Source organism: Argentina anserina, chromosome 3 (assembly GCF_933775445.1).
Source record: "Argentina anserina chromosome 3, drPotAnse1.1, whole genome shotgun sequence".
Classification (NCBI taxonomy): domain Eukaryota; kingdom Viridiplantae; phylum Streptophyta; class Magnoliopsida; order Rosales; family Rosaceae; genus Argentina; species Argentina anserina.
Genome location: NC_065874.1, coordinates 16,257,457 through 16,329,545, shown reverse-complemented (window position 1 = coordinate 16,329,545; position 72,089 = coordinate 16,257,457). Strand labels below are relative to the sequence as shown.

Genomic DNA, 72,089 nt, shown 5'->3' with positions numbered 1-72,089 from the left:
TAATGTATAAGTTATATAAGACCAAACTCTCATACAATGGAATCTACAACCAAAGCCTTCAGACCATGCACTCTAAATTCCTTAGTGCTCCACAAAAAATCGAAATCATGCTGCTAGCATATGTTGTTGTATAACCAAATCTCAAAAATTCAAGACTCACATCTTCAAATTGAATTTTCACCCAATTATTGACATAGTTTCAAGCAAAGGACAACCAGTACTGTAAGTTGAAGAATCAAGCCATCACATACATGTTTAGATATCTTAGGGACTTTGAGATTGAGGGAAAGCTAAATCCAAGAATATCATCGTGATCAGCCTCTATTCCCAAACACTCCCAAGTTCAAAATAGTTAAGATTCTAAACACTCTCTATTAGTCTATTAACATATAGGAAGAGAGATTATAAATTACCTTGATTGGTGCTTTCCTTGAGTAAATAACCCAGTGAGGCTATTTAGAAGTGGCCTCAGGAATCAAACGATGAATGCCATCAAAAACACAAATGAGGGTTGATCTAGAATCAGAAAAGATTAAAGTTTATATTCAACAGAATGTACATAAACAATTGGAATGGAATCAAAGAAAAGAATTGAGCTAGAGTAAGATAGGCTTTATAGAATCTAGTTGACTGGAATTAAAATCTGTTTATGGTGATACATGCACCCAAGTTTCCGATGAATTGAAGCAATGGGGAAGGAAATGCAAGAAATCAAAGAGGCATGACAAAAAGAAAGACAACAGATCAACAAGGAACCAATAAACAAACAAGGGGACGTTGAAATAGCTAGTATAGGAATGATATGAATGTAAAACAGAGAGAAAGAGAAAGCCAGGAGAGATCTCGTATACATTTACCATAAATCCATAATCGATTATACCCACAACTCAATTCATCACAAATCAAAAACATCTTTACTTTCTTACTTCAATCAACATAAGATGAAGAAGAAGAAAGATGAGAGAGTAGCAACTTGGATTTACCTTGCCGAAGAGATCGCCGTTGGCAGTGGTGGCGACAAAAGGAAGAGACTTGGCGACGATGGCGGTGGGGACGAAGTGGTCGGAGGGTTCAAGGTCGGAGTTGCGTTGGCTCACTTGGCTGCGTAGCGACTAGCGAGGCAAGGATCGATGGATCAGTCTTTAGGTCTAAATTATGTTTGCAGACAAAAATTCCCCTCGTGTCCAGCTTTAATTGCGTAATATGGACACCCGTGTCTCTTACGTGTCCGTGTCCGTGCATCATAACTTGGAATCGTTTTGACGACCTAATTATTTTACCCACACAATACTAAGTTAAACGAGTGCTCGAACCGAATGAGGATCATAATTAACATTAGTCATAAGACTCGTTACGTTAGATCGTCGCCATTTAGTTAAAATTAGGTTTCCACTAATTAAGTTACCTTAAGTAAAAGTACAACTATTAAATTCATTTAGTAAATAGTAAAAAAGTGAAAGTAAAACATCAAAAATCCCAATTTTTGTCACCCTTATCACTCCGGCCAATTTCCGATTACAGACATCGTCTCCGATCAACAACAAACCAACATGCAGCAAGATATTAAGCTTTCCTATATCATCAACATCTCGGAATCGAAAACAATGGTTGCAGCGCCTCCCATCTTCGGCCCCGAGCTGCTGCCACTTCTCTTAAAGTAATCAAAGCTCTCTGCTACTACCCAGAAGCTCCGAGTCCTTTTCCAAGGTCATCTTGTCAACGAGAAATGAAAAGAAGAGATGCCAAGGTCAGAGTTTCATTGTAACACATGAAACAGAAGCGGATGACAAGGAATTAAGGTTCGATTCCAACAATTCAAAGAGGAATCAAGGAAAATAAAAGAGGAAGGAATGCGGAAGTTACCAGTATAAGAAGAGATTGGTTGCCGCAACTCTCGACGTCGCCGAGGAGCCGGTTGACGACGGTGGCGAAGGACATAAAGAGGAAGATTCCGATTAGACTCAAATTGGCGAAATCAAAGGTGAAATTGAGTTGGGTATGACAAGTAATGACTAGCCTTACCAAATTGATGGCTGAGCACCTCGTCGGAGCCATAGAGTCGCCGGAATTCATGGAAGCTCCTCCGGACGAGATTTGTGAATTTGGCAGAGGGGGCTGAAATGGTGATCGATAAGTATCAATATGGAGAGGAAGGTGAGGGGAGTACGATGGTGGAATTGCATGTGTTGAACTCGCTTTGACGGCGGCGCTAGGCGAAGGTAAAGGGAGACGGTGGTGTTCGGTGAAGGAGGGAGAACAGAGAAAGGTTCTCTGTGTTGAGAGAGAATGTTGCCGAGTTAAGTAAAAGAATTGGGCTCGGGTCGAAAGCCCAAAACAAAACCCAAAACAAAAAATCTATTTTTAGAAAATTATTTCAAAACAGTGAAACTTTAGGAATTTATAAAAACAAAATCCAGCGTTGCCGATACTTTAGCCAAGTGCAACATCACTCATTCTCTTGGTTGATCAGCTTTGAGGAGCCTCCCTACATGCTACTCATGCCTTTTTGGATGATCTTGATGTTGTTGCAAAAGCTAGGAGAATTAGGCGTTCTAAAGATTAGTCTTTGGCTTTGTTGTTTGGGTCTTTTAGGCTTCACTTGTAACAAAAAAAAAAGGATCTTCGGAAAAATATTCCGAAAATAATTTCGCGCTGGTGGGAATGTGTAATTTAATATTAATGTATTAAACTACGTGTTTCAACATTTAAAGAAAATGTCGATTAATTAGTCATACTGTGTCGGTAACTGAGATTGGAAATCCCGGGTATTACAAAAATTGTGGTCCTATGAAGGAATATGAAAAAGAGATCTCTTACATCTCCCTAACGTACATGCACCACTAAACAATTTGATGATCCAGATTCACTTTATAATTTATTTGCTATTTGTTATGATATTTGGCATGCTCGAATTAGCTCAATTTTCAGAATTATTCATTATACAGCTCTACAAGCCATTGGATATATGGCAGAATTATGCTGCCAGATCCATGATCCTGAATGATACTTCCAAAGTTAACTCTAATATAAAGCTGAATGATATAGCTGTGTATATCTAACACAATTAAAAAAAAGAACAAATTTTCCTAGTAGAAGCAGGAAACTACGTGAATCAACCACAAACTGCACGCTAAGAAAAAAGAATGATCCATTGTGAAAAAAATCCTTATGTGGTTCAATACCAAGGTCAGAATGAGACTGGAGCTATAAAACGGACTTAAGCCTTCTATAGCTCGATGAGGATCATCATGATCAATTTGGATGAGATTGAACTCTCGTCCCCATCATACCTCTCTTTTGTCTAAAAAGATTTAACAATCCCATTTGGAAAAACTGGTGTCAACATAAAAAAAAGTCAAAATAGTGGGGCTGAAAAACCTAGTACGCGCCTACATGCGCTTTGAGTGCGAGAATTTTGGTTTCCCTCCCTGTCCGGTGGTTAGCCCATCATCGGACGGGTCTTGTCATCTCTCTTTGGGGCTGAGATGACTCTGGGCTCCTTGATCAAAAGTTTTGATTGGGGAGATTGCTTCGATAGAGGTTGAAGTGAGGATTGGGAGAGATTGGGGTTGGTGTCTAGGGTGGTGGTGGTGCTGTCAGCATGTCAGGGTAGTCAGCTCGGCAACTGGATTGGGTCTGTTATGGGAGGTTTCTGGTTGGCTGTGGAGGCGGGTAATGGTTGTGACACCCAAATCGAATCCAACCTGGGGTTGGATCTGGTTTGTTATGGTGTGGGCATGGTGTGGTCGCAGTGGGTGTCTCTTGCACGTGCATGGCAGTACATCGTGGCCGGTGGAGGTCTGGTGTACCTGGCGGGTCGGAGTGCCATTGTGGGTGGATTGGCAGGCGGTGGTCTCTCCCACGTCCTTAGATTGGGCCTGAGTTTGGGCCCTAGTATTGGACCCGACCTTGGCTGGTCTTTTATTTTCAGTTTTTAATTTTATTTTCAGTCTTTGTGTGTTTTCAATAAGAAGAAGTGGACTATGTTCTGGTTGTTGCATTCTGTGTGTCATATTTGTTTTATTGAGGCGGTGAGTTCATTGCTTTGTCAAATTGTCAGTCTCCTAGTGACAGGATGAAACTTAGTGTCACTAGTATTGTCTAGTGGCAACGTAGTAGGAAATGAGTTTATGGCTCTTCATGAGCACTGTCTTTCCGTTATATTGCCAAATTTGTAAGGCAAATGGTTATGCTAATGGTGCACACCTTGCTAAAAGGTGTTTGTTACAATGTAAAGGTTATGTAGTGACGTCTGATATTATTTCGGGATGTTCTAAACGTATGGGGTTTAGGCTCAATGTCCTTATATTTTGTGGTTTAATTAATAGATACAGTGTGAGGGCAGCCGATAGCCCATTTAAAAAGAAATCTCATTTGTAGTTGAGTCCAAATTATTTCTAAATTTAATAAATTTTAACTAAATTCAGTCTTCAGAGACTACTCACTTTACAGAGACGGATCCGTAAATTTAAATTTGAGGCTAGGACATGAACAACGGCAATTGAAACAGCATATATATTAGATTCAAAGAAATTACGTGTATCACATACATATATATGTACCCATACGCGAAGTATTTTCTTCCTCTCAAGTGTAGATTTAAGTAGTCTGTGTTTGTAAACTTCAATCAGTTTGCACCAGACTGATCATCGATCAATGCTCATCATTTAATCAATTAACATATAGGGAAAAGATCATTGTCCTCAAATTTAGGGATCGACATCCCTAATACACAGGAGTGAAGGGATAGGACGTTGGGACTTGGATCGACCTTCTTGATGCAGTTCCACATACCGAACCTGCTCGTGACTCTTAAATTCAATTGATAACGAAGTAAGAGACGATGAGATAGATATCATGTGGAAGGGCAGGGCTTTAATATCGTTTGCAGGGGTGGTAGGTTGGAATATTGGCTTTGGGACTCTCCCTCTTTCTATTTATGTTATCAATACCGGCCATACCTATCTGGCCATACCGATCACTCTTACAAGATTCAAAGTAGCATATACACACACACACACACATCTTCGAGCTCCATCGTGGCTGGCTGGGTTAGTTAACCTGATTTTGTAGGCTAGGTTAGGTGAGCTTCTTCCCCCCAAGTGTCTACAAGTCAAGTTTGGAGCACTTTAATTAGCATATAACATATATACTCTACCTACATTTGCATGTTTCTAAATTTGGCCTCTGTTTTGTAAGCTAGTTAGCCAAAACCATGCAAGCATGCACATAATTTCAATTTGTTATCGAATATAGACAAATTAAGCATGTCGATAGTACTCAGAGCGAGCCAAATTACAAATAAATACCAGTACGTAATCGATATATACGTCAAAGAAAAAGTTACTATTCAAGAAAATTCACGTTTGGCAATGACCATACAGAAGAAGTGGCACAGATCTGGGAATTACGTACATAGAATTTGCAAAAATAATAGGACATTGTTTCTCAGTTTCCATTCCGTCAGTGTGCAGCTAGCAACTTCCGTCTCATAAATGCACTTCTTTAAATGCATTACATAAGCAAGGTGTAGCTGGTCACTTGCTGGTCTAATGGCTTTGCTGTAATTCAAAGACCAAGAGGTCCCTAGATCGACCGGCATCTCGTTCTAATTACAATACCGAATAATCAAGGTATACGACATAAGAAATTATTGAATACTCAACTTGGCTAAACAGAACAACGTTTGTATGTGGTCCGCAGAGTACGCGCAAGGCAAGCTTATCATAAATCATAAACAAACATGGTAGCCGCCCAATCTATAAGTGTAAGTACCGATACAGTCACGACCTTACTTGAAACTTGATAGTACCCATACAGTCAATGATAAGGTATACATACCACGACTCAATCCAACCCAGTTAGGATTAGTTAAGTGTTTATCATCATACAGAGTAGCGATCGAGGTTCAAAATATCGGTATCAGGAGATATATCGTTTAAAAAAAAAGATATCGGATATATCGAGGATATTAGAAAAAAAATATGTTCATTTTCCAAAATTATTTATTTATTTATTATTGAATTACATACAAACAAATATAATTATTAATTTTATTTAATACCAAAAAAAGATTCTAGGTGCTTGAAAAGACGCATGTTGGTCAACAAAACTACAATACTCTACCAAAGACATACGAGCCATATAGTATGAATTGTAATAGTTAATATGATAGTCATATATCTCTTTCGAACTGCCGATAATTTTTTGAGAAATGAATAGCAAGGATGAAGCCAACTCGATAATTGATCATAAACGTCTCAAAACTTACCATAATTGTAAATATGATGACCAGATTGATAGTTGACTTCATATGATTCATTTGACATCCCATTGTGCTCTGTGCCTAAACTGATATAATCAAAACTTAAGACAACTGAACTAACATCAGATGAAATACTTTGATCATCAATGACTCATCTTGTCCTCATCCTGCACTTATTTTGTTGTTTCGCACCATGATTGCCTGCTCTAGATCCATAATTCTCATCTTGGGTAGCATGATCAAAATTACTTTTACAAGTAAACTGCTCAAATCCTCCACCTAATTGTCCATATTCAAACTTTGTATCTCCACCACCTTGTCGACTTCCACCACTACCATCACTATTACCACCACCACCATCATCATCATCATTATCTGAACTATCTGGAGCTGCTACACCGCCCCACACACTAGCATTATCATAATCATCTCTCAGGTCTTCAACTTTATCAGATAATACCTTGTTTACATCAATTCCAAAATCAATTACATTTTCTACGACATGTGGAGGAGGGTTGTCATTTTCATCGGTTAGGTGTGCAGGCATAATCCAATCATGAAGAGGATCAATGCCATTCTGAAGTGGTTCACTAGCAGCATGAAGTACATCGATGTAGTTTTTTTCATTAATCATATTATCCTTTGCTTGTTTATCACGTAGTTGTAACTTCATGTTGTAGTAGCAGTATACGAGTTTTTCCAACTTTTAATATGCAAGACGATTCCTTTGCTTTGTATGAATAAGAGCAAAAGTACTTCAATTTCTTTCACAAGCAGAAGAGGAAGCCGTTTGTGCTAAAATACGCATGGCAATTCCTGATACGTTTAGTGCAGAATACCCTCATTGTGCCCTCAAGGTCAAGGAGAGCATTGATCACTGATATGGCTTGACTTTTAAGAGTTAAGACTTAAACTTTCACTCCTCATCTCGATATCTTTTACGAAAAATTAAAAATTAGCCGATTGAATGACTACTCTTCTAGTCTTATTTTTTATATTCCTCGAGGCTCGAGGTGATTAATTAATCAAAAACTCCAGGTCAAGCAAAGTCTGACACATCCTCAAGTTGAGTTAATTTTTTTTAAGTGAAATTTTTCAGATATTTCTCTAAAATATCGAAGATATATCAGATATATCATAAATATCGGAGAAATATCTGAGATATTTTATGTTATCGGAGAAATATCGTAGATACGGGAAAAAATAAGATATTTACCCCTAAGATATATCGTTTAAAAAAAATATCGGAAGATATATCGGAAATATCGGGGATATTTTGTACCTTGGTAGAGACGACTACCCAAGATTAGAACGTGCCCTATGTGCCTGTAATAACCCTAAATTTTTCAAATAATATCTGATTTAATTTGAATTCTATAAAGTTATGAAATTCAGTTTAAATGAATATGATTGTTTGCAACTTTACGGAACGGAAACGGAAACGTTCTCGGAACGTTTAATAAGAAAAACGTTACGTTTCCGAACGAAATTATTGACTTTTATTCCGTCACTCGGTTGCGAAAACTTTCTTCACGAAAGTTGTAGAGCTCGTCGATACGAGTTCGTGAGCATGTGACGCGTTCTAATCGGACGATGTACGTAAAAGTTATTAACGTCGGAAGTTAGTTTCCGATTTGGAAACTAGTATAAATAGGATAATTGTGTGTTTAGGGTTTCCATATCACGAAACCCACTCTCTCTCTCTTCCCTCCGCCTCCCTCATCTCTCTCCCCCTCGCGACTCTCTCTTTCCCCCGATCTCACCTTCCCCTCGAATCACCCGGCGATCTCCTCAGCCGGAGCGACGTGGTCCTCACCGCCACCCTCTACGGCCTCGCGAGCTCCCCCGCAAGCAACCCCGAGCTTGCAGCGCTCCAGCTCGCCGCCGCGAGCTTCTCTCGTTTCCGCGACCCTCTGCCTCGCGCCCCGATCGTCGTCTCCAAGCAGCTGTGCCCTCACCACCGTCCCCTGGACATCACGAGACCCTCTGCTACCACCCTCTAGCACGCCGTGCCTCTTCTCACCGCCAAGGAGCCGCATCGACGAGGGAAGCTCCTGCACGAAGCTCATCAACGATTCAAGTGTTTCCAACGCGATTTGAACTCCGATCTAGGTAAGGAGGCATTTGATTCATGGTTGTGATGATTGTGTGATGTTTTTGGGTGAATTGGGAGGTTGTTGGTGGAGATCGGAGAGAGAGGTGGAAGGAGAGGTTACCGCCGCCTTAGGCGGCGCTTGTGGACGTGTGGAGGTGGCTAAGCATGGTGCGATGCCGTGGGGAGGAAGAGGGAAGGAGGAGGGAGAGATTGGGCGCAGCGGTGGCGTGCTATGCGCCGGTTTTGGGCTCGGCGCGTGTGCCCCACGCGCTGCCACAGTGAGTGGCGCGTGAGCGCCACGCGCGGCCTGCCGGAGGTGGCGCGTGCACCCCACGCGCCGCCACGTGCGGCGGCGTGAACAGTGATTCCGAGAAGGGTAATTTTGTAATTTATTTTTACGTACGGTAAATGTAAAAAGGTGAATTTCATTCGATAAATGTAAATTTTATTTACATTCGGTAAATGTAAATTTAAATTACTTTAAGTAAAGATAAAAAGTAATTTTGGAAGGGTAATACGGTAATTATTATTTACTGAAACAGTACGTACATTTGAATAGTAATTATACTTACAGAAATACGTAAATAGTATGTACTCGTACAACGATACGTATTGGTTATGTATTTGTACATTAATATGTGAATAGTAATCGTGAATAGAAACAGTAACAGTGAATAGTAACAGTGAACAATAACATTGAATAGTGACGGTGAACAGTAAATTCATAAAACCGAAAATTGCTGAAAAGTAACCGGTTATTACTGTTTCGGCATTTAAAAGTTTACGAAACGTTTCTAAATTCTTTTCTTATCTTTTCAAGGTGATCTATAAAGCAAGGAAAAGAATTATCTTCGGAAATTGTGGAATTACGCTCGAGTCGATAAGGTGAGTAAAATCTCACATATTTACGAATCTACCCTTGCGGTGATTCTAAGATATTTGCAAGAGTTTTTAATATTGAAATACGACATGTATACAATATAATGGATTCTATATATATTGTATAAATGGTAATAAGTACATATATATATAATTTGCTATATTATATACTGTTATGAATTCTTCTGAATTAGGTCAATTCGATGACAAGCATGTGAGTTTAATATGGAGATTGTTAAACATTTTGTCTTCGGACGTGTTTATAAATTATGACATGTATAAGATATAATGGATTATATATATATCGTATAAATGGTAAATAAATACATATATATATAGTTTGCTATATAATATACTGTTATGATTTGATTGTGATGATGTCATTTTGATGACAAGATATATTGAGCATGTGATTTTGATTTGTACAATATGATGTGAGATTATTGTACATGATTTTTAACATTGCGATTGTTAAAATGTGATTTGTCTTCGGACCAGATGTTTGGTACAATATGATGTGAGATTATTGTACGTGTTTGGCAAGTCGAAACCTAGCCTTTGGCCGGGCGAAAGTTACGATACAGTTAGAGCTCTAGTCTGTCTGCCTTAGTACTGCATGTGAGGTAACGGGTGGTTATCTGCTCATGGGTACTCAGATTGTTTTGAATGTTGGATAGCGGGTGGCTATCCAATTTCGGCGGTGTATTACGAGAGGGGTAACAGATGTGTACCAGCGTTCTTGGTACCCGTAATATAAATGGATTTGGGTAACCAGAAGGGTTACTTAATTTCTCATGAGCGTTTTATTTCATATTTCTTTGAGACGACCAAATGGGCCGTCCATTGACTCATGAGTGCATTTATATTTGATGATTTGTGATTTTTCGTATATATTGATATGCGATTATATTTTCATTTTACTCATACGAGCTATAAGCTTACCGGGTTTGTGTTTACAATCCCGATGCACCAATCCGATGGTGTAGGGGATAATTCCGCAGGTGTTGATTAGTGGAGATTGAGTGACAACTCCGGAGGCTCGAAGTCGTTCGTATCCTACTTGTGGTGAGGTTTTTAGCGTGGATTTGTGTGCGAGAATTGGTGTGGTTTTAATTGTGAGATTTGTGAGTGATTGTGAGGATTATTACATTTCCATTTTATGTATGGATTATAAATTTAGTTTGTAATAATTGGTTTGTCTGAGTTGTATTGAGGACTCAGAATTGATCCGCTGTGACATTTTAAATGATTTCGATTTCATTGAGATTATTTTGTGTTTAACGACTTTAAAATTTTGAGTTTTTAAGCTCGAAATTTTGGGGTCGTGACAGTGCCAAACAAAAAAGATACATAGTACGAAGTTATCTCTCCCAGCCGAACACGTACAGGCGGCGTTCTCGCTGCTGCATCTCTGTCTGCAGGGAGAGGATGGTAGTGTAGTTATGCTGAGAAGCATAAGCTGATGACACCTTAGTTGCCAACCCCTCAAATAGTGTGTAACACAATTTTAGAGAGAAGAAGTATGGAAGAAAGGTATGAGGGCTAACATTAATGTTGGTGATCAAGAGGCTAGCATCTCAAAAGCATGGCCTTTTGCTAGCACCAGGCCATACGAGGGCAGAAAACATGATCTCAAATGCACACATTGCGTTATTATTGGTAGATCAAGGACTGGCCATGAAGAAGCCGATATGAAGTTTAGGAAGCAAGTTAAAACCTCTTTTCCAAGCTAACACAACCTTGAAAAAGCTAGTGAACCCCTTCTAGACATTTCATGGTGCCAAAGACTTGTTGGTAAACTCACTTCAAGCTGGAAAACTATATCGATTCTGACAAGACTGGTAACACCATAGATCGAAAATCTACCACAAGATATTCCATTTTTGTTGGTGACAATTTTGTTACATGGTAGAGTAAGAAACAAACTGTGATAACAAGGTCGAGTGTAAAGGCACAATATCAAGTAATAGTACGTTTATCATGTGTTCATCTCCTACATATTATATTGTGATAACTAAGTCGCAATGCATATAGCTGCTAATCTAGTGTTTAATGAGCTCACTAAGCACATTACGATTGATATTCATTTTGTTCGAGATCGATCAAGTGCAATCCAAAATTCTTGCTATTGTATATATCAAGTTTGTGATCAGCGGGAAAATGTCTTCAACGAAATTCTTCACTTAGATCAGTTTGATCGTCTTTTCTCCAAGTTTGGCTTAAGATTCTCTCTTGATCTGGCTTAAGGAGTGTTGAGAGATAGGTATGAGCTGGTATGGAAGATTGTATTGAAAGCCCTAAGGTTAAAGAACTAACATTTTATGATGCATGATGCATTTAAATGCTGACATTAATCAGAATATTTCTTAGCCAAAAAACTTGGTTTTCTCTCTTTTAGAGTCATCATACAAAAAAAATTTAGCTTCTCCATCCAAGTTTTCCGACAATTACATCTTAATTCAAGGAGTGGTTAAGTTTTAATTACATACTGAAGGACATCTCTCTCTCTCTCTCTCTCTCTCTCTCTCTCTCTCCCCAATTCGGTTATATCTTCAAATCTCGCAGCTGGCCATGTTGGCATCAACGCCGGCGACGACTCTGTTAACTAACTCCATCTCTTTTCCTTCCCCTCTGCTTCGATCTCCTTCTCAAATTGATGTTGGTTTGTAACTCTCTCACATATGTCGTTCTGTTTTGCTCCATTCTCACACACAAAGTCTTCGCCTCCTCTTTCTGTGTTTGTTACAGGTGTAGTGTCTTTTTGTTATTGATGTAGTAGATTGGGGGAGTGCTAGGATAAATCCGGGTTCGAGGATATGGTTGACGATGACTTATCAACTTCAACGACACCATGGGTTCCGACGAAGCCTTGGCTTTTGAATAATAGCTTTGTTTGTTGTTGATAGTAGTTTTGTTTGACAATTGTAGTAAACTTTTGACGATGGTGATAGTAACTATTGCTTTATACGGTAGTGGTTTTCTTTGCCATTGGTAGTAGCTTGCTTGGTAGTAGCTTTGTTTCTCATTGATAGTATCTTTGGTAGGCAATAATAGTAGTTTTGCTTGGCTCGGTAGTAGCTTTTGGGATCTCGCGCGGAGGTTGTCTGAAATCTCATTGTAGCAGCTTTTATTGCTGGCGACAGTAACTTTTCATGCATATGACAGTATATTTTCTAACATTACAGGAGCTTACTAGAAACTTTACCCGAATCAGTCGGAAGCCACCCGGACCTTGCCGGAGTCGGCTTGAAGTAATGAGTGATTGAGACCTTGGTGGATATCTAGCTAGGAAGGATAGAGAATGAGTGATGACTTTTTGTTTGTAATGACATTAAGTAAATATCATGGTTTTCAATATCCAAAAGTTAAGCCAATTTGAAATGTTACATCATTATTTGGGAAAATCTTATTGAGTGTGTAATGTTAATGTACCAAATGGCCTTACCTATAATTGGCCCTAAGTTCTACTTCTGAATGTATAGTTTTATCCTTTCATTCTTTAGGTAGTTGGTAGTTGTTGGAACTGTCTCTCTTTTCCTATATATTTGCTCTTGTAATCAGTATGCAATATACAAGAAATACACAACCATTCAATTAAATCATCCTAACTTCCTAAGGCTTTAGCTTTCCCATTCTCAAATTTCAATAGGCAACACGCACGGTTTAATGATCGACTAGTTTGACATAATGACCATATTGTCCTTTACTTAAAAAATAAATTACTAAAAAAATAAAAACAAAACAAGTCAATCCAACTAGCAGATAGAACTGGCTTTGAATAAAATGATAATGATTTGATAGATTTTCATGTCCATTATTTTCATCAATTTTGATACTTCAAACCATCATTATTTTGGATTCTAAATTACATATTAGATTCTAAACATTGATGGAGACGCTGAAATATAATCAAAAAACTTAATCAAATTACCTATCTTATAAAATACCTTGAAAAGGAATTCCTTCGTGGAAAGGATATATATACATGCACCTGAAATTGTAACATCACTAACCTGTACCTTAACTTTATCTTGCATCCGGTGATATGAATTTTGTCAGGACCCTCAATTATTTCGATCAATTAGTTACGTGTTTGGTCCTCTTACTTTTGCAATAACGCTATTTGCGGACAATCACATGTATAAATCAAATTGTTTGGCCATCTGTATATACTTGTCGTTCACATATTTGGCACATCACTACTCATGATTAGACCTTTATACAAGATATATACCATATACCTCTTTACTTTTCTTCTTGGTATTTGGTGGAATGAATCGCTCTAATTTACGTCTACATATAGATCATGACATGGTACGTGACAGAAAAAATTGATAGAAGGCCGATGATGCCAGATATTTCTTCTTAATTATAGGAGGAGGTAATAAATAAACCAATAGTGTCGAACCCTACTTTGAACAGAGGTGTAAATGGGCCGAGCCGAGCTGAGTACTAGGTTGTTCATGTTTGGCTCGTTTTCATTCGATCGACTGCGAGCCGAGCTAAAATTTGATTTTTTTTCTTTTATGTTCAAGCTCGGCTCGGCTTGAAAAACCTCGAGCTGGGATCGGGCCGGCTTGAATTATTTGAAATTAATATTTTAAAATCAAGAAATTCAAAATATAATTTCAAAATTTGATGTCATAGCATCATATAAAACCTCTTTTAATTAAGAAAGAAAGGAATAGTATAGTACTTGCTTGTGGCTCCATGACGAATTGACGATGAAAGTTATTTGTTTCTTTAAGGTTTGACCATTTGGGGTGGTGAAAATTTTATGTAACTGATCGAATTATGGCTCATAGTAAACACTATTTATATAGTATACAATAAGATTAGGGTTTCATTTAATTATTATTTATAATACATTTTTAATATTATTTCTCATATAAAAATTATACTATATATATTATAAAATTTATTAAGTCAACCTTAATAAACGAGCTGAGCTTTTAACGAGCTCGCGAGCTAAACGAGTCGAACAAGCCGAATACTTGTTGTTTAATATTGAGTTTAAACTTGACTCATTTAGTTTTACGAGTTCGAGCTGAGCATGCTAAAATCGAGCCGAACACGAGTCGAATACGAGCGGTTAAGCCTACTTACAGTCCTAACTCTGAATGAATCTGCCCAAAAAAAAAAAAACAATTGTCAACTACTTTCGTACACTGTACCTCATAATTGCTCTCCATCATCATCTAGTATATCATGTGATAAATATTCTGTCAAATGTACCCACTACATACCTCGATCCACTGCTTCATTTGGATTGATCGGATCTCACTCTCTTGCTCGGTTTGTTTCTCCTTTTGTTTCCATCTTTTAGTTCTCCAATGGAGTTGGAAAGCTTAGTCGACTTCATTCAGAACAAGAACATTTTGGTCACTGGTGCCACTGGATTTCTAGCGAAGAGTAATTACTGATTCTTAATACCTTATTTATAATTCTATCTCATTCATTTCTCTATGTATCTAGTGTGTGTTTCTGGATTTAGTAACAGTATCAATACAAGCAATTAATATATACTTGGGGCAGTTTTTGTGGAGAAGATATTGAGGGTCCAACCAAATGTGAAGAAGCTCTATCTACTTTTAAGAGCTCCAGATACAAAAACAGCAACACAGCGTTTGCAGAATGAGGTGAAGAAATACATTCATATATCTCGGCAGGACATATATATTTTTCCCGTCATTACTTTTTGTAACTACCAACTAAACAATGAAAGAGGAAAATGAACTTCCTCACTTGATGTCTAATTAGAAATAACTACAGTTATTTTATTATCGTCTAACTTACATTAACATATCTTTCTGTCATATACTTCTTCTAATTGATTACAGATAATTGGGAAAGACCTGTTTAGAGTGTTGAGGGAGAAGTGGGGAGCAAGAACGAACTCGATCGTATCGGAAAAGCTGACAGTGGTGCCTGGAGACATTTCGAAAGAGGATATGGGGTTGCAAGATTCTGAGTTGAGGGAAGAGATTTTGAGTCAAGTAGATGTCATTGTAAACTTAGCTGCAACAACTAATTTCGATGAAAGGTACGTAAGTACATATCATGGATTATAAGTTTTTGTGTTAATCTCAAATCAGCATTTATATAAGAATCCTAAATTATCATTTTCGTGTCGTTGGGCAGATATGATGTTGCAATTGGTCTCAACACCATGGGAGCTAAGTACGTTCTGAGCTTTGCTAAGCTTTGTGTGAAGTTACAGGTTCTGGTACACGTCTCCACCGGTCAGTATCATTATCTCTTTCGTTTGTTTTTGTGTCTCTCAGTTATACCTTAATTGCATTAGATCCACATATGCTCGAACATAGATTTCATATTCAATTGTGACCTTATCAAAATGACACATGCTATTTAATTAATTAGATCAATAATTGGAACAAACATTTACCAAAAATAATGAAAATCGATATGTGGCGGCTTTCTTGATGGATTGACGGGGCTACAAAAAATATATAATATTCATGTTATTTTAAGAGAATATAATACGTATCAGAATAAGGAGAAACATAATCTTTAATCATTTATAAGAAGGTCTTTATATAAGTATTACATTAAGTATCTTATAAAATCATGAATTATATATTTTTCTTTATCTAGACTAACTTATACTAATTAGAACAATATACACCGGAAGATTACAGAAAGTAATTTTCCTACAACACTCCCCATTGTATTGTGATCCTAATGTGTCATAGTGCATAAGCCGTTGCCTCGCTAAAACCTTGCCAAGTAAAACAAAAACTTCTTGGGTAAAATACAAAGCTTGGTCAAAGAGAAAAAGAGCACAACGCACCACCTATAGTTGAAGATAACATGTGGTGTAGACTCCCTTGAAGTCTGCAAAACAACTCTCTCGGTAACTTAATTTCGGAGTTTAGATAAATAACGTATACAAACACTCTTCACATTCTTCAAAAGTAGCAAGGGGTCAATGATTTGATTACCAAATCTCACAAAACAATTCTTAAATTAGACATGTACAGTTATTTGTACATTGATCAAAAGAAAAAGAATTGCATAACAACTCAAAACAAGAGTTTGTAATGAAAAATATATTTATGCGTAATATGACATTCATACGCTTAAATAGTCATAAATTCTTCAATACATTAGGTATGGATAAACCATAAAAACTTCTAAAAACTAGACGCATGTGGCTTTCTAGTGATATATGGTTAACAATTTAGTTCGTTTGGAGCTAATCACAAAACTCAGTCGAAGTTGACTCAGTTGCACATTCGGGGCAGATCTGCCCTATTTTGCTAAAACAGCTATAACTCACTCTATATAATAGATATGGTTAAATGGTTATGTCCTTAGAAATTAGTCACATAGATTTTTCCAATGATACCAAAATCACTATTTTACAACAAGTGATCTGCCCTATAAGTTTCGTAGAAGTTGATCTACGAATTTGGGCAGATTCTGACATTGCTTCATTAAAGTGTCTTTTGTGTTGGGATATAGGATTTAACGTCATAACAGGCTGTGATCAAGCACTAACATTATGTGGGCGCACTCAGCCTTCATCTTGGCTTTATGAGTTTAAATTGAATGAGATGTCGAGTAAAAAATAAAACAACAAGTGTGCATATGCACATCGTACTTAAATTGAGGGATTTATCTCCTAAGACTTATCGTCACTCATACGGACGAAACATGTCTTCTCATGACTTTGACTGATTCATGTGATACTTGTAGGAATTAGTTTAACGTTATTATTGCCTTTCGCCAACCGATGAATAACATCATTAATAACGGTCATCACTTTCGAGACCTAGTATCCTAGGATCCTTCATTCTTATGTATAGCTGCATACAATATCGTGTAACCCTAAACAAGTTTAGGCAAATAATAATTTGAGCAAGGAGTTTCAGAAATCTAGCATTTGACTCTTAGTTCATCAAGAGTCCATCACACTTTATTTAATATCTCTACCCTTATCAAGTTAACGCACTTCATGGTCTGGAGTCACTTGAATTGGGTGAAAACCAACCCATCTATGATATTTATCTACATCTCTTATCTTAGTCTCAATAGAGATAATTTGTGACCACAAACTGCAAGTTCAATTGTTTTGGATACTACCTAACTGACAAGGTAGTGGAGTGCACTGACATCCATTATGACAGCAAGTCATCTGATATTTGATTCAAGGGCATGTTGTCATAGATCTTGCGCCATAAGGTGAGTCTAAACTCTTTCTCACTATGTTTAGCAAAGATATCGATAGGATTTATGCTCACGACATTGACATTACTTGACCAATGACCTATTTCTTTGTTTAAACTAGATCCTATGGTTTTTCGGGCGGCGATAGTGGCGACACGGTCACTTACTGGCATGACATCTCCGTCTAATCCCTTCGGAATAACACTTTCCATGTAGGTCAATCTACAATGTTGGAATTTTGCTTTAACAAAGTATGTATAGTTCGATATCAAACTCATTCAAAATCGTCATTCTTCGAGATCTCTCTTTGGATTGGTATTGATATTGAGGCATCCCTCAATGATATAATAATCATCATCCAAGAAAACAGACGAGTGAGTATCATTGATCATTGGTCAAGTTGTGCCATAACTCACATTCAACAAGTAGTATCGAACCAAAATGGTCTCTTTACACTTTCATGAGAACTATGGCCTAGTGACACCATATACCACATTTATGGAGTTACCACGTCACCAACAGAGGGTGACTACATGTCCATTTATTGGACATCAATCCTTGCAGACATAGTTGACATTTGAGCATATTCAACTCAATGCAGGATGTATATCTAATCTCGTCACTTAAATTTATGAGACGTATTAGAAACATGATGAGGCACATTGGGACAAACCACGACAAAACTAAGTCATTTTAATTTGAACAAGATTGCTTGTTAGGGTCATTATATAAGCGGACATAGGTGGAAGCTCATGTCTTAGACAAAGACAACATTCAACATCAAATAACCCAACATTATGTGCTTGTGGATGTGCATCTTGGCACATAAAATATCTAGACGATAAACTGTTAACATTATCTGTTAGCAACCATACATATATTTAGATTTGAAATACTAACATGCGTACCGTTATAACGGTAACATCAATGATGGTGGTATAGATGGATACCGTAAAAACAAACCGTAGCTTATGGTTCGAAAAAAATTACTTTATCGTCAGAAGCCTAGGACCGATCAATATATATCACGGTTAAACCATGTGCACAATGCACATCAACAACCAATACCGAACCTCTGTTTTATACTTCCTTGAATGGTTCACTGACTTTGTCACGACCCCAAACTTTCGTGTATGAAATTCAAATTTCGAAGTCATGAAAAACACTAAAACAATCTCAATGAATAGAAATCATTTAAATGTCACAGCGGATCATCTCTGAGTTCAAAATACTCAGTCAAACCAATTATTACAAACCAAAATTTATAATTCAACATTATAACAAATGGAAATGAATGATCCTCACAAAATTCTCACAAAGAAATCCACACAAGTCCTCACGACAAGATGGAAATAAATAATTTCAAGTCCTCTGAGCGGTCCGTCGATTTCCGCTAATCAACACCTGCGGAGTTATCCCATACACCATCGAATAGGTGCACCGGGATTGTAAACACAAACCCGGTAAGCTTTGCAGCTCGTATGAGTAAAACAACAATATAACTCGCATATCAACATATACGAAAATCCACAAATCCACAAATATAAATTCACTCATGACTCCTTAGACGGCCCATCTGATCGTCTAAAAATGTGAAAATATATGTACTCATGAGAATTGGGCAACCCCTCTGTTTACCCAAATGCATTTATAATACGGGTACTCATGAGCGCTGGTACACCTCTGTTACCCCTCATGTAGTACGCCGCCGACATTAGACAACCATTTGTCATCCAATATCAAAAATATATAGGTACTCATAAGCCGATAACCCATATGTTACCTCATATGCAATACCCCGTCAGACAAACTAGAGCTCTAACTGTATCGTATCTTTCACCCGGCCAAAGGCTAGGTTCCGACATGCCAAAGACGTCCGAAGACTGGTCCGAAGACATAAACACATTCGAAGACATAAAACACGTCCGAAGACATCAATCACGTCCGAAGACAAAACTCGTCCGAAGACATAACTCGTCCGAAGACAAAACTCGTCCGAAAACAAAACTGGTCCGAAGACAAAACGTTTTAACAAACTCCATGTTAAAACCACATACAATAATAATCGCATCATATTGTACAAATTAAATCGACATGCTCAATATATAATCTCATCATCAAAATGAACATATTTACAACGAAATCATGACAGTAAATAATGTAGCTAACTATATATATGTACCTATTTACCATTTATACCAATATATATTCCACTATATCATATACATGTCATATTTCATTCTTTAAAATTCTGCATAATCTTGAATATCTGCATGGGTAGATTCGTAAATGTAAGATTTTACTCACCTTATAATCTAGAGTGTAAATCCACAATTCCGAAAGTAATTCATTTTTTGGAATTATTGATCACCTTGAAAAGATAAGAAAAGAATTTAGAATCGTTACGTAAACCTTAAATGCCGAAACAGTAATCATATGTTACTCTTCAACAATTTCTGGTTTTACGAAATTACTGTTCACGGAGTTACTATTTACATATTTACTATTCAATACATACTATTTACGTATTTTCTGTACGTATAGATACTATTTACGTATTTCTGTACATCCATGTACTATTCACAGTAAATACTGTCCAGTAAATAAAAAATGACTGATTTACCCTTCTGAAATTACTTTTACATTTACTGAACGAAATTTACATTTGCATTTACTGTACGTAAACGAAATTCACAATTACTGTACGTAAATCACTTTTTATATTCACCGACATAAAAATAATTATTTGCAAATTTACTGTTTCGAAAACACTATTCACGTGGCGGCGCGTGAGGTTCACGTGCCACTCACTATGGCAGCGCGTGGAGCCCACACGCCGAGCTTAAGGCCGGCGCGTAGCACGCCACCGCTGCCCCATTTCTCATCCTCTCCTTCTCCTCTAACTTCCCACGGCCTCACGCCGCCCCTAGCCTTCTCCACGCTACCACACGCGCCGCCTAATGCGGCGGTAACCTCCCCTCCTCTTACACCTCCGATCTTCCTCCAATCAAGCCGAAATCCAACAACAATCACAACCAATCCATCAATTACATCAAAATCATACCTTAATTGAAGCGAAGAACTCCGATTTGGCACCGGATGAGCTCGGATCGCCGGTGGTGTTCGATTTCTCGGGCAGGACTTGAATCGATGCGGTTTGGCCCCCAAGTCGATGGCAGAGGGCACCAAAGGCGAGGATCGGCGTCGAGATGCTCTCCTCCGTGCTCTTGCGTCGTCGGAGATGGTGGGTCGAGCGGTGGCGAGTTGCAGGAGCTTGGTATCCTCGGAGGAGCTTCGGCGTGGCGCACCGCGGCGTGTCGCGTCCAAGGGTGGCTGTAGGCGGTAGAGGGGCGCCTTTGGGATGGGCGGTGAGACTCACGGCGCTCCCAGATACGAGATTGGCGCCGAAGGGAGAGAGGGCTCGGGGAGGGAGAGAGAGAAGAGAGGGAGAGAGAAGAGGGAGGCGCGGGTTTGAGAGAAGAAGAGGGTTTCTGAAAATGGAAACCATACTTTAGAAAAGTTTCCTTATATACCCCCCTCTAAAATCGGAAACTAATTTCCGTCGTTAATAACTTTCACGCCCGATGTCCGATTCGAACGCGTGATGCGTCCACGAACTCATATGGACGAGCTCTACAACTTCCGTGAAGGAAGTTTTCACAAACGAGCGACGGAATAAAATTCGATACTCAAGTCGCGGAAACGTAACGTTTTTCTAACTAAACGTTCCGATAACGTTTCCGTTTTTGATATCTGACGTCGCAAGGCGACACAAACACGTTTAATGAGTTTCACAAAGTTTATAAATTTAAAATCAATCCAATAATCGTTCAGGAAAAATCAGGTTATGACAGACTTTCCGAACCCCAAATGCTACTAACTTTCAAGTTCAAGTAAACATGAATGTTAGGAATCCAATGCCACCAGTCTCACTGCATGAACCTCTCGGAATGCACCGAACTGGCCGAAATACTCACCTGAGGTCAGTGACCACTTGTGTCGAGTAGTTTACCATGTTCCAAGTCTCCAAATGCACTCAAACTTTATGAGTAGGTAGCCTTGGATGTTAGGAATTAGTGGCCATAAATAGCACCCCAAGAACCCACCTAAAATTAGGTGAACTGGTTCTCACAATGACTAATCCGCAATCTGAAAATCCTAAAATTTTAGTCTTTTTCAAATTTTTGTCAATGTTTTCGGTGCTCCATAATATATAAGTATTATGGCTTGAGTTGAACCATGATATATGTATCATTACAATATGTTTTATTCTCAAAGTGAATCATGATAAGTCAATCTAGGCTTCCATCATATATCTTATTCTCTTTAGCGTAGGAGAGTTTCACTCCTAAACTTTGCTAAAAAATAGGCTTAGAGATTGAGCGTAGTCAAATAATGATCATAGGGGGGCTTATGAACTTGTTAACACATATATTACATCTCCATTTTGTTGGAGGAATACGTATTTATCCGTATAACATCTTTGCTCAAAATAATAACTTATACGAGTCATCAATTTATTATTCCAAATCATAGTAACGTGAAAGTATACAATTTACACTATATCGACTCATGAGATATGCTTCTCATTAGAAGCAATACATGCATTAGAACTCTTTCATAATGAGTTTCTAGGTGATACATGTTGGCACAAGTATTGCCTTCTAGTAGCTTATCATCTCATCAATTTTTATTCTTGGTTTCGTTGTGAATTCATCAACATAGACAACTATTATGACAAAACCAATTCTTAGGTTAAATTGTTCTCTTAATGCATAAAAGCATGTGATTTGAATCCTAATGTCATAAGGCATTTAAACTTTGAGGATTAAATCACTCTAATTCTATGTGATGACCTAGTCATCGTAGTCAAAATGAATTAAAATATTAAATCCATTAACAACTTTAAGTTATTTTATTTATGCACTTAATGTCTCATTAACATCTTTATAAATAATAATATAGAGACAAGTGGTCTTTGGTCACAACATAAATATCACAATATAAATCTCAACAAGTGCACTAAAGTAGTCTCGAATGGTTGTCTAATGTTTACTTAAGAGTTTGAGACCTTTAAACATCATTCACGAGTGATTTTGACATGCTAATATTATGCATATACACCATAGACTAGGGGTAAAGCCTAGTGCTCGGCTACTTTTTGGTGCCATTAGGGGTAAAACCGGGCTGCGGACAGATCATCTCAGCCGAACCCAAGACCATCTTGCAAAACCTGTTATAGGTTTGCCACTCCCCCTAGTCTTTTGAATGTTAGTTCAATTTGAACTTTGTGAAAACATCACCATATTTTAAACTGGTGGAACATAGAGTGCATTACATGATGTATAACACTAGAAGTCATCACCAAAGTAAGGTGTAACCATGTCATAATAAGACACAAATCAAGGCTTAAACATGCGAACAAGGCATAAAATATGTTATAACAACAACATCGAAGATCATATAAGTGTGCATTGCGCCACACAAATATTGTGTAAACTTAACTACCGTCGGAATTAAAAAATTGTGGTCTTATGTAAGTATTATTATGTAGTATGTAATGCGTCACATTGCATTAACATATAGCTTTTAGTAATTAAATCATATATGCATCAAAATATTCGTATGTTCGTTTTCTTGAACTACAAGAGAAATTAATAATAATGCCAACAATTGCATTAAGATCTTGACCATGGAATTAATTCAAAGTGTAATGACTAAGTAACTATAGTCATACTTATGCAGTGAATACATTCACAAAAACTTGGGAAAATACACTGATTTGTAGTCATTCAGACTATTAACCGAAGTTTTATGCTTTATTTTTTTTTCATTTTATAACCACAATGTATAATTGCTTTAAACATCCATAATTGTGAGAATATATTCTCATGTTCTTCCATATAATGAGTGTCTTGTTTCAAGAACTTCTCATATGTATCTTTTGTAGATTTTTTACCATAATGTTACTTTCAATGAAACGATGTTGCACCAAAATAGATTAATCCGGACTAGATGCATAACACATCCAACATGAATAGCCCAAAGGTGGCGGTGACTCGGTTACTTACCAGGCAGACATTGTCATCATATTCCAGGCGCATGTTGCGGTCAACAAGAGGGAAGATTTATTAGTATCAATATACGATACAACTTCCAAGTACTGAATTGTAGGTCAAGTCCCAAAGTATGATAACTCAATTCAATAAATCATGACAAATTCCGTCACAATGGTATAAGTGACAATTTCCGTCACAATCCAATGGTATAAGCTACAATTTCCATCGCAAACTGATGTTGGTCCCATTTTTTTCAAACTTGTAGTTACACACACGACTACGGATGGTAACAGTGGCACTTCCAGCCACTCCTAAAACTTGATACTAGTTGAGTGATGGTTCCCCTAATATCTACCCGAAAAGCGAAAGAATCGGGTTGAAAAGGAAATGGAGGTTGAAAGTCCCTGATGATAGACCAAATTTAGAAGAACTTAAATTGCATGAAAGCAGTAACATTAATTAAAATATACTTGTTTGTCTGCCAAATAAATAACATAATAGTTGCTCTTGCTTAATTCCATGGTCATGCTTGAATCCATGAATGTGTCACGAAGTAACTCTATTCCTTCGATTTTGTTTGTCATCATGTGATAAATTTCACCAAAATGAAAACATATGGTTAGTTTAAATTCATCACATAGGAAATCGGTAAAATTAAAATAAAATTACTGAAGTAAATAACTGTGTGGGGAAAACACTTTTTACCTGTGGCAAAATTACCATGGCCCTTTTACCAAATTACCCGAGAGGTAAAAACCTCTTGTTTGTTGTGGTTGGTCGGAGAAGACCAACTGGGTCGGGTCGACGAAACAGGTTGGGCCCAAGAATCTGGGTCGGGAGCAGATGCAGCAGCCCCAGATCGTCGATGGAGGAGACCTCCATGGAGTCGTCATTCTCGGAAGCAAGGCATCGTCATGATGCTGGCCGGAAGAGAGAGATGTCGGAATTGATGCTACCTAAGAATGGGCGGCGTACCCTTATAGGGTTCAGGTGTGGTTGCACGCTGGGTCGATCGAATTTGATCGTCGTTGGACTGGCAACAATGGCGGCGCTAAGGTTTGGAGCTGAGCGGCGCCGAGAAAGCATCATGAGGTCGACCTTTGCTGGTCGAAGATGGGGAGGGGTGCCCAGATTAGATTTTTGGGTGTCCCGAGGACAAAATGATTTCTAGTATTTTTTTCGTGTTCTTCTGCAAATTGTTTTTTCAGGAGAAGGAATATATATATGAGAATGTAATACACATCAAAATAGGGAAAAACATCATCTTTATTCATTGATAAAAATATATTTGTATAAGCATTACATCAACTATCTCATAGAATCAAAGATTATATATTATTCCTTATATAGACTAACATATACTAATTATGACAGATACACGGAATATTACGAAGAGTACTTATCTTACAACATACGCATTATTTTAAACAGATTTTCGACATATATATATATATATATATATATATATATATATATCTGCTAACCCCTTGACACGCCATACGGGCGTATGCGTATTCATTTGCTTTTAGAAAACATTAATAAAAAAACAGTTGTGATCAAATCTCGTGGGCAAAAGTTTCCTCCCACATCCTATTTCTTTTTTCTTTTTACTATTCTTTATTTTTTTTTGCTACTATTCGTATAAATTTTTGAGATTTGTTCAAATTAATATTATAATTTAAGCATACATACATGTTGTTTTCGCTTTATTTAATTCTAATGTGAAAGTTCAAATTTAAATCAAGTGATCTCTTTAACTTTCACATTGGAATTGTTAGGATATCAAGTGTAGCCAGCTGTCATGGGCTTGTCCCTAGTGAAGTGATTCATTACCAAAAAAAATAAAAACAGCTGACACAGGCCGTAATCTTGGGATAGATTGCTAAGTGATATATAAGGAAATTTCTTACTTCCTAAAATAGAAATCGACTTTTTAATTGTTAGATATGCCATGCTTAGTTTCTTTTTTTAATTTCGACTTTGAATTTTCATTTAATTCTTTGTCATGAATGCATTGAGACGTACGGATGAGTTTATGGCATGGCTTTGTGCTACTCTCCGATTCATTATATTCTGGTTGTTTGTTTGCTGTTTTCAGCTTATGTTTGGGGAGAGAAGGGAGGACTTCTACCAGAACACCCCTGCCTGATGGGGCAGTCTCTCAACGGGACCCCTGGATTAGACATCGAGACTGAAATCCTGATCGCCAACGAAGAAGTTAAACGTCTCCGGTCAGAACAAGTTTCCGAAGCAGCTATCACTCGTGCCCTCAAAGACTTTGGCCTCAAAAGGTACGAATATTTATTTATTTATTTTTCACTATTGAAACATATTTTCTCAGACGATCGAGAACTAGTAATGAATTACGTACTAATCATAAAACAGAAGCAGACATATTTGGAATAGCTAGGGTTCTGTGACATAGATCGACGTAACGACGTTGATATATAGGTCTCAATTTTTGGTACGTAGAGACTAGACGAAGACCTCCTTCAACTATAGCCAGTTGACTGCAGAATGACAGATAATTTTCTACAGGCCGGGTAGCTATGGTATGTTGTTGCTCTTGGCCTACATATTTATTTTTATCGCGACGTTCGATCAAACTCTATCCGGCTTGCCACCCTTATAAGAATTTACATCCGACGTTCGATCAAACTGAGGCCCCGTTAAAATTAACCTGTGGCTTTCAGTATCATGATTATTTGGATGGTTTGTATACTGGGCCCGTCACTGGTTCAGGACATTTAAACACTAATTCATTCTCCACCAAACAGAGGGATGATTGATGGCTCCAGGTCAGGTTGACCTTTCTGTTCAGAATAAGTGAATAAGAATTGCACTTGTTAGATTTCCCACACGACGGTGGCAGAGTTAGTTGGAGGCCTTTAATATAAGTAATAACCAATCATAAAAGATGGTGTTATTTTCGGGATTCATCTCGTGGACATGTATGTGACATACAACAGGTTATGCGGGCAATAATTAAGGGATCACGTGAGCCGGAGCACGTACTCCCGCCCAATTTGGGAGTAATCGAAAATAATGACGTTGGGGAAAGTGGAGAGCAGAGGCAGATGGCGCTTGCCACGTGTCTGGGGGTTGACAAGGAGGATGAAGGGGGCTCGTCGATGATGACAAGCCAGTCGTAGGAGGAGCCTCAGCCAGGGCCGGCCCTGAGATTTTCGGAGCTCAAAGCGATGAGAAAAATTTGGGGTCCCTTGTCAAAATAAAATTTTGAAATAATAAATTTTTTAAAACAACAAAACATAGCAATAAAACTTTTAATAATAATAAAATGCTATAATGTTTGAAACAAAAATATAAAAGTTACAAATATCAGTACATTTTACTCAAAAATTGCCCTTCTTGCATTCTTGGAAGCAAAAGTGTCAATTAAGCACGAACACTCAAGCTTTTCCACCAACTCCTTTTCAATCGATAACATAGCCAAACCATTCAGTCTTTCTTGAGACATAGTTCATCGAAGATAAGATTTGATCAACTTTAACTTCGAAAAGTTTCTCTCAGCACATGCAACAGTAACATGTATGGTTAACAAAAGTTTGTAAGCAATCCAAGCATTTGGGTAGCAACCATCCATTTGCTTCAAGTAACTCAACACATCAACTGCTCTTCGTGCTTCTTTTGGTATAGATCCATTCAAATAGCTCAACTCTTCAAATAGTTCAGCCTCAATAATGTCAGATCCATCACCATCATTGAGCAACTTTTCAAGATTCATACAAAAGTTCATCAATGTTTCATCATTTGTGGACTTCAACTTCTCCCACTTGAATAAAAGCCCAAAATCTTCTTCATATTTGTTAAACTATTCAAATATACTTTGAAGTGAAGAAAGTGCTTGATCAATAATATAATAGAAGTAACCAACCTTAAATGATTCAAAAGCAGCTTGTGTCACCTCTTCATTGTCACTGTCGCTTTTGTCAAAATGCTTCTTTTTCTTAATGGGTCTCTTTTCACGAAATTCAACTGCAATTCCCATCTCACTTGCAATTTCTTTAGCTATGATCAAGGCCTTATCAAATCCATTTTCTCTACAGTTCTGCACAAAAGAAATAAGCTTTGCCAATTCCTGAACAGCAACATCGACGTGCATGTCCTCTGATTGAAGAAGTTTACTCACAATATTGATAGCATTCAACAGTTCATACCAAATAATTTCCTGCAAAATTCGTTTTCCTTACAATCCATTCTATCATTTAGAGTTCTAGACATTTCTACATCCTATATGAATCAAAGATTGGCGAATTCTTTTCCATTCACCTGAAGATTGTTTCGGAAAAAACCAAATGAGCCAGAAATCCAAACACTGATGGAATCTATCAATCTAATATCTAAGCTCAGATCTGTATCGAAAAGCACACATACATCTTCAACTTTACCAAACACCACAGATTCTCAATCTTTCTTCCTACTTTCTCCAAATAAAAGCATATACAAAATTGAAAAGAATTGAAAGGGGAGACCAGTAACGTACCGGAGAGAGATTGGCCAAGGGCCGGCGGTGTTGAGAATCAGAGAAAGAGAGGGAGAGAAAGTCAGAAAACTGAAAAGGATAGAAGAACGTGGTCTCCTTCTTTCACGACCCAATTTTTTTTATTATGTGTATATGATTAATTTTTAGGGCCCTTATAATTGGGGGCCCAAAACTGGTGCTTTAGTGGCTTTAGCCCAAAGCCGACTATGGCCGCAGCGGCACTTGCGGTGGGAAGCTTTTAAAAGGTGGAGGAAGTGAAATCTGCTGTTGCACAGGTTGTAGAAGGCACGGTGGGATTGGTTGGGTTGGGATTGGGGGAGCATTAGCCATGGGAGCTGGGGGGGGGGGGGGGGGGGGTTTGGAGTTTTGGGGATAGAGGATTGCCAGCTATGACACACGGCTTGGAATCAGAGATAGTCTAACTAGATTTTGAGCTTTTTGGAGATTGATTCTACGAGCTCCGGTGGAAGTTGGGTCCACTTGGCAACCATTTCCTCCCCAACCTCGGCAAATTGAGGTTGGATTTTTTGCTTAAAAAAAACAGATCAACCCTAGCAGCTGTAGAATGGAGATGATGAGATATATAAGGGCAATTTGGTAAAATCAGTATGAAAAGTGTGTAGATTGTTAAAAATGGTGTATCAAAATCAGCGACCAAAAATATGTATCTTAAATTGTTGTTGAACATGTATAGTTGTTCACCGACGATCTAAATAATAAACATGTATTTTAGAATATTTATGGATCTAAATGGACATGCTAATGACCTTAATTTTGCATATTGTTTTCTGTTAACTATATCAGAGCAAGTTTATATGGATGGCCAAACACTTATGTATTCTCCAAGGCAATGGGAGAGATGCTAATAGGAGAGCTCAGAGGAGATCTACCTGTTGTCATCCTACGCCCTACCATCATCACCAGCACTTACAAAGAACCTTTTCCTGGTTGGGTTGAAGGCATCAGGTGCGTACAAAACTCAAACCACATTATTGAGCTATGAATAATTTTACGAAATTAATTTCTTTTACTCAGATAAATAGACGATGGTAATTAATTCTTCTGTTAAATATTTCATTTTACTCCAATGTGTTGCATACATGCAGAACCATTGATAGCATAGCAGTTGGTTATGGTAAAGGAAAATTGACCTTCTTTCTCTGTGACGAGGAGGCAATTGTTGATCTCGTGAGTTAACAAACCCTAGTATGAAGTCCTTTCGATAAATTACCAGCAAGGAAAAATTATCCATCTGTATGGAATACTAAGAAATTTGAAGTGATAAATATGATATATATGTTGTCGCATGCAGGTACCAGCAGACATGGTGGTGAATGCAATTATAGCAGCAATGGCAGCTCATGCAAATGAACCCTGTCAAGTAATCTATCAAGTGGGTTCTTCTGTGAGAAACCCTATAAGATACAATGATCTTCATGATTACGGGTTTCATTACTTCACCCGAAAACCGTGGATTAACAAAGACGGAAAGCCAGTCACGGTTAAAAGGGTCACAGTTATGAGAAGCATGGATAGCTTTCGTACATACATGGCCTTCCGTTACTTGCTATTCTTAAAGGTATGTATGCATATTCGATATTAGTATACCATAAACTATACGAAAAAAATAATAGAGATCAACACGTACCATATAAAATTTATCTAGCTTACTTTATAACGACTCCAAAATTTCAAGTATGAAACTCAAATTAAGGTCTAAAATAATCTCAATAAATAAAATCATTTTAAGGTCACAGCGGATCATTACTGAGTTCAAAATAAAACTCACACAAATCGATTATTACAAACCAAATTTATAATTCAACATTATATCAAATGGAAATGTAAAATTCTCACAAATCCTCACCACAAGATAAAATGAAAACAACTTCAAGGTCTTCAGAGTTGTCCATCGATTCCGCTAATCCACACATGCAGAATTATTCCCTACACCATCGAATAGGTGCACCAGGATTGTAAACAAAAACCCGGTAAGCTTTGCAGCTCGTATGAGTAAAACAACAATACAACTCGCATAAAATATATACGAAAATCTAAAAAAACATCAATTATAAATGCACTCATGACTCATTAGACGGCCCATCTAGTGGTCTAATAAAATGAAAAATATTTATTCTCATGAGAAATTAGGCAACTCCTCTGTTTATCCAAATGCATTTATAATACGGGTACTCATGAGTGCTGGTACACCTCTGTTACCCCTCATGATAGTACGCCGCCAACATTGGGCAACCACATGCTACCCAATATTCAAAATATGGGTACTCATAAGCCGATAACTCATCTGTTACCTCTTATGCAGTACCCCGACAGACAGACTAGAGCTCTAACTGTATCGTAACTTTCGTCTGGCCAAAGGCTAGGTTCCGACATGCCAACACGTCCGAAGACTGGTCCGAAGACAGAAAAACACGTCCGAAGACATAAACACGTCTGAAGACAAAAACACGTCCGAAGACGACAACGCGTCCGAAGACATAAACACGTCCGAAGACAAAAATGTTTTAACAAACTCCATGTTAAAACCACATACAAGAACATCACATCATATTGTACAAATCGAATCATCATGCTCAATATATAAATCTCAACACCAAAATGAACTTATTCACAACGGAAATTACGATAGTATATAATATAGCAAACCATATATATGTACCTATTTACCATGTATACACATATACAATCCATTATATCAAATACGTATCATAGTTCATTCTTTAAACTTTAGTATATTCATGAATCTCCGCAAGGGTAGATTCGTCATTGTGAGATTTTACTCACCTTCTTTCCTGCGTGCAACTTCCATGACACTGAGAGTAAATTTCCTCACTCATTTCGTCAGTCACCTAATAGCATGATAAATGCTTAGAAAATGATACCTAAAATATCAGGTGACGATTTCAGTACAGTTAAATGCTGTTCATAAAACATTGTTCACAGAACACTGTTCATGTTTTACTAATCACTGTTCAAATGTATTTTTTACTAAAACACTGTACACAGTTACTGTTTACAAAATGTTCACATTTACTGTTGCAGAACACTGTTCATAAACACTACTCGTAGTACTATTCATGCGGCGCCACTGTTCACCGACCGCCACCAATGACTACCAAATTTCACCACCACAATCTAAATGACATTACTAACAACTTTCTAGTTCACAACAAAGTCTAAATCAAATCTTAAAACCTCCAATTTTGGAATTTCCGAAAAATCCCAAATCATGAACCCTAGAATTGAAATTTCTTGATTCGAGTTCTTACCGTTCGATTTAGCTCAAAACCTTTGCAGGGGTTGTTAACGATGTTGAGGCAAGGAGTTTGAGACCGGTGGTGAAGCCTAAACTCGCCGGAGATCGCCGGAAAATTGAAGAACACAACTGGGTCACCGATGGGTATTCGGGTCGAATTTCGGGCTTCGATGCGTGGAAACCGGCTTGCTACTCCATGATCCACCACCACAGGGAGGTGCACAAGGAGGCGACGAAGCTATCTGGGTCGGCCCGGTCACCTGCAACCGCTGGAGTCGGCCGAAAAAGTCGGGTCGGGTTGGTCGGATCCAAGTCGGGTCGGAATGAAATTTTCGCCTCTAAAGGCTCGGGTGCGGAGAAATGGGGAAAAAAATGTGCGCACTACTCAGCCACTAATTCTTAACTTCTTCCTAAAATTTGGATTCACCTTCCCCAACAATTTTCCTCTTTATGATACTTCCACAAGGCGATCACAACTCACTTTTCTTCAATCATGGTGTTATACAACTTCATCGCGTCTGAAATGAAATTTAACAATGAGCATAATCACACCCCTCAAGGAGAACCGCAACTCAAACAAGATGTTCCACAGAACAAGACCCTTAAGAAATAAGGCGAATTTAGAAACGAACTTCACTATTCAACCAAATTCCATCAGGTCATAACCGCATTTACTTATATAACACACATTCAGTGCAAGGATGCACAACCTTAGCATAGGCACATAGCATACAATAAGTATCTGAACCTGCTAGATGATGAAGTTGGTATACTAAATTTCCAACCTTGCTCCCGTTGAGTCCAGCGTACCCTCGATGTCAACATCTCTTCCTGCCCACTCTCACCACCCCACTATAGGTGAGCCCTTCAACTAAATGGTCACACGGTGCCACTCTAATAGTATTCTCTTAAGGGCAAAATAAGTTTAAAGGAACATATTGCACGGTAGGGCATTTAGGAGACAAGCTAGACATCGTTGTCTTGAATGTCACCAACTTTCGAAAAAGTTCAACGAATCTTAGAGGTGACTTCTCTTCTCTAACAGATCTCACTACGCTATAGGACTAACCTAACCACTCTGCTGCATCACAAATATATTTATTTAGGGCACGGGTTTTTCTGGTCCAAGTTTAGAACCAGAAAAGTTTGGGTAAAGCCGGATCGCTCAGTGGTAGAGTGCGCCCCTGATAATTGCGTCGTTGTGCCTGGGCTGTGAGGGCGACATGCGGTCGGCCACCCCACCGGGTACCGACGCGCGATGAGGTTTCGAGGTTAAGTGGTCTCCCACATCAACACTAGATAATTTCTATTTACACTGTGTCGCTATCAAGTCTTAGATATTGAAATTCAAGTCTATTGGACCATTTTAGTATTCAAAGACTCATACCTCCAACTTCTTCCAAACAGACCAACTGTCACATGTTTTAACATTAATAGCCACATGTGCGCCACCTAAAATATAATGATGTTCTCGGCATAGAAACGTCAACATACCCACTTATCTAATTCACCACTCCCTTGCGATTAACAGGAAATACTCGCGTCATGAGCTAGCCCCTACCACTAAGCATGGTAAAAACTCTCGACATCTTACATGAGTCAAATCAATGATTAACACATGTCTACTACTTACATCACACACATTGGTTTTCAAGGAAATCGTACTTTATCCACAACAGTACATTCATGACTTCACCTCAATACATCGCTAGAACCATGAACCTACCCTTCTTTCCAATCAACAAAACAATCTTCTTTCATGATCCTCTCATTATAAATCACAAAAGTTGTCGTGCATCATGTCCACACAAACACCTTATTCGTAAAGGCAACACGATAAAAATCTTAACTCACTGAGTCCACGACCACAACAGAACACCACCTTGGACTAAGAATTACTCTCGAACAGTTCACCAGAGGATCGACTAACACACGCGCAAAGCAGTAGAGAACCTCTACCGCCACCACAAGAGAGACGCATCACGCATCCTACCACCCTCACCAAAACTTACCGTCGGAAATTAATTACAGCTACCTGCTTCTATGAGTGGTATGCCACAATTTGCAGGACAAACAAAGAAGATATTTATCTCCCGATAGTGGAACATGAAAATTAGGTGGATTTTACAGCGCAAATTCTAACACGACCACAACTGAGATATACCCTACCCACTGGTTCATGCATACCTCCAATGCATGACACATGGCCCCACACAAACGCCACAGTGACATCATATAAAGTATTGGTTTCCCCACAGTTGTAGTACTAATAAATTCAGTAATCACTTCAACAGAAAACTTGATATTGGGTCCACCATCTCCTCTAGACTAACCCAAAATTATCGCTGCACCACCACTCTAAACAGTTGTTTCTTTACTTTCATAAAGAATCCTCATGGCCACCTACTTATTTGGAGAAGCCAAATGTTCCTGCTCAATTGCCAACACATTCGGCCAAAATAACTGCTCTGCAAGCAGCAATTAAATGATCACTCTCTTATCGTAAAATTTATCCCTTGTTGAACTCTTGAGTTAACATCTCCTTATCCAACAATAACCAACCTGATGCATGGAGAGAAATAAGCTTCCAAGTCTCCAACACTAAATATCACTAAGGTAAGGTCATCTCATTCCTTACATTCAATAGAATTACTTCACCACCATTGCGTCTCATTTGGATCAGTGGCATAGCTACGTTCCAATTCTCAACACTAGACCAATGATTAATTCCACGAAACATTAGCGTTCTCAATTAAATGCTCATCTAGCAAATAATTAAATCATAATGTCATAATGAAATTTCCCCAACACCTTAGATTTTTTGGTCAGCCAAGAACAATGAGAAACATCAATTGTCTATGGCCCAACCAAGACAAGTTGAAACACAACGACGATCTAATGTGAATCTTCACTCAAGAATTGCATCACCTAATTAAGGATGTATCACACACTCTACCCCTCCATTATCAATAATGTTTGAAATGCTTGTCACAAAAATTTTCGTTAAACCAGTTCCAACCTATGGTCTTCACATCCCTTACCTTAAAAATAATACTTCAACCTCATTTAGCCTCAATTTGGATTAGTTGCATAACTAAAATCCAGTCCTCAGCATTGAAACACTAAATATCCCCCAACGCTGGATCAACGCTCTCCATCAAGACTTCTTGATAGGTCTCTGCCCTGATGGAAATCTATCTACTCAAACCAGTTAGCATTCCTGTAACTTCTTCACCCTGAGTTGATGGTAACTGGATCTAATATCAATCTTAGAGAATACCGTAGCCCCTCTAAGCTGATCGAACAATTCATCAATCCTAGGCAAATGATACATATTCTTGATGGTCACCTTATTCAATTCCTTATAGTCCACACACAACCGCAGGAAACCATCTTTCTTTTTCACGAACAACACATGCGCACCCCAAGGTGAGACACTAGGTCTAATGAACTCTTAGTCTAATAGGCCATCTATCTGCACTTTCAATTCTTTAAGTTCGTTCTACCTCATCATATAAGGCGCCTTTGACATAGGTGTTGTACCGGGTACAACATAAATGCATAATCGACAACTCTCTGAGGAGGTAAATCCGATATCTCTTGAAACACCTCACTATACTCGGATACCACAACAATGTATGTGATAGCTAAGCCCTGATCCACAGACTCCACATGTGCCAAGACTCATGCTCTCATGGCATTATCCGACTTGAGGCAACGATAACGAAAAAACTGTCTCCCCGGGACTATGGAAAAACACTACCATGTCCAAGCAATCTATCAAAGCATGACGTGACCTCAATCAATCAATTCTTAAGATCACATCATAGATGTGGTCCGGAATCACTATCAAGGAAGCATGGAATTCTCTACCCCCAATCACAATGGACAAGCCTTGCAGATTGTCTCCAATTCGAGGGACACTCCAAGGGGTGATGTGACACATAAAGAGTTTCCAAGAGATGTAAGAATCAATCCTAACATCTCCACTACCGAACTAGCAATAAATGAATGTGATGCTCCCGTATCAAACAGTACTCTAGCAAGGTAGTCAAAAATAGATGAAGTACCTTCCACTCCTGTGTCTCGCTGACCCACTGGAAACACCCTAGCTTGCCCCACCGGTAACTGTCTCTGCTGATGTTCCTGTCCACCCTGACGGGGTCGGGTACAGTCTCTAGCCATATGTCTCACTTTCCCACACCTATAGTAGCATGTTCTCTTTGGTTTCGGACATGTCGTGGCGTAGTGTCCCATTTCGTTGCAAACAAAGCACCTCACTGTTGCCAACGGTCTAACAGGTGCAGTCCTAGCAGATGGAGACGCTACCTTAGCCGGAATCTGATAAGAGGGTCTTGACCTCTTTCAAGATCCACCCTTCGGTCCTAAGGCCCCGCTGCCTGTACTGATTGTCTTGCATTTTCCTCTAGTATCTCTATCTTTCACGTCTCCTCCTCGAGTCTTATCTGTCTGTTCCAAATTCATGGCACTCTCATACATCAACTCCTTGGTAGACAGACAAAGCGCTGATATGATGGTCTTGTATTCTTGTTTAAGCCCCCGTAGAAACTTCTAGACTAAGGAGGTTACACCCATTGGCCTGACATACCGGTACAACTATGCAAAACGAGCCTCATACTCCCTGACACGTCGGACTCCCAAGGGGGGTGAATTGTAATATCCCACATCGGCAACGGAGAGGGGGTGATGCGCCTTATATGTATATGCTCACATCTATCTAACGCGAGGCTTTTTGGGGGCTCAACGGTTTTAGAGGAGAGGAGAACTCCGAAGTTAAGCATGTTTGGCCCACGGCAATCACAGGATGGGTGACCCACTGGGAATGTGCTTCTGAGCTCCAAAAAAAAACCGTGAGGGTTATGCTCAAAGCGGACAATATCGTATTAACGTGGAGCGGTCCGGGTCGTAACATACCTGAAGCACGCATATATAGATATACAACTACGTAAAAATTATGTATATGTTTGAGGATGAAATACTTGTATATTATTGAATGATATGGGGGCCTATATATAGGCATTTACAACACCACAATCACGTAGGATTCGGAGTCCTAATCTACTACGGAGATGCTAATCTATCTCCTAACAAGAAACCTATTAGGCTAAGACACACACAAGGGTAGAATAGTAATTCTCCCAGAACACTCCCCCTTGTGTCGCATGCCTAGGTTGCATGGTGCACACATCGTTGCCTCGGTAAAAACCTTGTCAAGCAAAACAAAAACCTCTTGGGTAAAACAAAAGCTTGATCGAAGGGAAAAAGAGCACAACGCACCAACTACTTAAGTATCTTAACATGTGATGTAGACTCCCCCTGAAGTCTACCAAACTCTAGTGTTCCGATAAACGACGCATGCCAATACCCTTCACATGTTTCACAAAAGTAGATTTAGGCAAAGACTTGGTGAACAAATCCGCAACATTGGATTCTGAACTCACTTGATTGATCTGAACATTCAAGAACTTCTATTGTTGAACGTTGTAGAAGAACTTAGGCGAAATATGCTTGGTGTTGTCTCCCTTGATGAAACCTAACTTTGTCTGCTCTATGCAAGCAGCATTATCTTCATAAATGCACGTAGGTTGATCAGTTGTAGAGACTAATCCACAAGAATCACGAATATGGCGAACAAGTGATCGTAACCAAACACATTCTTTCACTGCTTCATGGAGAGCGATGATCTCCGCGTGATTCGAAGAAGTAGCAACAAGAGATTGCTTTGTGGATCTCCAAGATATCGCCGTATTCCCAATGGTAAACACATAACCGGTTTGAGAACGAGCCTTGTGAGGGTCAGAGAGGTACCCTGCGTCGGCATAACCAACTAACAAGTTGTTTGGAGTCTTTGCATCGGGGGATAGAGCTGCACGGCACCGGTGGCTGCTCTCGGCACCGCGCACGGTCTCCACGCCATGGCGGCCGGCGGCGTCGCTGCGGCGTACGGCGGCAAGGCCGGGGTCGGCGACGGCGGTGGTGTGGGGAGATACCGTGGCGGTGTTCTCTCTGCAATAGGTGTAGAACAATCCCATGTCAAGGGAACCTTTCAAGTATCGAAACAAATGCTTGATTCCATTCCAATGACGTAGCGTAGGTGCGGAGCTAAATCTAGCTAATAAGTTCACTGCGAAAGATATGTCCGGTCTAGTGCATTGAGCAAGATACAATAGTGCCCCAATCGCACTAAGGTATGGAACTTCAATACCAAGAACGTCTTCATCATCCTCTTTAGGACGGAAGGGATCCTTCTTGATATCTAGACTTCGGACGACCATGGGAGTAGACAATGGACTGCATAGATCCATATTGAAACGTCGAAGCATCTTCTGCGTGTAATTTGACTGATGCACTAAGATGCCGTCGGCCCTATGCACAAGTTCAAGGCCGAGACAGAATTTCGTCCTCCCTAGGTCTTTCATCTCAAATTCCGACTTCAGATAAGACACGGTCTCTTCAATCTCATCAAGAGTACCGATTATGTTCATGTCATCAACGTAGACCGCAACGATGACGAATCCGGAATTTGTCTTTCGTATGAACACGCATGGGCATAGTTCATCATTCTTGTAACCCCTTCTCACCAAGTATTGATGCAACCGATTGTACCACATTCTTCCGGATTGCTTTAACCCGTACAACGAACGACGTAATCTGACTGCATGAGCACTCCGTGGTCTGGAGGCACTTGATGGAGGTAAAGGTAGTCCCTCAGGAGCTTTCATGTATATCTCTGCGTCAAGATCCCCATAGAGATACGCTGTGACCACATCCATAAGCTGCATGTTTAGTCTTTCGGACACTACCAGACTAATAAGGTAGCGGAAGGTAATGATGTCCATAACAGGAGAATAAGTCTCTTCATAGTCAATACCAGGTCGTTGTGAGAATCCTTGCGCCACGAGTCTTGCCTTATAACGCACGATCTCGTTCATCTCATTTCGCTTACGAACGAAGACCCATTTATGTCCAACAGGTTTGACATCTCTTGGAGTCAATTCAACCTTTCCGAAGACTTCTCGCTTCGCTAATGAGTCAAGTTCTGCCTGGATTGCTTCCTTCCACTTCGGCCAATCTGCTCTGCGTTCGCATTCAGCTACAGAGCGAGGTTCAACGTCGTCTTCAGATATGATCTCAAGTGCGACGGAATAAGCGAAAACGTCATCAATGCATGTAGTGGCTCGGTTTCGGACCGACTGCTCACTTGTGTAGTTCACTGAGATTTCGTTGTTCTCTGGCATCAAACAAGGTTCCATAGCGTCCCACGGAAACACTTGAGTTGATTCATGGACATAGCTGTAATCAGAGACAACTTCATACGATGGTGATTCATCGTTGATGACGCGCTGTGCCTTAGTCATTCGCTTCTTTCTAGGTTTTGAATCCCTAGAGTTTATCGGTCTCCCCCTTTTTCCTTGAGGAGCCGAGGCCGAAGCTGCTCCATGCTGGGCCATCTCAGCATCGTCGCCACAAGGGGCGCCGGCAACACCACGGCGTACGGTGGTGCCGCCGTCGGCCTCCGTCCCACTGTCAGGGGCGGTGCCAACGTTGCTAGGTCCAGGAGCTTGTCTTCCACGCCCGTATTTCGGGACATCAACCCGTGCCGGTACGTTCGCAGCGGGTATGTTTGATCTCGTCACTTTAGCAATATCTACAAAGCCGTCGGGCATCGAATCCGCGACTTTCTGGAGGTCGATAATGCGTTGCACTTCTAACTCACTTTGAGCAGTGCGGGGATCATAATGAGACATAGTGGGGACACACCACGTCAATTCCTGACGTTCATTTGGAATGATAACATTCCCATCTCCCCCTAACGACGGGAAGCATGTCTCATCAAAGTGACAATCTGCAAATCTTGCAGTAAAGAGATCTCCGGTGGTTGGTTCTAAGTAGCGGACAATCGTTGGGGAATTATAGCCAACATAGATACCTAATCGTCTCTGAGGACCCATCTTAGTACGCAGCGGAGGCGTAATAGGCACATAAACGGCGCAACCAAAGATGCGTAAGTGTGAAATATTGGGTTCGTAACCAGTTACCATCTGGTACGCACTAAACGCTTGGTTAGCCGCGGGTCGGAAACGAATAAGTGTCGCTGCATGCAACACTGCATATCCCCACGCAGAGACCGGCAGGTTAGTACCCATAACCATTGCCCGAGCAACAAGCTGAATACGCTTGATGGTAGCCTCTGCTAGACCGTTCTGTGAATGAACATGAGGAACGGGATGTTCAACTTCGATCCCAATAGACATGCAGTAATCATCAAAAGTTTTGGAGGTGAATTCTCCAGCATTATCCAAACGAATGGATTTGATAGTATAATCGGGGTGGTGAGCCCGAAGTTTGATGATCTCAGCTAATAACTTAGCAAATGCAGCATTCCTTGTGGATAGCAATGCGACGTGTGACCAACGCGTCGATGCATCAACCAATACCATAAAATATCGAAAAGGTCCGCATTCTGGTTGAATAGGTCCACAAATGTCACCTTGGATACGTTGTAAGAATGGAATGTTCTCGGTTGAAGCCTTAGCAAAAGAAGGACTTCCTTGAAATTTAGCAAGAGAACAAGCTTTACAAAACGAGCGATGGGCATCAGAAATTGCCATGGAGGCATGTGAAAGCACGGGAGGCATCACAAGCTCCTGTGAAGGAGGGGATGCCGCCACCGACGGCATGAAAGCCGTGGAGCTGCCGAGTGAGGCATGCTCGGCCTCACCATGCGGTGCATGGGTCGGCATGGCCTCACCGTGCGGAGCACGGGTGAGGTGATCGTCCAATCGCTTCCGGGACTTGAAAAATGGATGACCATGTGAATTCTTAAGAATTCTAATCATCATATCACGTCCAGGGTGCCCGAGACGGGCATGCCAAAGCATATAAGAGTCCGAATCACAAAAGTTGCGTTCAACCGCATATGATTCAAAGATCCGAATGGAAGTAAGATACAAACCATTCCCAAGACTCTTCATCTTCTCTAAGATGCGGCGATGGCCTGCTTTCTCAGAGATAACGCAAAGATATTCCTCTCCATTCTCAACATAAGTATCGAGGTGAAAATCATTGGCACGTATGTCCTTAAAACTTAGCAAGGTGCGGGGAGACTTCGGCGCATAAAGAGCGTCTACGACGTTAAGAGTCGTACCATTAGGCAACATGAAAGAAGCAGTGCCTCTTCCTTGAATGATGGATTTCGAGCCAATCATTGTAGTCATCGAAGAAGTCGAAAACACTAGATCCGTGAACAACTGCCTGTGATGTAGGACAGTGTGGGTGGTTCCGCAATCAGCTAGACATTTGATTTCACCGCGTGACATCTACAAAATGACAATTAAGAGAGTCAGTGACACGGGAACAATTCTATACAATACGTCGTAGGATATTGTAAGAAAGGGAATCGGAACAAAGCGCGATTCCATCGAATGTATCACATGGCAATAGTACTACATTCTTCAACTAAAGAGTTGGAAATCATGGTATTGAAGCAGTGAAATACCAAACAGTAAACGAGGGTGGTATAAACCATCCAAAAATGGTGTGGAAACACACACAAAGAGTACCGGTGAGTGCATATAACGGACTTGGAGAAAACCGGAAAAACAAACCGGAAAACCATGTCAAAAGAACTCTAAACCGGGTGAATTTTGGACGAGGAAAACGTGGCAGCAGGGGCTGCTGCAATATGCCGGAAGAATCACGAGAAAACGACGAAAAAATCGTCGAAAAACTCGGTGGAAAACCGGCGGCACCTATTGCCGGAAAAACCGGCCGGCGGCTGTCGAAACTGGCCGGTATGGAGGCCGGGACTTCAGGTCCGACAGGGGACGCCGGCAGGAGCCGAGTGGCGGTGCCGTAAACGCCGGGAAATGGCCGGAAGACGGCGAATACGCCGGCAAAACGTGCCGGAAACGCCGGAATAGTAACCGGGGCCGGCCAAGGCAAAACGACGTCGTTTTTCGACGTTCCGAGGTTCGTTTTCCGAATTTTAAGTTCCAAATTCACAATGTAGTGCTATTGGGGTCCCATGTGACCCAAAAGCGTCAAATTTAAAAACCACGTGAGTTGCACACGTTGATCATCATGCTAAGTGTCGGATAAATGAAATTCTCAAAGAGATCGTCTTGTAAGCAAGAAATGAGAAATTTTATTGAATGCCAATCTTTAATACATCACACATAAACTTCTAATTCCAAAATCAAAAGACTATTACAAAGTCAATGAAAATAACAATGGCGGTCGGCCATAACGATACTTGAATCATAAAGCTAAAGAAGCTAAAACGACTAATCAAAGTCGGGAGTATCCATGGTAGCAACCGGAGGCCTAGCTTTAGAAGCAAGGGGCTCGGGTTTCATGGAGATATGGTGAGTCTCGATCTCATGGTCCTCATCCACATGATTCGATTCGGGTTGTAGAAACTTCTTGTAGGCGGAGTAAGCCTTGATCATCTCTTTGCTAGCGCGACAATCGCGATTAAAGTGCTTAAAGGAGCCACATTTGAAGCATGGAGACTTGCCATTACCGGAAGTGGAGGCATTAGGAGGCGCACGGCCTCCTTGAAGTGTGGGACGGGGACGGCCTCCCCCTGAGGGTGCGGCGCCGCCACCATCATGGGTCCATGTATTGAACCGAGGCCGAGATCGGCCTTGTTGCCTCCCACCACGAGAGTTGTTATTTTGGTGCTGATATGGAGCGTTCCTTGATTGATTCTTTTGCTTAGGAGCTTTCCCATAGTTAGCCTGTGGCGTAGAAATTCTTTTAGTGCCAACAGGTCTATTGTTGTTGTTGAGGAGAATCTCAGAATGTCTCTCCTTTTTAGCTAAGAGTGCCATTAGGTCGGCAAAAGACCGGATCTTCCCTTCCTCTACATGAGTGCGGTACGTATGAGCTTGAACCTCATAGTTGATTGGAAACGTGTCCAATGTCTTATTGAGAAGATCTAGGTCGGTCTTGATGACACCAACGGTGCCAAGATCGGATTGCAAGCATAGCATATCCTGATTGAAATCATCCACTCTCTTATAGTCCAATAGACGGATGTTATCCCATCTAACGGTCAATTCAGGAAGAAGCTTATCATGAACGTTGTTGTACCGCAAGCGTAGTTTGTCCCATAATTCTTTAGGATCTTTTACATTCAAGTATTGCCTCTTGAGAGTTGCATGGATGTGACGTCTCATAAAGATGAGAGTCTGAGTCTTAGCCATAGGTGGGAAATCAGCAGGAGGGTCGGCAAACATGCCTTCAATCCCTCGGCTCTCAAACGCGAGTTCCATGTCGGAAACCCAGCGGTGGTATTCCTTTCCTTCTAGATCAAGAAGGCCAAATTCCGGTCAAGATGGCGATGACATCTACAAAACGAATACGGAATCGATTAGATTCAAGTATAATAGGAATTAGAAGGGGTGACGTATATGGTCACAAGAAAAAATCGATGCAAGCGGCGATACTCATGATCGCACCCAAAACAGCGGTGCACTCAGGCGACCACACGAAAATCGATTAACTTCCCTTTCAAAACAATCGTGACTCCCCCAGGACCGTCACACAGAAAACATCGACCAAGAGGGGAAACCCATCCCTCTATAGTCTCATCGGCGTTATAAGAAAGGCCGGAATTAAGACAAGAAGAAGACTAATAGCGCCCGATATAATATATCTATACGTTCAAAAGCGGGAACGTTTATAAAAATTTACCTTGGAAGGTTTGTAGTATACGGGAGTAGCTTCTCTTGAGCGAAGTCCTTGCTTGTGACTTTCACGTCTCTTGCGTGAATATGCGGGAGGAGCAATTTTGAATGCTTTGAGGCGAGCAGCGAGTGCGGCGAGTGCGGCGAATGCGGCGAGCAGCAGGGCTGCGGGCAGGGGCTGCAGGGCTGCGGGGCTTGCGAGGGGCAGGGGCTGCGAGGGCAGGCAGGGGCTGCGGCGGCAGGGGGGGCTGCGGCGGCGGCAGGAGGCAGCGGCGGGCAGGAGCGACGGAGGGAAGAAGAGAAAAAAAAAAATTTCGGAAGGCTCTAAAAGATTCAGGGTTTTAGGGTCTCGTGCTGATAACGTGTTTGAGGATGAAATACTTGTATATTATTGAATGATATGGGGGCCTATATATAGGCATTTACAACACCACAATCCCGTAGGATTCGGAGTCCTAATCTACTACGGAGATGCTAATCTATCTCCTAACAGGAAACCTATTAGGCTAAGACACACACAAGGGTAGAATAGTAATTCTCCCGGAACAGTATATAGATAAATCATAAATCTCGATCATTTGAAATATATCTCTCTTTTCCTCTCAAACAGGGATTGGAACTGGTGAATATAGCATTTTGCAAGTACTTCGAAGGCACATATACCGATCTCAATAGAAAGATCAAATTTGTGATGAGATTGGTGGAACTATACAGGCCTTACTTGTTCTTCAAAGGAGTGTACGTATTATTTTGATAATTTGGGACTATTTCATTTTGGAAGAAATATATCTGCTATTACTATCAGCTTGCTGATTCTTAATTACTTTCAGTTTCGATGATTTGAACACGGAGAAGTTGCGAATGGCAGTGAGAGAGACCACTACAGAGGCAGATATGTTCTACTTTGATCCCAAGATCATAGATTGGGAAGACTACTTCATGAATACACATATTGCTGGGGTCGTCAAATACGTATTCAAATGAAATCCAAATAAATGGGTTATCATTCACTCAATTCTATTCGACACTGGTGCAATGGACTGCTCTCATGACTCTTATGTACCCAAAGCCTGTCATAAGCTATCACCAAGGGTTCGAACTATGATACAAAATTGTTATGTCATTATATTTGATGTGTGCAATGTATTCTGTTATCATAGTCAGTACGAACAGGAGTGTGGTGGCATGGGATATATATACATGGGTTTGGGTAACGTTTTAATCTGATAATCATAATATTGATGTTCATAAATCACATGCATATTGTATATGGATAACAAGGTGCTTTTCCAGCCATCACATGTACGTTGGAGCTTTGCACTATGAATTACAATCATACATTTACATATTATTACAAATAAGATGATTCAAAGTAAGTACGTAATAACCTGATTTTTCGGGTGCAAATTGTATGAATTCTTGGAAATTATTAAATTTGGAAATTGATTAAATCGCATTTTCTTTCGCTTTAATTGACGATGTAAAACGAAACGAAACCGAAGTTTAAAAGTTAAAAATGTTACGTTTCCGCAACACGGCAGTCGACTTTTACTCTGTTGCTCATTTCCGAAAACTTCCTTCACAGAAGTTGTAGAGCTCATCGATATAATTTTGTGGACACGTCATGTACCTCAATCGAACGTCGTATGTGAAAGTTATCGATGATGGAAGTTGGTTTCCGATTTTGGAAATTGTATAAAAGGAGATGTTTGGAAACCCTAGTTTCCAAAAATAGAAATTTTTCTCCCTCTCTCTCTCTCTCTCTCTCTCTCTCTCTCTCTCTCTCTCTCTCCTTCCCCCGTAGCCCTCCTCCTCTCTCTCAACCCGATCCCTTCTCTCTCAACCCAGGCCTCCGTGGCTCTCACCGCCGGTCCCTGAGGCACCGCATGGTTTCCAACTGTCACCATCGGACGCATCACGCAGCCGCTTGCCGCAACGAAGCTCAATCGACGACTGGAAGCTCTTGTGTTTTGCCGCCGTCCAAGCTCCGTCTCCGGCGACGCAACCACTCGGTGATAGTCCCTCTCCACTGCTCCTCACCCCCCGGTGCCTTCTGCGAACAATTTGGGACTCGAATCAAGCCGCATCTCATCCTCCCTAAAATCGACCCCGTCGACATCTCGAGCTCCTCTGGCGACTTCCCGGCAGTTCTAAGGCTCCACATAGGTACATAAATGCTTTTAAATCGAATGATATGCGTGATTGTGTGATGTTTGTGAAGATTTATGGAGAATTGGAGGAGGAGGAGGGAGAGTGCGTACCGCCGCCCTAGGAGGCGCGTGAAGGAGAGTGAGAGGGGCTAGAGACGGCATTAGGCCGTGAAAGGGTGGAGGAGATGCAAAGAGAGAGTTTTGGGCGGCGGTGAGCAAGCCACGCGCGCTAGTTTGGGCGGGGCGTGAGCTCCACGCGCTGAGTGGCGTGTGAGCGCCACGCGCTGCTTTCGGAGGTGGCACGTGAACCCCACGTGCCGCCACGTGCGGCGGCGCGTGAACAATGATTCCGAACAGTAAATTTTGTAAAAAGTAATTTCTGTACGGTAATTGTAAAAAGTAATTTGTATACGGTAATTGTAAAAAGGTAATTATGTACAGTAAATGTAAAAAAGTAATTTATGTACATTAATTGTAAAAGTAATTTTCTGATATAGTAAATCGGTGATTAGTATTTAGTGAAACAGTACATTTGTGTACAGTAATACATGAACAGTAATCATGTAAAAACCGTATATTGCTGAACAGTAAACAACAGTACTGATTTGGCTTTGAGGTTTTACGTAACTTTTCTAACCATTCTATTATACAACTAGGTGATCGACAAAACAAGTGAAACATTTACTTTCGGTATTATGGAAATTACGCTCAGGAAAATAAGGTGAGTAAATCTCACTATGACGAGTCTACCCTTGGCGGTGGGTCATAATTATGTTTTATTTTAAAAGATCGAACTATGATATGTATATGATATAGTGGGTTGTGTATGTGTATAAATGGTAAAAATCGATACATATATATGGGTTGTTATACTATATACTGTCATATTCCTGTTTTCCAAATGAGTTTATTTATAGCACTGATATATATTTTATTTGAGCATGAGTCGCTTGGTTTTTGTACAATATCATGTGAGGATTGTATTGTCTGTGGTTTTAACTTAAGTTATTTTAAAACGTTTTATAGTCTTCGGACGTGTTGGTATATCAGAACCTAGCCTTGGCCGGGTGACAGTTACTATTCAGTTAGAGCTCTAGTCTGTCTGCCAGTGTACTGCATGAGGGGTAACAGATGAGTTACCTTCTTATGAGTACCCATACTTTTGGGATATTGGGTAACATATGGGTTGTCTAATGTCCGACGGCGTACTGCATGAGGAGTAACAGATGATTACCTGGGTCTCATGAGTACCCGTGTTATAAATGTATTCGGGTAAACAGATGGGGTGCCCAATTTCTCATGAGCACTTACATATTCTGATATTATTGGACATCCAGATCAGCCTTCCTGTGACTCATGAGTGCATTTATAATTGAATGTTTTCAGTATTTTCTCTTGTATTACTATGTGTGTTATACTATTGTTTTACTCATACGAGCTGCAAAGCTTACCGTGTTTGTGTTTACAATCCCGGTGCACCTATTCGATGGTGTAGGGGATAGTTCTGCAGGTGTAGATTAACAGAATTGGAGGGCTACTTTGAAGATTTTGAAGTTTTTTTATTTCTATTTTGTGGTGAGGATTGAGAGAATTTTACATTTCCATTTGATATAATGTTGAATTATAAATTGGTTTTGTAATAATCAAATCAACTGAGAGGTACTATGAACTCAGTTACGATACGCTGTAAGATGATTTCGATTTATTGATATTGTTTTAGAGTTTTTTATGGCTTCAAATTTAAATTTTTATCATTCGAATTTCGAAGTCGTGACAAAGTAAGATCCCAATTGAAGAACCAGCTTAGCTTAATATATTATTAACTTCTACCTGCACTACTACACATAACAGCATCATTGGCGTTTGAAAAACGCCATGGAAACCTTTTAACGGCGTTTTTCGACGCCATCTTCAAATGTCGTAGAAATCGATGCCGTGCGTTTGGAGATTGATCCATGGCGTTTGTAAAACGCCGTAGAAAAGAATTCAATAGCGTTTGTAAAACGCTGTAGAAAAGAATTTAATTACGTTTGTTAAACAGCGTCAATTTCATGGCGTTTGTGAAAAGCCATGGAATTTTTTTCATGTTTTAAAAAAAATTATATATTTATTTTCTGATTAATTCCAGAAAATCAATATCTTATTGGGAAAAAAGATATTACACAACATAAGGACAATTCTTTACTAATATGTACATTTGAATTACAAAAATTGGAGATATATACCAAATATACAATATTCCATTATAGAAACAGAAAACTCAAGTTAACATGAGTAGTGAGAGACTAAAACCTAAGGTCTAATTGACCATGATTGTTGCTACCCCAAGAAACATATAAGACCTCACCTTTATATGTTGGGAAAATATCCAAAATAATACCTGAAGTATCGTGAAAGGTATTTTTTTTTGTACCTACGAATTTTGGTTACCCAAAATGGTACCTGAACTATTGCACTGTTACCTAATATGGTACCTCCGTTAGTTTCTCCGTTAAATTGATGATGTGACATACACAATTTTTTTATTTCCTATCTCTTTTCTTTCAAAATTCTCACAAATTCACCAAACTGACTGAAAATTTGTTGGACTTGATAAATCATAGCTATATTATTTACAAATTTATTTACAATATTTTTTATAAAATTTGTAATTTTAAGAGGAAAATCAACTCTTGTATCACAAAACCTAACACAAGTTTTAGTATATATGTTTGTTTAGCAATAATAACAAAATTAATTTTAAACTATTATTTTTCCTATTATTTACAGTAAAAACTCTATAAATTAATAGCCTCGTAATTGATAAAATTTAATAATTTAACGATATATTAATATATCAATAAATTAATAGAATATTAATTTATTAATTTATTTATAACTTATTAATTTATCAAGATATAATAAATATTTTTTTTCATTGTGTCGAAGAGAAAAGTTTTTACTTACATTGTTTAATTTATTACATATACCTTATTAAATATACTATTTTTTATGTATAACATTGTTCAAAATATTATATTGTTTTATGATGATTATGTTAATTAAAATTTTTAATGAAATCCTCATAAATTTAAAATTTATTATATAAATTATGATACTAATAATTTATATATTTGATGGCGTCTGGCTAAATAAATTTTCGAACTTCTATTATCTTATAAATTTAGTGAATTATTAATTTAACACGTTGGTTCCGAGTTGAGACCGGAAAAACGTTTTATTTTAGCGAGGTTATTATTTAATCGGGTATTATTTAACAAGGTTTTACTATATTTGGTAAAAAACTCTAAATACATGTCACATCATCAATTTAACGGATAAACTAACGGATGTACCATATTGGGTAACGGTGCAATAGTTCAGATACCATTTCGGGTAACAAAAATTCGTAGGTACCAAAAAATACTTTTCACGATACTTCAAGTAGCATTTTGGCTTTTTTCTCATATATGTTTCTCCAACAGTGACTAGGGCTACTACATGCTCATTTCCGCATGCTACCTTCACAACCGTGTTCCCATAGAGATCCCACACTGGGGTGGGAGTGAAACTGCTCACGAGCAAGAAACCACCTTCACTGCTGCTACTTTCTAGTGGACCATTGTAATAACCCGAATTTCGTTATTAATTTCTTGTAATTTCATGGAGATTAATGAAATGAAATGATATTTTGGTTATATCCATATTCTATGTCTTTTAAATAGCCTTCATTCGAAGTAGAAATCGGTTCGAGAACCATTAAGTCGTTTTTCGATTTAATTTGGTTGACTCAAGAGTTGACTTTTAATTCGTCGCTCGTTTCAGGAAACTTCATTCACAAAAGTCGTAGAGCTCGTCAAAACGAGTTTGTAGACAAATGACACGTAGTAATTGGAAGTTGGAGGAGTGAGATTTTAATTACAGAAGTTGTTGTTGAAAAGGGTAAAAGGGGGAGAGAATTGGGAAACAAATATCTTTTTCCCACTCATCTATTCTTCATTTCTGCCGTGCTTATCTTCTCATTCTATGCTTCTTCATCTTCTTTCTTCTTCTCTTCTTTCTCTCCATAAATTCTTCTTCTCCTTTGATCTTCTCACCCAACCACTGTATTGCTTGCTGCTGCTGCTTGCTTACTGCTGCTGCTGCCCCTGCTGCTGCTGCCTGAGGAGTGTTGCTGCAGCCGGCAGAAGGAGACCTTGAGGTGCTAGTAAAGCTGTTGGTTTGTGCACCAGTGGCTTGGTTGGTTGCTGCTGATTTGGGCAGTGACTTAAGGAGCTCAGCTTGGTAATTTCGTTTTTCCCTTGTTGGTTATGTTATATTGTTGTTTGGTAGTGTTCTTTGTGGTAATGGTGAGTTATTTGAAGGTCAAGAGGTATTGTAAGTTTTGGGGTCTTGGTTGTGAGAAGTGGAAGGGTTTAAGGGAATGCACAAAAGGTATTTGATGAATTTTCTGTGAGAGATTTTGATACAGTGGAAGTAGTTAGGCCACTGATTTGGTGTTTTGGGTAGTGAAGGGGTTTTTTTGAGAAGCAAGGGAGACTTGAGGGAGTAGGGGCTGTTTGAGAGTGCTATGGTTTTGTTTGGGGAAGTTGTTTAGTTAAGTTGTGACATTTGGAAAGGTTGGTTTTGGGAAGTAAGAGAAGAAAAGGGTGAAGAGGTTGGAGTGGATGCCACTAGTGTGTGGCATGGGTGACCTTAGTAGAATGCTGAAATTTATGAAGTGTTTATTATTTGGGTTGTTTTGGTTCATTTTTACTAAGTGGAGCTTTGTTTAACTTAGGTGCTTGAATTACAAACAAGTGTTCGACTTGTTGAGTTAGAAGTGGAAGCAAGCATTAAGGTTAGTAAACCTCACGTTTGGTCTAGTTACCTTGGCGGTAACTAGACGTGTGAACTTATTAATTTATATATTCTTACTTGTTGTGTGATTGAATATAAATGTGTATATATTTGGTGATTTATATACGTATATCTAAATGGTAATATGATATGCATATATTTATCACTAAGTATATAAAGCTATTATATTTGTGTATTTTTAGTTGGTTTTCATTGAATTGTGGAGGATGGGACCGAGTGGGAATAAAATGTACCTCTCGGTAAATTGGAGGTTTTTGGATGGAATATTTGTATAGTCGAAGTGCTTATATGTTGTGTGACCGGAAGGGAAGAAAATGTACCTTCCGGTGTTATTGTGTTGTGATTATTTTGTTGTTACAGGAAGGAAAGAAAATGTACCTTCCGGTATGATTATTGCGTGTGTAACTTTGTGGGTTGTGGTGTTGACTTGGTGGCGGCCTTTTTAGGTAAAAGACTTTGTGTGAGTTGTTCTGTCTTAGTGGCGGCCAGTTTGGCGAAAGAAAATAAATACATATGATTTAGCCTTAGTGGCGGCCCAAGTGGTAAAATGAATTTCAATGTTCTGCCTGTGTGGCGGCCTTAGTGGCGTAGGCATATGTCAGAACCACTCCTTGGCCGGTTGTGGGGATGATCATCTAGAGCTCTAGTATTACTACCAATCTTCTGGGTGCGACTTGAGGGTCGCATTAACCCAGAATGTTCTGCATGTGTTGCGATGTGATTGTGAGTTGTGATTATGCTTGTGTGACAATATGTGGCGTTGTTGTGGCATTGGTTGCGAGTTGACGTTGTTAGTGTTGTGATGATAATGTTGTTCTATATATATTTCGGAGTTTAGAAATATGTTACATTATCCTTGAATATTTCTTTTAGTTTACTCATACCAGCTTTGTAACTGACCAGGTTTGTGTTTACAATCCTGGTGTACCATTAATGGTGCAAGTGGTAGTACTGCAGGTACTTCGGAGTAGTAGAGAAGGAAGGAGTGAGCAGTGTAACAGCATGGTGTTGTTTCTACTTCTGTTCATTTTCCTATTTTTGGTGAGGACTTGTGAGAGTTGACTACTGTACAACTTACAAGTGTATTTACGTTTTGTTACAGTTTGAAATCTAAGTGTTTTGTTAAACTTGGATAAGATATTCAGCTGCTGTAACGTAATTTCATTTATTGAAGTTATTTCAGAGTGCTAACATCCACAAATTCGAAAATTTACTGTTCTGAATTTAGGGATGTTACAACCATTTCCCCACATCCAAAGTCTCTCATGTGATATAAAAGTCCCTTCTTATGTTAAATAACTTGTGTATATAAACCAATTAGTTTTGTGTACCTGCATAACTCTCTCATGTTATATAAAAGTCCCTTCTTTTGCACTGGGGGGGGGGGGGGGGGGGAGCTCAAGTCACTTCAACAGGGAGTCACTAGCTGAAAATAACAGGACTGTAATCAAACCGACATAAGCTAAAAATAAAATAAATCATAACGAGATACCAAATATACAAAATTTGATGGCTTTTTCACAATAAAACGCCGTTAAATATACTTTTGATGACGTTTTTTAAACAACGCCATCCCTCAAATGCCATTGATGGCTATATGTGTAGTAGTGCTGCATTCTTATGGATCTAAGTATATTGTGATTAAGGTGAATAGCAAGCGTGTACATGCTACCAACGCGACTATTAATTATACGGCGGTGAGCGGGTGACACGATGAAGTCTTGTAAACGGAAGTAAACGTGTTCATAAAGTGTCTCACCACAAATAGTTCCTGCCATAAATGAGGCAATGTATCTCATTTTTTCCATGAACTAATTACTTCTCTAGTATTTCAGTCTCTACTCCCTACCAATCTCAAAATGTATCAGCGTGTGCGTAAACGCAAAGAGTATATACATGAATATAGAGAGAAAACAAATTAGGATGCATGTCATGCCAATGAAATTTTCGTTGATTAATATCTGCAATTGGAAAATACCAAGTTGCATATAAACCAATCTATCAATTTCTAATCATGGAATAATGGTTCTTTCACATGATCTTTCTTATGATCAAATTAAAGAAAATTGAAATTCTATGACAAGTTTGAAGAAAGTAACATACATTTGGAAGATGTAGTAGCAGATCATTTGACTTGAAGAAGAGATCGACTTTCAAGCTACATCTTGTCATCTTGAACATAGGACATGCTATTTCCTGTGAATCAAATTTTACCGTACGCGTTCGATTTTATTTTTCCACGAGATGACAACATTCGCCATCCAACCTAATCATGTGAAAAAATGACATTCCTTCAAACGAAAACAAGTAAACATCAGATCTCCATTAATGCCGAGTTTAATGGTCACGACCACAAAATTTCGAGTATAAAACTCAAATTTCGAAATCATGAAAAACTCTAAAACAATATCAATAAATAGAAATCATTTTAATGTCATAACGGATCATTACTGAATTCATAATACAACTCAGTCAAAATGATTATTACAAACTAATTTATAATTCAACATTATATCAAATGGAAATGTAAAAATCCTCTCAAATCCTCACCAATTTCAAATCTTCAGAGTTGTCCGTCGATTTCCGCTAATCCACACATGCGGAATTATCCCCTACACCATCGAATAAGTGCACCGGGATTGTAAACACAAACCCTATAAGCTTTCTAGCTCGTATGAGTAAAACAATAATATAACTCGCATAAAAATATATACGAAAATCCACAAATCATCAATCATAAATGCACTCATGAGTCATTAGACGGCCCATCTGGTTGTTAGACGGCCCATCTGGTTGTCTAATAATAGGAAAAGATATGTGCTCATGAGAAATTGGACAACCCCTATGTTTACCCAAACACATTTATAATACGGGTACTCATGAGCGCTGGTACACTTCTGTTACCCCTCATGTTAGTACGCCACCGACATTGGGCAACCATCTATCACCCAATATCTAAAATGTGAGTACTCATAAACCGATAACCCATCTGTTACCTCTCATGCAGTACACCGGCAGACAGACTAGAGCTCTAAATGTATTGTAACTTTTGTCCGGCCAAGGCTAGGTTCCGACATGCCAACATGTCCGAAGACTGGTCCGAAGACAGGTCCACAGACCACAAAAAGAAAAATGTTTTAACATAACTCAAGTTAAAACCACGTACAAACAATCATCACATGATATTGTACAAATCAAATCGACATGCTCAAATAAATAAACATCAACGCTAAAAATGAACTCAATCGCAAACGAAAATTATGACAGTATATAATATAGAAACCATATATATGTACCTATTTTACTAATTACACAAATACACAATCCACTACATCTTATACATATCATAGTTCATTCTTTTTAATTAAGCGTAATCATGAATCTCCGCAAGGGTAGATTCGTCACTGTGAGATTTTACTCACCTTATAATCCTGAGCGTAATTTCCACGATTCCGAAAGTGGATCATTTACTTGATGTATCGATCACCTAGAAAAGATAAGATGTGAATTTAGAATTATTACGTAAAACCTTAAATGCCGAATCAGTAATAATTTTTACTGTTCAGTAATTTCTGGTTTTTACGAAATTACTGTTCACATGGTTACTATTCACGTACTGTTGTACAAATACATATTATTACGTATTCATGTACGAGTACATACTATTTATGTATTTCTATACGAGTACATAGCACTTACGTATTTCTCCACATCCATGTACTATTCAATCGTATATACGTACTCAGTAAATGATAATTACCGATTTATCCTTCAGAAATTATTTTTACAATTATTGTACGTAATTTACATTTACCGTACATAAAATAAATTCACATTTACTGTTTGAAATCACTGTTCACGCGCCACCTCTGGCGATCGCGCGTGGGGCCCACGCGCCTCTCCTAATATGAAAAATTAGTTCCAACCGGTCTTTAGGAGCGGAAGACCATGTACATTAAGACTAGCTCGATCTGCATCCCAGATCCGGATGAGAAAACCAAACCTTACCCAAATTGAAGCCCCAAACTGGAATCCAACACTAGTTGATAATTGGTCCGCTAACCATATTTCCTTTTTGTATCAGAATACCCAATAACAACACGGGTTTGACGCTCTAATGCCGACCAGCAATAATAAGGCCGGTTGTACTGCAACGGCAATATATATGTTTGTAATAAGGTTTATTATTTTCTTTCATATATCACCTTATAAAGATAAAACAGAAAAAACTCATATCCATCGATCAATGACTATATATGGCCTACCGTATATTTGTTTTTGACAAACTATGGTCTACTGTATAAGAAGCAAAAGCGGTGAAAAAGACAAAAGTATGTGCGTAATCAAAATTGTATTTTCGTATGTGAGACTAGTTTTTATAGCTCGTCTACAGACAAGAGAAGATCGAACCTGTGAAGAGTCATGCATGCATAGCATTTCAACACAACATTGTGGAGTCATCCAAATTAAATGAGAATATGTTTTGTATTCATGAGTAAATGAGAATATATATTTCATTTGAATCTCTGGCCTAGCTAATAAACACCGCGAGAGGAAAATGCTTATAGTCCAAACCAGCAGGGGCCGCACATATGAACGCCATTTATCGAGTATGGAAGAAGCAAGGTCCGAATGAGTTTATGACAATTAAGTTGGGAGATCGAGAAGATAATACTACCGACCGATCGATCAATATTGATATGTTTCCATGCTCTTCTCCCCCGTCGACGGCAACTAAATGACTAATACATGTCCATCTTTCAAAATGGAAATATAAAAAATGAAGAGGACCAGTGTTTTGGATCATGATCGTTCTATGCAGAAAATTACAACAAAACTGTAAGTCCCCACAGTCAGTAGTTAGCTGGTACATTTATATTAATCGGGTCCTACCTCATTATATCATTGAAGAAATGAATTCTCCATTTATAATTTGTCAAATTTATTGGTACTCTATTTGGTCCTTTATAAAGACCTGAATATGCTTGTTATATTTACTATTTAGATACACAAGCAATCATCCAAATTAGGCTAGCATCAGGTTGGTGCTAAACTGTCCAGTTCTTATATTCTTTTGATATCTTTCTGCACAATGGGGTTGGACAGCATACTAGGTTACCTGCAGAATAAGACCATTTTGATCACTGGTGCGACCGGATTCCTTGGAATGGGTAACTACTCTCTCTCTCTCTCTCTCTCTCTCTCTCTCTCTCTCTCTCTCTCTCTATACTTGTGAATATGTACGGATATGGCATGGCATGCAGTGTTTGTGGAGAAAATTCTAAGGGTGCAACCAAATGTGAAGAAGCTCTATCTTCTTATAAGAGCCTCTGATATCAAGTCAGCAACTAAACGCATCCATGATGAGGTCTGTACATATAACTTCACAGCTAATATAATCAATCAGTAACCAATGAGACTTGCATGTTGATGTTATTTCTGATGCAGGTACGTACATTGTTACTACTCGACTAACACATATCGATCTTCAATTCTGTATCTGATGTTTTGCAGATTATAGGGAAGCAATTGTTTAGGGTTCTGAGAGAGAAAAGGGGAGCAGATTTCGATTCTTTCATTTTTGAAAAAGTTGTCGCTCTCCCTGGAGATGTCACTTTCGAGAACCTTGGAGTGAGTGAGCCCAGATTGATGGAAGAACTGTGCAATGAAATACAGATCATTGTAAACTCTGCAGCCACAACCAACTTTGACGAAAGGTAAACCATCTGTCATAGCAACCTGCATATATATTTATCAACAGCCAGCTAGCTATAATATGTACATTCATCAGTGATGCATATGTATTTCACGTCTATATATGTACGTTCTTATTTATACCATACAAAAGGGAAGATGTATATCTAGCAACTAGCTAGAAATTAATAGGTAACAGAGAAACAGAAAGATAGAAGATCTGCATTCACCCGTGACATGCAGAGCCGGTCCTAGAGATTTAATGGCCGTGCAAAAATAAAAACTTATGCCCCTTACACAAATTTTTTTCATTAAAAAATAAAAGTGTTTTTTTATATATCATATATTCACAGCAAATTTTGTAACATAAGAAAAAGAAACCTTTGAAAGTTGATGGTGCCGTTCCAAGTCTTGTAGACTTCCAAAGCTTAATTAACCAGAGCAAAAAAACAAAAGCTTGATAAACAATATAGAAATATGTTGGGTTTGTGAACATAACCAAGACAATGAATAATGAATGAATATTATGAAGCCAATTAGGGAAAGAGAAAACCTCTCGCTCTTCAATATTCACGAATCCGGAAACAAAAACAAAGTGAGAAACATCAAGCATTCTTACCCAATTTTTCAAAAGGGAGAAAAACACAATAAAATTTCAGCTCAAACTATTGAGACAATCCATCTCGCATATACGAAATTAGGAGAAATTTGAACAATTTGAACGATGATGAGAGTGCAAAATTGAGAGCTGATGAAAAACATGAGGTAGATTGTGAATAATTTATTTAATTGATTGTGGAGAAGATTAATCGTTATCTTTTCTTGTTGTAATAAATTTTCTCCATAATTAATGCAATAAAGGAGGAAGAATAGGAGATTGAACTACAATTTGCGAGCAATTAAATTTTTTTTCTTATTCAGAAGTTGGCCTATAGAAGCACATACACAAAAGCTTGTTGTGCCACTTTTGGTTTTGTGTCATGTGCAATGGTCTAAATAGCGGTTATCGGCATCGTATCGGTTTTGTAAAATAAGAATATAACGGGGATATATCGAGATATATCGGATTATATCAGATTTATCGTTTTTGATATTTTTTCATTAAATTTAATATATTTATAAACATATAAATCAAAATATACCAAATAAACTTGAGAAATTAAAATTTATAGAAGTAAATGTACTAAATAAACTTCATAAAAAAATATTTGATTGTTTTGATAATTAAAATACATAAATACTATTAATTAATAAAAATAGAGGTGATCATTCATCATAAACTCTCTCGTCATCGAATATATCGACGAAACTTTCAGTTTCTTTAAATTATTTTTTCAAAACGACGTGGTTTAAAAAAAATTAAAAATAAAAAGCACCGATATAATAGAGCGATAAGCAACTTATCGTATCGTTTTCTTAATATTTGGGATATATCGGGAATATATCGAGGATATATCGAGATCATGTCCTGTGCGGTCGCACAGCCTGCACTGGGCCAAGGCCGGGCCTTGCGACATGTATTGTATTGTCACTATTGTGCATAGGCGGTTAGCTATATGGGCGTCCAGTGCTGGCCCATGCCCACAGTATGATATTTAGATTAGGCATGATTATCTAATTGTGCCCTCACTAGAAACTATATGATGCCCTCCTTTAATAGGAAAAAGTGGTGATAAATTGTGTACTTCAAACACTTATCTTATTCTACCGACCTACGATTCCAACTTTTTGTCGAAAAAAAAACCTCAGGTTATCATTTCTAGCGGAACAATAGCCACATCTTTGACTAAAATTATTTAGTTTTCTTTTTTGCTAAACCAAGAAAAGGACATCTCTCTCATCTTCTTCTTTACCCCTGCCATGGTTGGAGACCAGCTCCTCAAACCCTTAGATTCATCTATATATAATAAGTTAATATCCCTCATATTCATTTTCTTCTGATAAATTTCCTCCCCGTTAGAAACAACCATTATTTCAGCAGAAAATACTTGAAATACTATCCGGTCATATCATAACTGATGATATTCAGGGGTTAACTGACAATCAAATTTGTCGTATATTACATATCAAATATTACATATATGTTTTTCTTTGCAGATATGATATTTCACTGGCAGTAAATACTTTTGGAGTTCGGCAAGTGTTGAGCTTTGCGAAAAAATGTTTCAAACTAGAGATGCTTCTCCACGTATCAACTGGTTAGAACTCCTTTCATAATATTTTTCTAGATTAGATGGATCGATCTAAAGACTACATCATCAGTTTTGTAGCTTGATCAAGTAAATGTTGCCTGCCAAAAAAAACTAATTCACAAGGAAACTGATTTAGAAAACTGATAAGTAATTAACAGAAAACTGATTTAGAAACTCTGTGTATTTCCTCACTGACGGTGCAATATGTTTTCCAGCTTATGTTTGTGGTGAAAGGGCAGGGCTCATACCAGAAGACTCTTCTTCAATGAATAAGATGGTTAAAGAGATGGCTAATCTTGATTTTGAAACAGTGGAGAAGAACCTTGTGAAGGAGAAACTGAATGAATTGAAAGCATTAGATACTTCAGAAGAAGTTGTTAGAAACACAATGAAGGATTTCGGCATTAAAAGGTCTTTAATGCGTTCGTACATATATAAAGTTATAAACCTTGCTACTGCATGCGCTAATATGATCCTATTTAATTTCACTATGGATTTTTGTCGATGCAAATTAAATTGTAGGGCTAGACTGTATGGATGGCCAAACACATATGTGTTCACAAAAGCTGTGGGTGAGATATTTCTGCAACGTTCGAAAGACAATTTACCTCTTGTGATCGTACGTCCACCTATAGTTACAAGCACTTACGAAGAACCGTTTCCTGGTTGGATCCAAGGTTTCAGGTAATTAAACTAATAATCAAGCTTCAACACTACGAGTTTTAGGGTGATCAAAACAAAATATGTCTAATTCAAACACCCAATTAATTGAAGTTTGTTTGATAAGTAATTTACTATCTATACAATTATTGTGAATGCAGAACTATTGACAGCGTTATTGCTGGTTATTGCAAAGGGAAGCTGACATGCTTGTTAGTTGATCCTGCAACAGTACTCGACATGGTAAGCCAAATAGTTGACTACCATGCCAGAATTTTTCGACCTTGATATGCATGTTAATAGGTAAACGGAGTTAATTAGATTAATTTTGAACTTAATTTCTCTGCAGATTCCAGTTGACATGTTGGTAAATTCAATAATCGTAGCGATGGTGGTAAATGCAAATCAGCCAACTGCTAATATTATTTACCAAGTCGGATCCTCATTGAGAAACCCTTTGAATTTCTCTCAAATGCACGACTTCATCTTCCAATACTTCACGAAAAATCCATGGCTCAATAAGGATGGTGAGCCTGTAATTGTTACCAAGGGCACAATATTGACGACTATGGCTACTTTTCGCATGTATATGAATTTTCGTTACATGCTACCTTTGAAGGTTAGTTCGAGCAAGCTACAAATTAAACACTCAGGGATTTTTGTTCTTTTTCTAATGTTCATTTCTTTATTCTTTCCAGGGATTAAATTTCGTGAACAAAACATTTGGCCAGTATTTCCAAGACATTTATGTCAACCATAGTCGGAAGCTAGACCTGGTGATGCGCTTGGTAGATCTATACAAACCATATATGCTATTCTACGGAATGTACGTGTGTTGTTGTTACGTGATTTACGAGTCTTGTCCGTGTTCACTATAATCATATCATTCTTTGACATTCAAGTATGTTTGGTGTGTTGTATAGCTTCGATGACGCCAATACACAGAAGTTGTGGAAGACAGCAAATGAGAGTTTCTTAGAGGTTGGAAGTTTTAATTTTGATGCAACATGCATAGATTGGGAAGAATACATCAAGCACACTCACATTCCCGGGCTCCTAAAACATGTTTTGATCAAATGACTACTACAGTAAATGGAGAAGCTCATACATTGTCACCCGTCATACATGAATGTACGTTGTTACAACTCATGTCCTTGGAGACAGAAATTAAGTAGTCTATGGTGTTCTTCTTCTGTACTATATCGATCTCCTTAGCTCTTACTGTATTTGTTTTATTTCAGTACTTTTAAAATGTAAAATTTTAATAACAGTTGTAATAACCCGAATTTTTCAGAACTAATTATCGAGTTGTTTTCAATTTGTAAAGTTTATGAAATTAGTTTAAAACGACATTTGGTGGTTCGCGACATTTCGAAACGAAAACGGAAACGTTCTCGGAACGTTTATTTAGAAAAACGTTAAATTTCCGCAACGTGTGTATCGACTTTTATTCTGTCGCTCGTGTATCAAAACTTCCTTCACGAAAATTGTAGAGCTTGTCGATACGAGTTGGTGGACGCGTTACGCGTTTGAATCGGAAATCGGACGTGAAAGTTATTAACGTCGGAAGTTAGTTTCCGATTTTGGAAACAAGTATAAAAAGAGAATTTTTCAGTTAGGGTTCCCATATTTGGAAACCTCTTCCCTCTCCTCTCTCTCCGCCTCCCTCTCTCTCTCCCCCCGAAACTCTCCCTCTTCCTCTCGGCTTTACCTCCGATCTCCCTTCTCAGGGAGACGTGGCCCTCACCGCCGGCCTAGGAGGCGTCGCACCACCCCCCGCACGCGACCCTGAGGTCGACGCACCCTCTCACGCCCCGCCGGAGCTCCACCAACGCCGCCAATTTCTGCGTTTTCCTCCGCCGCACCCAAGCCCATCTCCGGTGATTTTCAAGCTGGAATCGAGGTGAGGTTAGCCTAGGTTGGTTGTTGTGATGATGTTGTTGAATTTTTGGGTTGATTTATGGTGTTTTGGTGGAGATCGGAGGTCGGAGAAGGTGGGGAGGATACCGCCACTTTACGCGGCGCGTGTGGGGGCGTGGGGTGGCCTAGAAGCGGCATGAGGCCGTGGGGAGGAAGAGGAGGAAGAGAGGAGGAGAAATAGGGCGGCGGTGGCGAGCTACACGCCGGCCTTAGGCTTGGCGCGTGGGTCCCACGTGCTGCCACAGGGAGTGGCGTGTGAGCGCAACGCTCGGTCGCCGGAGAGTGACGCGTGTACCCCACGCGCCGCCACGTGCGGCGGTGCGTGAACAATGTTTCGAAACAGTAAAATTGTAAAATTTATTTTTACGTATGGTAAATGTAAAATAGATTTACATACGGTAAATGTAAATTTTATTTATATATGGTAAATATAAATGTAATTACTTGCAGTAAATTTAAAAGTAATTTCGAAAGGGTAAATCGGTAAATATTATTTACTGAGACAATATTTACATTTGAATAGTATCATACGTACAGAAATACGTAAACAGTATGTACACGTACATGAATACGTACTTGATGAGTATTTGTACAGAAATACGTGAATAGTAACTCCATGAACAGTAATTTCGTAAAACCAGAAATTGCTGAACAGTAACATATTATTACTGTTTCGGCATTTAAGGTTTACGTAACGATTCTAAATATTTTTCTTATCTTTTCAAGGTGATAAATAAATCAAGGAAATGAATTATTGTCGCAATTGTGGAATTACGCTCGAGTTTATAAGGTGAGATTCAAGATGATGTAGAATTTTAAAGAATGAAAAATGACATGTATATGATATAGTGGAATATATATTTGTATAAATGGTAAATAGGTACATATATATAGTTTGCTATATTATTTACTGTCATGATTTCGTTGTGAATATTTTCATTTTGATGATGAGATTATATATTGAGCATGTCGAGTTAATTTGTACAATATGAGGTGATGATTATTGTATGTGGTTTTAACATGGAGTTTGTTAAAACGTTTTGTCTTCGGACGAGTTTTTGTCTTCGGACGTGATTGATGTCTTCGGATGAGTTTTTGTCTTTGGACGTGATTGATGTCTTCGGACGAGTTTTTTGTCTTCGGATGTGTTTATGTCTTCGGACCAGTCTTCGGACGTGTTTGGCATGTCGGAACCTAGCCTTTGGCCGGGGAAAAGTTACGATAGAGTTAGAGCTTTAGTCTGTTTGCCGGGGTACTGCATAGGAGGTAACATATGGGTTATCGGCTTATGAGTACCCATATATTTTTGACATTGGATGACAGATGATTGTCCAACATCGGTGGTGTACTACTTGAGGGGTAACAGAGGTGTACCAGCGCTCATGAGTACCCTTATTATAAATGCATTTGGGTAAACAAAGGGGTTGCCCAATTCTCATGAGTTCATATATTTTTCACATTATTAGACAACCAGATTGGCCGTCTAATTTGTCATGAGTGCATTTATATTTGTTGATTGTGGATTTTCGTATATATTGATATGCGAGTGGTATTTGTTATTTTACTCATACGAGCTGTAAAGCTTACCGGGTTTGTGTTTACAATCCCGGTGCACCTATTCGATAGTGTAGGGGATAATTCCGCAGGTGTCGATTAGTGGAAATCGAAGTACAACTCTGAAGATTCGAAGTCGTTCATTTTCCATCTTGTGGTGAGGATTTGTTGTGGATTTGTGTGAGAAATTGTGAGGATTATTACATTTCCATTTGATGTAATGTTGAATTATAAATTTGGTTTGTAATAATTGGTTTGTCTGAGTTGTATTGTGGACTCAGTAATGATCCACTGAGACATTAAAATGATTTCGATTTATTGAGATTTGTTTTAGCGTTTTTCATGACTTCGAAATTAGAGTTTCGTACTCGAAATTTCAGGGTCGTGACAACAGTCCACGAACTTTATTGTTCCACTGAGAATTTAGATTACTCAACTTACAAATTTATCACATAAGTACATGAAATATTGTTCCGAACTTAATTTAAATACACGTCGTGAACTTTCTGTTACTGAGACTACAATTATCAAATAAACAAGGATAAACATGTATTTCGCATACCAAATCATTCATACCTCCCTCTCTCTCTGGAGTGAGGAACCCAACCCTTCTGCTATGTCTTCTCACCCAAAACACAGAACAACCTAACATGATAACAACACCTACAAAAACTTCAAGAAGTAAAAAGCTAGAAGAGGGGGTTGGCAAAAGTGGGATTTTGGTTGATTGAATTACTGGTTCAATCAATTATTTATTGATCAATATTGGTTGATCATCTCTTTTACATACTAGTTTTTGTTGATTGGTTAGTTCATAAGATTATAGGTTTTGGGTTTCAATGAATATATCTTGATTTGGGTTGATTAATTAATTCATTTATATTATGGTGTTCAAATCTTCTTTGAGGAAGATTAATCTCAACAAAATGTTTATGTCTTCATTAAGCTCTTGGGTGTTCAATTTTGTTCAACTGATGAGTCATTAAGACATTGTGTTATCCTTGTGTGAGACGAAATCTAAGATGAGGAATTCTTGTAATAAGGAGAGGAGACTATGTTGCACGGACACGCTCAAGAGGTCGCGTGTCGCGTGTCCGACACGGACACGGACACGGACACGCTTGGACACGCTCCGATACGTTAAGACACGCGAACTACTTTTCGGACACGCTTCAAACACTCTCGGACACTCCCCGGACACGTGCATATCCTCTATGGACACGCTCCGACACCTGACCCATGAAACTATTGGCTGAATTTTCAGTTGAGTTGAAATTCAAGGTCGGATCGGATCGGTTTTGAGCCAATCCGAAACTTATGTGAACATGGAATCAGAAACCAAAATCTTTGAGAACTATGTCTAATCCAAGGAATTGGAAAGAGAATCGAATTAAAACTAAAGGAAGAGAACTGTGCTCACCAATTTGGAGTGGGAAGTTTGCCGAAGCGTCGGTGTGAACCCAAAAAAAGGAGAAGAAAGAATAAGTATATTAATTCCATAAAATTGAAATTGAAATTGAATGGGTATGAAGATAGGGAGTCGGCGGTGTAGCTCCAACCGCTCTCCACTGCTTCAAATCCGGTTTGAGGCAAAGCATGGTTGCTTGCTCAATCTAAGGTTATGGTATTGTAGAAGAGGAAGAGAGGAAGAAGAAGGTGGGATTGCATGTGGTCGGGTCGCAGTGATGGCGACGATGTGACCTTGGCGGTGGAGCTCGGCGGTTCGATGAAGATGAAAGAGAGAGAGTTTTCTCTCCCTCTGTGTTGAAGTGTCGAAGAAAATGGGGAGAGGAAAGAAGAAAGTTAAAAGAATGAGAATTGGGTCTAACTATGGGCTCGGGTTTTGGGCAATTAGAGGAAGTTAGGTTTTTCCATGGTTTTAGGCTAACTCCTTTGAAGTTAGTATAAATCAATTTTCTAGAAAATATTTTTAAAAGGGAAAACATTTTGTAAACATAAGAAATAAGTGTGAAGTTAGAAAAATACATTTTAAGCGTCGAACAAGGCCTTTAAATCAAAACCCAAACTAAAAATTAATTTTTAGAAAATAATATTTAATTATATATATATTTAAAATAATATTTAATTAACGTGTCCAAAACGTGTCCGTGTCCAACAAAAATTTCATTAGGCGTGTCCGCGTATCGTATTGTGTCCAATACGGACACTCGTGTCCGTGTCCGTGCTTCATAGAGAGGAGATGGTGAGGTTGTCTAGAGCTGCGTTGCAATGCAATTCTTTCTTTCTTTCTTTTTGTTGTCATTTGAAGAGACAAATTTGTCCTCATGAGTATGATGGAAAATATACAAACTAACGGAGCTAATGACGGAATGTACTTAAATTGATTCAAGTTTGATACTTCATGTGTGATAGAATTGTAAGTTGGGTAATTTTAATTCTCAGTGGAGCAAACTCCGTGTACTGTTATTAAAATTTTACCACTTTAAAATTGTGTTTAGTTATTTGATTGATTTAGTCTTTGAAATGACATTATACATTATTTATAGGGTTAATCTACAATCAATACAGTCACTGATTTAAATTAGTATTGAAATCATGCTACTGCTGTTGTAGTTAGTCATGGCCAAGCTAAACAAAGTGAATAATAATTAGGAACTATGTACATCAATATTACACGTTGTGCTTGAGATTAAATTTGTAATATTTGACAACATTCTTAGAAAAATATCCCCCGAGAAGATCGGAGTGAGGTTCTGGAGTGATTTTGCTAAACCCTGGCCGCCATTGTGCCAGTCGATAAGTGTTTATTTGATTGATTGATTGATTACATACATTTGATGATCTATATATAAGCTAATTACAAGTGGAGTTAATCATGCTAAAGTGAATTGCACTAACTAGCACTAACACACACTAACTAGCACTAACACTCCCCCTCAAGTTGGCGCATATACATCAACCATGCCCAACTTGCTAAGTGCGTCATAAAAAGACTTTTAGACACTCCTTTTGTGAGCATATCGGCAAGTTGTTCTTCTGTAGGAACAAAAGGAAAATTAATGATCTTTATGTCTAGCTTCTCCTTTATAAAGTGACGATCAACTTCCACATGTTTTGTACGATCATGTTGCACAGGGTTATGTGAAATATCAATAGCCGCTTTGTTGTCACAGTACAGCTGCATAGCACCCTTAGGCTCAATGCCCAAATCTTGTAGCAAATTTCTCAGCCATAACAATTCGCACACTCCCTGAGCCATACCTTTGTATTCTGCCTCAGCACTAGATCAGGCTACCACTTTTTGTTTCTTACTCTTCCATGTAACAAGATTACCCCCAACAAAGGTAAAGTATCCTAATGTGGATCTCTGATCTGTAATATTTCCAGCCCAGTCTGCATCTGTAAAGCCACAAATTTCAAGGATTTTATTGTGATTAGAGAACATTACTCCTCTCCCCGGAGCTGACTTCAAGTACCTCAAGATCCTTACAACAGCATCCATGTGATCCTCGCTGGGATTATGCATGAACTGACTTACTACACTTACTGCATATGCAACATCTGGTCTGGTATGTGATAGATAAATCAGACGTCCAACTAGCCTCTGATAACGAGGTTTGTCAGTAGAGACTTGATCTGGATACTCTGCTAACCGATGGTTCTGCTCAATAGGAGTATCAATGGGAGTGCAGTCCAACATACATGTCTCTGTTAGTAGATCAAGAATGTACTTCCTTTGACACAGATAGATATCATCACTTCCCCGGGCTACTCCAATGCCTAAGAAGTACTTGAGTGTACCTAGGTCCTTCATCTCAAACTCTGTGGCAAGCTGTTTCTGTAATTTATCCACCTCAACAGAATCATTCCCAGTAACCACCATATCATCAACATATATAATTAGGGCTGTTACCTTCCCTTGTTGATGTTTGAGAAATAACGTGTGGTCTGAATTACTCTGTTTGTAGCCAATCTTCCTTATGAATTGTGAGAATCTTCCAAACCAAGCACGAGGTGACTGTTTAAGACCATACTAAGACTTTATCAATTTGCATACGGAGTTACTTGGAGAAGCGGCCATATATCCAGGCGGAAGATCCATGTATACTTCCTCCGTTAGTTCTCCATGAAGGAATGCATTCTTAACATCAAACTGCCTAAGTGGCCAGTTCAAGTTAGCAGCGACAGAAAGCAATACCCGGATAGTGTTTATCTTTGCAACAGGTGCAAATGTCTCATCATAGTCTATGCCATATGTCTGGGTGAACCCCTTCGCTACTAAGCATGCTTTATATTGGCTTACTGACCCATCTGGATTATGCTTCACAGTAAACACCCAACGACATCCTACTGTCTTATTGCCATATGGTGGAGGTACAAGCTCCCAAGTATTGTTCTTTTGTAATGCTTTCATCTCTTCCTCCATTGCTTTCCTCCATTTTGGATCTCGCAATGCATCCTGCACTTGTTAGGTACTGATACAGTAGATATTTGATTCACAAATGACTCATATGAGTTAGATAATCTTTTGGTAGATATAAAATTCGCTACCGGATACTTGGCTGTAGTCTGAATGGTAGGTTCATATCTTTTTGTTGGTTGACCCCGAGTAGACCTATTTGGCAAAACATATTGTCTACTAGTAGCTCTAATAGAATGACTAACCTCAGGTGAGTGATCTTCTGTACCAAGAGAGCATTGGTCAGGTGTAGAAACAGTAGTATGGGAGATATGAGGGGCAGTTGTGTTTTCATCTGCTGGTTCCTGAATCTCTGGATTGACTATACCGCCGGAACCATCTGGTGGCGCCTATGTAGCTGCTACATTAGTAATCTCAACTGAACCTGTCACCATATCTAATGGCTTACTTGTCTCCCCCTCTCCATGATACAGCTCTTCAAAATAGGAATTCTCCCCCTGAAGAGCAGTATCAGAAGGGGCAAAATAACTCATGTCCTCAAAGAAAGTAACATCCATAGTGACATAGTACTGCTTGGTAGGTGGATGATAGCACCGGTACCCTTTTTGATGGCCTCCATACCCAACAAACACACATTTAACCGCCCGGGCATCCAATTTAGACCGCTGATGTTTTGGAAGATGGACAAAAGCAACACAACCAAAAACACGGGCAGGAAGATTATGAAAAGAGGGTAAGGAGACATGGGATGCAAGTACCTCATATGGAATTTTACCCTGAAGGACACGAGAAGGAAGACGATTAATGAGGTGGGCGGAAGTGATGACAGCATCACCCCAAAGATACTTAGGCATATGGGCACTAAAAAGAATACACCGAGCCATTTCAAGTAAATGACGATTTTTCCTTTCAGAAACGCCATTCTGCTCGGGTGTGTAAGGACACGTTGTTTGATGAACAATTCCGTGTGAGTTAAAGAACTCCTGAAAGAGATGATTCACATATTCCCCCCCCCCCCATTATCAGAACGAAGAACTCTAATTGTGGTATTATATTGTGTTTGCACAGTGGTATAGAAGGCTTGAAAAGCCGGGAAAACCTCATTTTTAGTTTTAAGAAGAACAATCCACGAAAGACGGGTGCAATCATCAATAAATGACACATAGTACCGCATTCCTGACACAGTAGACTCTTTGGAAGGTCCCCAAACATCAGAATGAATTAATTCAAAAGGAAGAGTACTTTTATTAGATTTACTAGAGGAATAGGTAGACCGATGACTCTTGCCCAAAACACATGTTTTACAATGTAAAGAAGACTCATCCACACTGAAAAACAAAGTAGGCATAGATTTTTTCATAACACTAAAAGATGGATGCCCTAAGCGACGGTGCCATAATCAAATTTCACTTAGCTTATCAGAAGTGGAGATTAAAGCGGTTCGAGACAGTGCCCCTGGTTTCTCCCCCGCATATGTTTGATCCAGATGAAACAACCGGCCCCTCAGATACCCCCGACCAATTAACTCCCCAGTGAGAAGATCCTGAAATATGACATACATAGGGAAAAAGGTCACAGAACACTTAGCGTCAGTGTTCAATTGAGGAACAGATATCAAATGATGAGATAAAGCAGGTACATAGAGCACATTGTGAAGCTCTATTGTGGGAGTAATACGAACTGACCCTTTTCCTAATACGGGAAAGGCCTCACCATTAGCATTAGTAACATAGGGTACTGGTGGAGGAGACAATACAGTAAAATAAGATTTGTCATAAGTCATATGATCAGATGCACCAGAATCAATAATCCATGTATCAAAACCGACAAAATGAGAAATATTTAAAGCCATACCAATTTTACTACGAACAGCTATGGATGCGGTAGGTATAGCTCCTCCTACTGTGTGAGGATCATGTCCAACCCGATCATAGATATCTGGTTCGTGGACGAATTGAATGGCGGCATGCGCATGTGGATGATAATTAGGCCGCTTAGGCCTAAGGTGTGGATACAACTTCCAACATGTTGCCCGAGCATGATTAGTATCATAACAATAAGAGCAAGGAACACAATAGAACTGAGAACTCTCTGTGTCATCTCTAAAACCCATTGAAAACGAAAAAAAGAATTGATGCAGCGGAAACACAATAGAATGAAGTGGAGTTGAACCTGTCTTGGGTGTACCTACACCGTCAGTGAACCTACACTGACAACTAAAAATAATAGAATTCGGGTCTCCGGGTCGGGTCGGATCCTGATCTCCGGGTCGGGTCGGGTCGAAATGGTTCCGGGCCGGGTCGAATTGGAATTGATCCGGGTATTATTTAGGGCTGAAACACCCCAAATTTTCCAGAAATTGGAATTCCTCTGGAGTGGAGCGGCGGGTGGAGCGGTGGAGCCGAAATCGGTGCCGGTGGAGACTCCGATGCGGGCCGGACTCCGATGCGGGCCGGTGAGGTCGAAGTGGAGCGGTGCCGGTGGAGACTCCGATGCGGGCCGGTGAGCGCCGAGGCTTGGTGTCGCTGGGAGGCGACGCAGAGGTGAGCGCCGAGGTGCGGAGGCAGAGGGGAAAAAGTGGTGGAAGCAGAGAGTGGCGAGGAGGACGCACCGCGGATTGCCGACGTCGTCGGATGATTCCGACGAGGAGAGGAAGGCGCCGAAGCTCCTGCAAGAATACTGAAGGCGCCGAGGCTCCTGCAAGAACACTGCCGGTTCTCTGAAAAAGGTAAGGACACCCAAACCCAGAAAATTGAAGAACTAGGCTCTGATGCCAAGTCGATAAGTGTTTATTTGATTGATTGATTGATTACATACATTTGATTATCTATATATAAGCTAATTACAAGTGGAGTTAATCATGCTAAAGTGAATTGCACTAACTAGCACTAACACACACTAACTAGCACTAAGTAGCACTAACAGTGCCTTGGTTTCTCTGAATTGGCATCGTCGATCTGCTCTCGCACTTGCTGTGAGATCCTTTTTCGCTGTACAACATGAACATGCTCGTTTGGAATTGCCAAGGTATTGTCAATCGAGGAACGCCCTAAAGCTTCTGATTCAAAAGCATCAGATATGTATGGTTTTCTTGATTGAAACAAAGTGCAAGGCACGACAACATCAATCCCTTCAGAGGGTTGTGGGGATGGCACATACGGTGTGTTTCCATAGAGTACAGATGGCGGGAGGCCTGGCCCTGCTTTGGAACGATTTTATTCAAGTGCAGATTCGAGATACTTCGTATTTCTTCATCGATGCAGACATTGTGGGGCCGGATCATGAGAAATTTCAGGTCACTGGATTCTATGGCCATCCCGATACGAGGTAGCGCCATATCACATAGGCGTTATTGAGGTCCTTGCGCGGCTGAGCAGACGAATGGTGGGTGGTTGTAGGTGATTTTAATGAATTGCTCAATCTCAATGAAAAGTTAGGCAGCCGGTTGAGGTGCTTTTGGGGAAGCTTTGACGGATTGCAATTTAGCAGATATGGGTGCAGCTGGTCGTTGGTTCACTTGGAGTGACAGCAACACGAAGGAATTTACTTTCTCTCATGTGCTTGTTCTGCCTCCTAGACGATCAGATCATGCTCCTCTGCTTCTAGAGTTCCGTAAGAGTCTTTCAAGCCTACATTAGAGCATAGCTAGAATCTACCATAACAGGGAGGCCCGATGGTGCAATTATGTCGTAAGATCAAAGACACAGTGCATCATCTCCTCAATTGGGACCGCACGGTGTTTCATGGCCGGAAGTTGAAGATTGAAGCAGTTCGAAAATAGTTGAATGAACTACTTCAACATCCTTTGGATGTCGCAAATCAATGAGAGAATGCTAGGTTGTCTGAGAGATTGAATATCTTTATGTCAGTTGATGAAACTTTCTAGCGGCAACAATCAAGAGCTATTGGATGAAAGAAGGTGGTCGAAATGCTAAATTCTTTCACCGTTGTACTTCTAATCGGTGTAAAAGAAACAAGTTGAAGGGCTTGTTTGATACTTTGGGGGGGGGGGGGGGGGGGGTGGAATGAGTTTCCTATAGGGGTGGATACGGGTTCATTCGGTTGGACAAAACCCATAACCCAATTTAAATTTTAAATTCGGTTCGGTTCATTTCGGTTTTTCTATTTTACAGACTGTAACTCACAACCCAACCCAACCCGTACGGTTCGGTTCGGGTTTTTTTCGGTTTTACCCGTTTCCATATTTGAAGTCAACTAATTTTTGTTAGCTATCGTGCGCGGTCGCACTGAAGAAATCTATTTGGCAAAACCCCGGTCAATGAGGTTTTATTATGTGAAAACGTCTCTTTTTTGGTTGACCGTAAGTCCGAACGGTCAAATCATGTCCAAAACGGACGAAATTTTTACGGGGTCCCTAAATATATATACGGATCACATCTGCTGGTGTCGATCGACCATATTTCGAATTAGAGTTGACGATCACCTAAGTGTCAACTAATGTATCATAACCTTTATATTATGTTTAAAATAAAACTATCGCATTATGAAACGACTATATGAAGAAAACTTCTAGGGGTCGATCGATACCAGCTGATGTAATCGGTATATATATTTAGTGACCCTATAAACATTTCATCCAATTCAGACCTCATCTGACCGTTGTAATTTTCGGTAAATTGAAAACACCACTATTATGCCCTAAGGGAGGACCTATTACAAATATGCGAACGCCGAAAGTCGTTTACATATTTGAAGTCAACTAATTTTTGTTACCTATCGTGCGCGGTCGCACTGAATAAATTTATTTGGCAATTCCCGGTCAATGAGGTTTTATTATGTGAAAACGCCTCTTTTTTGGTTGACCGTAGGTATGAACGATCAAACCATGTCCAAAACGGACGAAATTTTTACGGGGTCCCTAAATATATATACGGATCACATCTGCTGGTGTCGATCGATCATATTTCGAATTAGCGTTGATGATCACCTAAGTGTCAACTAATGTATCATAACCTTTATATTATGTTTAAAATAAAACTATCGCATTATGAAACGACTATATGAAGAAAACTTCTAGGGGTCGATCGACACCAGCTGATGTGATCGGTATATATATTTAGTGACCCTATACAAATTTCATCAAGTTCAGACCTCATTTGACCATCGGAATTTTCGGTAAATCGAAAACACCACTATTATGCCCTAAGGGAGGACCTATTACAAATATGTGACCGCCGAAAGCCGTTTGCATATTTGAAGTCAACTAATTTTTGTTACCTATCGTGCGCGGTCGCACTGAAGAAATCTATTTGGCAAAACCCCGGTTAATGAAGTTTTATTATGTGAAAACGCCTCTTTTTTGGTTGACCGTAAGTCCGAACGGTCAAATCATGTCCAAAACGGACGAAATGTTTACGGGGTCCCTAAATATATATACCGATCACATCTGCTGGTGTCGATCGACCATATTTCGAATTAGAGTTGACGATCACCTAAGTGTCAACTAATGTATCATAACCTTTATATTAGGTTTAAAATAAAACTATCGCATTATGAAACGACTATATGAAGAAAACTTCTAGGGGTCGATCGATACCAGCTGATGTGATCGGTATATATATTAAGTGACCCTATACAAATTTCATCCAATTCAGACCTCATCTGACCGTTGTAATTTTCGGTAAATTGAAAACACCACTATTATGCCCTAAGGGAGGACCTATTACAAATATGCAAACGCCGAAAGTCGTTTACA

At 39.2% G+C, this 72,089-nt stretch overlaps 2 protein-coding genes and 1 long non-coding RNA gene across 4 annotated transcripts in view; 2 read left to right on the top strand and 1 right to left on the bottom strand.

Moving 5' to 3' along the window:
• Positions 1 to 2,176, bottom strand: part of LOC126787637 (uncharacterized) — a 4,965-nt gene extending 2,789 nt beyond the window's left edge. For both annotated transcript variants that reach the window (XR_007671253.1, XR_007671254.1), the window contains exons 1-3: positions 1,864 to 2,176; positions 984 to 1,712; positions 414 to 516 (exon numbers count right to left, since the gene is read on the bottom strand). This is a non-coding gene — a long non-coding RNA (uncharacterized LOC126787637). The remainder of the gene's footprint in view (positions 1 to 413; positions 517 to 983; positions 1,713 to 1,863) is intronic.
• Positions 2,177 to 14,504: 12,328 nt separating this feature from the next.
• On the top strand, positions 14,505 to 44,308 carry LOC126786105 (fatty acyl-CoA reductase 3-like). Its single transcript, XM_050511819.1, has 10 exons — positions 14,505 to 14,651; positions 14,775 to 14,878; positions 15,080 to 15,282; positions 15,381 to 15,481; positions 25,587 to 25,779; positions 28,797 to 28,958; positions 29,099 to 29,180; positions 29,305 to 29,571; positions 43,594 to 43,721; positions 43,814 to 44,308. Exons 1-10 carry the CDS (start codon positions 14,573 to 14,575, stop codon positions 43,965 to 43,967), a joined length of 1,473 nt encoding a protein of 490 aa, XP_050367776.1. The 5' UTR covers positions 14,505 to 14,572; the 3' UTR covers positions 43,968 to 44,308.
• A 10,756-nt stretch (positions 44,309 to 55,064) lies between these two features.
• On the top strand, positions 55,065 to 59,598 carry LOC126788549 (alcohol-forming fatty acyl-CoA reductase-like). The gene is made up of 10 exons (XM_050514550.1): positions 55,065 to 55,143; positions 55,237 to 55,340; positions 55,487 to 55,689; positions 57,764 to 57,864; positions 58,074 to 58,269; positions 58,381 to 58,542; positions 58,680 to 58,761; positions 58,868 to 59,137; positions 59,217 to 59,344; positions 59,442 to 59,598. Exons 1-10 carry the CDS (start codon positions 55,065 to 55,067, stop codon positions 59,596 to 59,598), a joined length of 1,482 nt encoding a protein of 493 aa, XP_050370507.1.
• Positions 59,599 to 72,089: the final 12,491 nt, after the last annotated feature.

Bases quoted from the DNA above. Each gene is read 5' to 3' on its own strand.
- LOC126786105 (XM_050511819.1), top strand. From the start codon at position 14,573: ATGGAGTTGGAAAGCTTAGTCGACTTCATTCAGAACAAGAACATTTTG. The intron at 25,780-28,796 runs GTACGAATATTT...TAACTATATCAG, and splicing joins AAAGACTTTGGCCTCAAAAG to AGCAAGTTTATATGGATGGC. The intron at 43,722-43,813 runs GTACGTATTATT...AATTACTTTCAG, and splicing joins TACTTGTTCTTCAAAGGAGT to TTTCGATGATTTGAACACGG.
- LOC126788549 (XM_050514550.1), top strand. From the start codon at position 55,065: ATGGGGTTGGACAGCATACTAGGTTACCTGCAGAATAAGACCATTTTG. The intron at 58,270-58,380 runs GTCTTTAATGCG...ATTAAATTGTAG, and splicing joins AAGGATTTCGGCATTAAAAG to GGCTAGACTGTATGGATGGC. The intron at 58,762-58,867 runs GTAAGCCAAATA...ATTTCTCTGCAG, and splicing joins CTGCAACAGTACTCGACATG to ATTCCAGTTGACATGTTGGT.